Consider the following 72089-nt stretch of genomic DNA (forward strand, 5'->3'; position numbering starts at 1 on the left):
ATGAGCAGCTCCGCGTGAGAAGTCCGACGTGAGAACTGTTAGTGAGCCGTAACAAGAATAAGCACAGTTCTACATTTCTGTGACATTTTTTCGGGGTGAACACGACAGCGGTGGGGACGCCCGAGGACTTTTCCACTGTTTAAAAAGTGTGCCGTGGCAGTTCAAAGGTCGGGACCCACTGGCCTAGTTAATATCATAGGCTGTGACCCAAAATATTAACCAGATATTGTGTTTCTGATAGCGGGCTGTATTTTCATTTGGGCCCGGCTTTGCGGGGAGCGGCGGATGAGGCGGAGGGAGGTTTAGGGGATCCGGGGGCCTCCGTCTCCTTGTCAGATGCCCTTGGAGGGCGGCTCAGTGGCGGCAGCTCCCATCAGACGCGTCTTTGTTCTGGCCAGATGAGCAGCGGCTGAGTGCGATCTCCCCACACCTGAAGCCATCAGACGGCGGGAGATTACACATTTTACCGCCGCTCTACAGCCCTGGTTTCACCCCACGCCCCCCACCCCCCCCCCCACGCCCCCCTGCCCTGCCCTACGCTGCCGCCAGGACAAGAGGCTCTTCCTCCAGGAGCTCACGTATTATAGGGCCGGAGCTGCGCGGAAATGAAAGGGAACGGACGGTCAATCAGTAGAGTCCAGGGGAAAATAAATAAATATAAATAGATAAAAAGCACACAGAATGTCAGATTGTCATCTGGTTTGAATACACAGTTTGACATTTGCATCAAAGGCATGTGGGATGCCTCGCAAAGTTGAGTTGGTGCTGCGGTTGAGTTTTGGCGTTGATGCCCAGGGGATTATATACATATGTATAATATATATAACAATAACAACAACTAGAACAATAATATTATAAGTAATATGATCAATTATGGATTATTTGTCCTCTAATGGATAGTTACTCAGTGGAACATGCGCTGCTGTTTTAGATTTGCACGTAACCTTTGCAAGGAATATGGATTTTTACCGACTAAAGATCATAGTAAACAAAAATAATAGTTAATCATTATTAATACAGAATACTAGTCTCATAGAGGCAGGCCCCCCATCCTGTATTTCCATGTGTTTGCCTCATGCATTAGCATTAGTTTGATATGTTGCAGTGGCCCTTTTCCGTCCTAGAAAGAAAAATCGAAACCGCGCTTATGATTAGGTTGGTTTTTTTCCAGGTTGCTCCACCTCCTACTTTGGATGCCATTTTGGGATTGATGATTGGAAGGTTCTCCGAATGTGTATATCTCCAAATGGTGCCAAGTATGTATAGATCTTTTTTATTCTACAGCTCCAATTCTAATGTTTAATACCAGTTCTCTGATTAAGGGGAGGCTCAAGGTCAGGACGTTCAAGGTTTGGAACCGCCTGGAAACCGCCTCTGAAAATATATATATATTTTTTTTCTTTCGGAACTCCGAATGCCAGACTTCATGGATTTAGAAATCTCCACCCTATGGCGGGACGAAACATTCCCAGCAAATAATTATGTGGAGGTAAACATCATAGCGAGCATAGATCCGGCTTCAAGTCTCATAATTGGACCACGCCAGACTGGCTGGGTCTAATCATTTGACAGCCTAATTGGCGGACATGATCCCAAGGACAAGATAAGGATCATAGAGTAGAGGGATGTTCGTATTTAACATTCGTCATACATCTGCTCTCTACTTTAAGCTGACGAATCTGCATTAACATGTTCATGATCGCGTGGTTACGTTTTTCCCTGTCACTGGGCTGTCAAACGGGGGCTGCATTGATCATTCCAAGGTGAGATAAAAAAAAGTTTTGTTCAGTGGATGGGGGTGGTCTCGTTCTGGGAGTCTGGGGGGCGGGGGGGGGGGGGGGGCCCTGTGAATCATTTTGGAGCCGGCTCCGTCAGTCTCCTACACCTTCCCCCCCGTCCTAATGGGCGATGGCAGCATGGCAGCATGGCCGCCTGTGACGGATGACTAACCTTCACCCGGTAATGTACGAGGAGCCACCGATTGAATGCCAAGAGGAGCGTGGCGAGGGTGGCTGCCTCACTATCAATACACCAATCATTTGATCAAAAGCCATGCAAGGAAGACCCCACCCCCACCACCATCACCACCACCACCCTCCCCCCTCTCCTTGTTTTTGCTGAGTGGGGATGCCAGTTTCATCTGAACATCCTGTATCGTTCCACAGGATTTCATGCATTATTTATAATGTAATGCCTGATGTAAAGAATGCACAATTGATGTTCTCAAAACAACCTCTATGTTTGTATGTATTTAGATGGATGGATTTTTCATTAGATAGACAGACAGACAGACGGACAGATAGACAGATAGATAGATAGATAGATAGATAGATAGATAGATAGATAGATAGATAGATAGATAGATAGATAGATAGATAGATAGATAGATAGATAGATAGATAGATAGATAGATAGATAGATGGCGAGACAGACAGATAGATACAGCATAACACTGAGTTCTTCAGGCGTAAACACACTATTTATACATAAGGTACCAGTTAATCTAAAAGTACATAAAATACAAAGAAATAAAAGATGCTAAAGACAGGTGTTTTTAATCTATTTTTTATCTTTTTTTTAAAATATATATATATTTTTTGAGTTAAGAACAAGAGAGAAAAAAAAAAAGTGATTTTGCTCTTAGAAACAAGCCCAGTGACACGTCTGTGGGGCGGCAGGGGCGTGCGACTACACTGCAGACGAAAACAAAACTGTGTGCCTGCTGATCCCACATGCGCACCTGCATTAAGCGACGCTGTGGGTGACTGTGAAATGCCACGCACGTCCACGGTGCGTGCGATGCGTGCGCGGCCGTCCTAGATAGGGGAGGGAAGTGCACCCACTACCTACACGCACTCGGATCTGTCTTGGACTGTTGGAGAGACTCTTTATCTTCACCTCGCAGTGCGCAGGCGTGATCCAATCTGAGCCTCCCGAAAAAGCCGTGGGAATCTGAATCCGGGACTCGACGTCGCGGCGTGTGCGTGTGCGCTCCTCTGTGTGTTTTTGCGAGTCTTTAAAAAAAAAAAAAAAAAGAACGAGGGAAGAGGAAAGGGGAATGCGCGGAGACGCCAAAGCAGCGGGATCCGGGGGGGAACTAAAGCGGGCGCCTCTTCTTGGGAAGTGATCAGGACGCACGGCGCGTTTCAACCTGTGGATAGAGGAGGCGAGTCTGTGGAGGGTCTCGGTGCGTGGGGTCCACCGGTCGGTCAGCCAGTTGGTCAGTGCGTCTCCACCCTCCACTTCCCGTGGACATCCGGTTGTTTCTATTTTATTTTATTTTTATTTTTTTTTAATTTATTTTTTGGTGTTTCCCCGCGTGCACCCACACGAGCTGTGGCAACGATTCTCGTTTTATGAATGGCACTGACATGGAGGAAATTCCGTTTGAGAGAGTCAGAACCCGGCGCAAGAGGGGCCCCTGCCCGCCGGGGCTCCCCGTGACCACAATAGCGTGCGAGGACGAGTTCGACTGCAAGGAGCTGGAGTCGCTGTTCCAGAGCTACAACCTGAAGCTGGAGCAGACCTCCACCCTCAAAGCCCTGGCGGTGCTCGTCGTCACCGCGTCCGCGCTGGCCGCGGCGGAGCTGCTGTGCGGCCCCGCCGGCCCCAGCCTCCCCAAGGGGTCGCACCCGGTGCACTGCGTGGTGTTCGCGTCGCTCTTCGTCGTCACCAACGTCAAGTACCTGCAGGTGACCCAGCTGCAGCAGATCGTCAACCTCACCCTGCTCTTCGGCTTCACCTTCTCCGTCCTCTGCTGCCCCTTCCCCCTGGGCGCCGCCGGGCTGGAGCCGCCGAGCGCCCCGGAGCAGGGCGTGTGGCAGCTGGTCCTGCTCACCTTCGTCGCCTACGCGCTGCTGCCGGTGCGGACGCTGCTGGCCGTGGTGTTCGGCGTGCTGGTGTCCGTGTCGCACGTCATCGTCACCGCCACGTCGGTCACGGTGAAGACGCAGAAGCTGTGGAGAACGGTGAGTGCAAACCCCTGCCCTTGAAGTGTGCTGTGCTCTGGGTGCGGGGACCTCCTGAGCGACCTCCCGGGAGGGGGGTCCCCGGATCCCAGGTCGACAGCAGCTGGCTTATGCGTAAAGCGACATTGCGGTTCGAGGGGAATCCTTATCCGTGTGGCTAAACAATCTCAAATCCCAAGCAATGCTCATTATAACTCGAAACTTTCCATTTAAGCCGGTGGTTCTCAACCCGGGGTCCGGGCACCACCAGTGGGTCCTTCAAGAGGTTGCAGGGGATCCTCTGCAAATCGATTATTAGTTCAACTTCACCCTTATTCATTTACAGGACGTTGAGACCATTAGACAATGTGCAGTATGACTGCTACTATATCATAGACAGGTATGGATTTTCGGACTCAACCATGTCTGCATGTAGCAATAAAAATCTTCTCAGATCGGGGTCCAAGAGACAAAATCTTATTAAATGGGCTCTGTAGCCCAGTGCGTATCAGATTGAGAGTCCTTGACGCGAGCATGGTTGCGAGCGGTTGAAGTCACTCGATTCAGCACCATGGAGAGCTCACAAAGGCCGCCGCCTTTACCTACAGTAATTGGGTTAGGGTTAGTTACTGTAGCCACTGTTTCCGTTACTTACTGTAAATGGACAAACCGTGAGTTTTCCTATAGAGTTGTGGTCTTGGCAACTAATTTAAAACGGTGGTATGGTCATGTGACAGCGAAGGGAATTGGAAATCCACAGGAGATCTGCACAGCGTGTAGGCTCGGCGATTGTTCTTTCTTTTTTTTTAACTTGAACCTTCATTCGGACAGGTAATCTCATTGAGAGACAGGGTCTCATTCTCAAGAGAGGCCGTGTCAAGACAACAGCAGAGAAACACAAAGCTACAGACAGGCAGGATATAAAATACTGAGACAAAAAATGGAACGCAAATCATAAAAGTGAATATAGGTGCAAAAGTGCCAAAGTTCAAGACAAGGTTTTAGTTCTCTCCAGATTTCTTAAAAGTAGTTTAAATCCAGTGTTCCCCAAAGTGGGGGCGGCGCCCCCCTGGTGGGCCGTGAAGGTACTGCACGTGGGCCGTGAGAAGTCATTTACAATAAATAAATAAAAACGTTTTTAATTTTCAATATTGTAATTAGGTTTGGAATTACCATTCCTTTGGTAATTGTTTCCTCAGAACTAATAAAACAAAGCCATAGCATTTAAATGACGGGTCATTCTTCATTTATCTGAGCCACTTTTCATCCGGATCGTGTCTCATATGCCGTCAGTGGGCCGCAGAAGATTTTCAGATTTAAAATTGGGCTGCGGCATTCCTAAGTTTTGGAATGGCGGCTCTAGGGGAATCATGCTGGACAGCTTCCTTTCCTGATGTAGCATGTTCCAGGTTGAGGGGGCAGAGTAGGAGAAGGCCTTTTTTACCAAATTCTCTATGGGCTGAGGGGATGGCGAGAGTGATGACGCCTTGGGAGCGTAGGCAATAGCAACACTGTTTACGTGACATGTATGTGGATAAATAGGTGGGCAGCAGTTCAAGGATGGGTTCATAAATGAGGTTGTACCAGTGCAAATTTCTGCACATGAATAATGGTGAACAGTTGACTAAATTACACAGAGCACAGTGGTGTTTGAGGGGTTTACAATCGGTTATGGATCCCAGAGCTCTGTGATAGACAGCGTCCAACAGATTGTGTCCCAAAGCCAAGATAGAGCTTTTAGAGGGGCTCCTTGCACAATTTTTTTATTATCTATGATCCATCTTTTATGGCTATCGAATTAGGGTGAAGCGTTATTTTATGAAAATGAAGAAGGAGACATTAGCTCTGGGGAAACTGCCTCTGAGTTTATGTGGCTTTCATTTTAATGTCTCTTCATTTTTCACTGTATGGTATTATATTTTTCCAATATTTAGTTTATGCCTAAAGAAACAAGTACAGCAAAAATCAAACTCACTAAAAAATACGATAAATTCATTGATTAAAACATTTAAAATTGGTTCACCAATGTTTTAAATTTTGGTCCTCAGAAAAGTTTCAAAACAAAAACATTCATATTGACATTTTGATAAGTCTTAGCAGCATAAAGGGTACATCATGAAGATAGATAGATGGATGGATGGATGGATGGATGGGTGCATGGATAGATAGACAGATAGATAGATAGACCGATAGATAGACAGATAGATAGATAGATAGATAGATAGATAGAGATTTGGAGCAGCAGAAATAGGACAAGTTGGAGGTCCAGAACGCCGCCCTCACATTCGACACCGCGCTGAGCTTCAGCTGTGAAAAAGAGGGCAACTTCAGGCATGTCATTTCAGAGCTGAAATAGAAATTGGTGCACCCACCCTCTGCACATTTATATCCTTGTGCCTGTCCAGCACACACGCACACACACACACACACACACACACACACACACACACACACATACACACACACACACACACACACACACACACACACACACACACACACACACACACACACACACGCCCACGTGCACACACACTCACACATTCACATTTTGTCACAACAGGCACACCTCCCAGTGAACATTTCTGCCTCGGTACAACATGTGGAAAAAAAGAAGACTGTGCATTTGTTTGGGGGAAAAATTGAGATTTTTGTATGCCACCCTCACCCCACCCCCGCCCCCCATTCCCTACACTTAGGTGGCATTACTCTGTTGTTTTCCCCAAATTAGATTGTTTTCCAACAGCATAGGGAACAGTGAAAGCTAATCTATATGAGAGATGAGCTCTGCGGCATGACCCTGTGTAACCCAGCCAGCCTCCCAGCCAGTGAGTAACTTTAGATAATAATGTGTTTTAACAAAATCAAAAACAGTTGCTCAAAAAGGCTGAGTAGTGGAGGATATATTTACACAATATGGCTACTTGCTATTAACAGTGTACTCTACTCTACTACGTGCCTAATAATCACTGTTGGGGTCCAGCCTACCCACTTCCTTCGTCAATAACCAATGATCATTTACTTTGCCTGAGGGCTGGGCAACATTGAAAAAATGCAGAATCTCAATGTCTTAGACGGCGGATATTGGTAATTTGACGGCTCTTGGTTATTTATTTCTAGATATTTACACATAAGAGAAACCATCATTAATCATTAAGACCAAGCAGGTAGAGGCGCTGATGAGAACAGCGATAATCTATGAATAATCTATGAAGTTCAGAAAATGATACTGTATTGCCTTAAATGCAACATTTTACCTTATTGCAATATTACCACAAACACATTTATTAACATGTAATAACACTAATCCACATATATTATATATTACTATGTACTAAAACAATACAATACACAAGCATTGATATGTTATAATACTAATACACATTTAATAACTTAGACTAATACTATTACGCATGAAATAATAACTGACAAAGTGTGATATAAACAACAAGCCCCGTAACGTTGTTGTTTTTGTGGTTGTTCTTACCAATGGTGTCTTATAGTTCACTGTTTGTTCCAGCGTTGTCCTTATCTTTCATCGCTGTTTCCAAACAATCAATCAGTGATAAATGAACAGCCGTGGTACTCATCACTGGGGGGAAACAGTTCGCTGGTAAACGCCGTTTCAGATGGACTTGATGACTTGGTGTAGCCGTTTGATTGGGTTGTGTGGACAGACGCGCATGTAGTAACACACACACACATGCACACACACACTCACGCACGCACACACGCACGCACACACACACACACACACACAGAAAACTCCCCTCATCCATCTGGAACCAAACAATGTACTCCTCCCCTTTTCCTGCTATTGAGTGGAAATACACATCACAGAGAACAAGAAACTCGTTTGATCGATGAAAACGGAAACAACGGCTGAAAATACCCCCACAAAAGAAAAAATAAAACAAATTGATTCAATGAAACTGTGTAAATGTGTAAATTTAGCAGCAAACTGCAATGGTACATTGATGGTACATTGTAACAGGAGCTGCCCTGGCTGGTTTTGAAGCGCACTTCCTTTTGGATACATCTGTAGTATGTGCCTCGCCTTATGGATTTGACCCTAAATTCTGATTCTGATTGTATGTGTATGTTTGTGTGTGTGTGTGTGTGTGTGTGTGTGTGTGTGCGTGCGCGCGCGTGTGCGTGTGTGTCGCGTCCTCCCCTCCCTTTCCCCTCGCAGTTGGTGGCAAACACGGTGCTGTTCACCAGCGTCAACCTGTCGGGGCTGTTCGTGCGCATCCTGACGGAGCGCGCCCAGAGGAAGGCCTTCCTCCAGGCCCGAAACTGCATCGAGGAGCGGCTCCGCATGGAGGACGAGAACGAGAAACAGGTCGGTAGACGGCGGCCGAGGGGGGTTTTGGGGTGAGAATTTAGAGGTGTGAAAAAATTGCTTTCTCGTTTACCTGCTTTCAAGTGTGTCTCATTTGCAGCACGTAAAATATTTATCGCCCTCATATGTCTCACCGCTTTCTTCTCTTGCTTGCCAACACTTTCCTTTATGAATGACATCGTACGGTGTATTTATAACTCTTTAACTATCATATGTCCAGAGGTGGGTGGTAGGCTTATTAACGGGATGCTGATTAGTGAGAAATTGTACATTTCTGAGTGGATTTTGCACATTACAGTGTGTACTTTTTGATTGTATTTGTCTATATTGCCTCCATCAGGTTACAAGAAAAATTTGAATCTGTTTATTTACATTTTCACATACAAGGAATTTGTCGTGGTGAGGCTATTTAAGGGTGTATTGGTGTACAGACAGAAAAATAGCATAAAAAGCTCAATAGTCTAAAACAACATATTTTAGGTGAAATTTGGCTAAAATAAACATAATTTGGATATTTCTATTGAGGTTAAATAAATGCGTATACAATAATCCAGACATGGTTAACGGATTAGTTTGTCTAAGTTATTATAATGTTATTACTAAATTATTGCAATGCTATTACACAGTTGTTATTATTCCAATGTTATTACTTTGTCTAAAATGTATAAAGTTTTTTTTAACAGATTTGCACAAAGTAACCGTTAAAACACTGTTTGACCAAAGACTGTCCGAGTCGTAATGAAGTTATTATTTGGAGAACAACTTTGAATTATTCGCTCGACGCAAATGTATTTCGAATGTTACTTTTGAGTACACTTTTGGATTCCTCCGGCTCCCCTCGGCTCATCTCTTTATTTATTCAAACAGGAACGCCTGTTGATGAGTCTGTTGCCCAGGAACGTCGCCATGGAGATGAAGGAGGATTTCCTCAAACCCCCGGAAAGAATATTCCACAAAATCTACATCCAGCGTCATGACAATGTCAGGTAGGGGAACGGCAAACCTCGCCAAGCCCAAACGTCCGTGAGATGTCATGTGGGAATCTTCATGAACAGTTTGTGCGGGGATGCGTCTCCCTCCGAGCAATTTTCCGGCGAAACTGGGGCGGAAGTGTCCAAGCCGCTGTCTCAAAACGTTACTGCACATGTCCAAAATGAAGAGAACAGTTTCACCCGACGTGCCCCGTCGAGTTATCGTATAATCATATAATCCAAATGCTGAACTAAAAATACACCCCAGTCTGGAATCAATACAAAACGTTCAAGTACAAATGCCGAATTTTAAGCTAGAGTCCCACAATCAACCTTTGAGTTAAAGTGGTAATCCATAACATTATTTTGTCGAAATAAATCCCACATTTGAGACTGTATTTAGCTGGCACCTTCCATGAAACAGCCCTTCTATGTATTTGCGTTATGTGTGTCGTCCTCTATGTTCTGCATCCATTGTTGGAGCCTGGGTGCGCCACGGTGAAAATTTTTGTAAAGCTACAAATTAGATTAAGGATTATTCAGCTGTGATTTCCAAATCCTTATGAAGTAGGGTTTAATGGCTCCAAAGCGATATTGTTGGTTAGAAAGCTTGCCAGCTCACCAACCACTGACAATTACAGACAATTAGCTCGGGAAACCTTATTATCTTTATTAGAATTCATCAATTACTGCCTCACAACTCACGGTGCACCGCTTGTGTAGAAATACACCTTCTGCCACAGTGGTATTGTGTATAACAGTAAGATGTGGCACATGTTAAAATGAAAGCTTCCTCCATTTTGGACTCTTCGGGAAACAGACTGACTTCCCCCTCATGCTGCATCCCCTGGAGCTCGGAAAACCGTAACTCTGACTCGTTTGTCCCCCGCTTCCCGAGCTCAATGTGTCCCATCGCCCCCGTTCGAGAAAAACATGGACTCCCGCAGCTAATTTGTCTGGTTTCGATGAAGCTCGTGAATTCCAAAAGCTACAAAACGTTTGCGAACACACTGTAACAGAAGTTAGGCGCAGAGTGGTTTACACTGACGTTTTTGAATAAAGACCCGAGCAGAGGGAACTTTGTTCGCCGCTAACGGCGTGCGCCTCCGTGCGGCCGTGACATCACGTCTGTTATCTCGATGGAGTCTTCAACGGCCGTTCCTTTGCGGTCGCGAGGCGTGGGCCGTTTTTTTTCTTCTCCCGTGTTCAACTGAACGCAGCGTCGGGGGTCAACGCGGCGAAACGCGACGCCGCCAACGGTCGACGTCTCAAACTCAGACGTCTGAGTGGCCGACGAGTGGGACTCTGCGCAAAGAAAGGCGCCGATTTGAGTTGAAAACGCTGATGTGGCCAGCCTATCGAACCGTCCTCTCATGGGAAGGTCAAAGTGGGCAAATTCGCCCCCCCCCTCACCGTGTGAGGGCGGTGGTGGTAGTGTCAGCTCACGGATCGTCACGTAAGAGTGGTCCCCGGGGGGAGGGGAACAAGGCCCCTGGGAGCTCTGGTTCCCACTGTGTATACAGAGAGAGAGAGAGAGGGAGGTAGAGAGAGAGAGAGAGAGAGAGAGAGAGAGAGAGAGAGAGAGAGAGAGAGAGAGAGAGAGGGAGGGAGGGAGGGAGGGGGGGATTAAGCAACGCTTAGCGAGGAGGAGATTCCTCCAGCGCTTATGCAACGTCCTGCGCGCTCGCCAAGCTGCCAACTGTTTGGGTTCATCTGCTTAGTGTGTTCTGTCTTTAGGTTCATTACTTGAGACGGCAGGTTACCGGGCCGCTGGAGCCCGGGCTCAGGTTCCTCACGAGAAGATGACGGAAAGAGAAAAGAGAGACGATGCGTCTGGAAGAGGATGTTATTCAGGACTCTCTCTCTCTCTCTTTCTGGCTCTGTGGTCAGCAGAACAAGTTCAAGGGTCACACTGAGAGTTGGCACTGTTATGAGAAGTTCGACTCTTCTTTTTTGGGATTCGGTTCTTCGCGCTCGGGTCACTCGGTAAAGAGTTTGTTTTTTTCCGACTCGTGGTTCATTTGGTTCGGTTGGCGTAACGGAGGACCTCGCGAACAATGAACGAGAACCAGAAGAGTCGGTGCGTCGGTTGTGAATTTAATTCTCCCCCCAAAAAAATTTCACCCTCAAAAATATTTGCGTTGGTGGAATGTGAAAGTGTAAATCAATCACATTCAATGTGAATTATGACGAAACGTCCTGACCTGTTTTTGACTCGGACTTCAAGCCCTCGGTGATTGTTTCCAGTTTGGGAGTCGAAGATTCACTCGCTCGCCAGCTCTTTTTTTACCGGAGTGAGTCCAGACTCCCGAGTCACTTAAAAGACTTGTTCACGACGGACAAATCGTTTCGCAAATGACCAAAGGGTCGGCAAAACGGTTCCAGACAGTTCAATGAAGGAAACGTAATTATCTTAATTTACTTTCTCGACCAGATGCAAAACCTTCCCATTCCCCTTGGGATGGAGTGCAGGGCATACGGGGCCAGTGGCTCAGGGGGTAGAGCAGGGTCGTCTAGTAAGCAGAAGATCGCTAGTTCGATTCCCTGACTCCTTCGGTAGCGTGCTGATGTGTCCTTGAGCGAGGCGCTTAACCCCCTAACTGCTCCCCAGGCATCTCTATATGGCACCCCACTGCTCCTAGTTACGTCAGTTGCTCGGATGCAGAGAATGCAAATGTTCCCGTTGTGGGACTCATAAAGGTTTAAAAAAAATAAAAATACACACTTACTTATTTTTCAGTTGCCATTGCGTGTACCCACTCCTGAATCCCCTCCGATGCGCATCACTCTGTAATGTCCTGCAACAGCCAAACGACCGGAGCCTGTCCGAGGTCCCTTAAAAACAGCCACTACAGAGATGATCTTCACGTAAACAGTGGCTAATCATGTACTCGTCTTACCCTCCAGTCTGTGGGCCGGTGTTGACTGATCGCTCCTCTGTGTCTCACCTTAATTCCATATTGATCCTAACTCCCCGAGGTCGAGGAGTCAGAAGTTGACCGCCGGTTTTTAAATATGACCGCCTCATTTTTGGGCGAACTAAACATGCAAGAGTAGTCTCACACGTCACGGATTATATCGCAAGGCGTTTATCCTTTGCCGGACCGGCCGCTTAAAAGAACCCCCGAAAAACTCTTTATTGCAAAACTTAAGAGTATAGCCACTTCTCCAGGCAGCACTACTACTGCTGCTCAAAATCCAATTCCATACATCCCCATACGTTCTTGAAGGTCTTATCAACCATTCTCCCCGTTTCGCGTCAGCCCAGGATTTGGCCGCTGCCATAAGGGATTAAATGCAACGGAGACTAAATTGTGATTGCGTAACGTGGCGTGCGCAGCAGTAAAATGAATAAGTGCACGGCTGATTACGTTTACGCCTTCAACTCCTTCCCTTCTTCCTTATTCTTCCTCCTCCGGACGTGATTTATGTGATTTGGGGCGGGCGCTATAATTAGAAAGAAAATGGTATGCGCTCGCTGTTCACTCCGTGTTTCTTTCATTGTGTTTGTGAGACAGTAGGCGGCATTTGACTTGATTCAAATCCCAAACAAGGGGAGTATGGTAATCATAAACTGGGACGTTATGGCATGATGCAGATCTTATATATACAGTATATATCTTACTTATTGTTTTACATTTATGTTTCATGTATGCACACACCTGGTGTACGTGTAAACTTACAATAAAGACGTTGCTGATTCTGATTATAAATCATGTTGTTTTTAATATAGAAAACCATCATATAAATCTAAAAGAAGAAATATGAAAAAATATATATGTATAATAAAAAATTGTAAAATAAAAAATTGAAAAATGTAGTCATGGCATTTATATATATATATATGGGGAATTTGTTGTGCTGAGGATTGGTGCGTTAGTGTACAGACAGCTGGCGTTAAATAAACCTTGAGTCCGGAAAAAAAAAAAAAAAAAATGCCAAACATCCGTAAATAGCCAAAAATTCAGAACAGAAATAGGCAAATATGTAAAAATATACAAGCTATAGAAAGTGAGATTCTATGCGCAGGAGTTATTGAATATTCACGGGGCAGGTGTGGACAGGGAACAGCCAGGGAGGTTGGAATAACGAGCGGCGTAAAAAAAATCGACTGACGAAACAAAAAAAAAAAAAAGCCAAGAGTTGTGGTTCGTTTGTGGAAAAAAAACGCAAACGCGGCCACAGTCACCGGTACAATATTATTTTTTGAACATTTCGCTTTGCGCCACAAACACAATGTTACTAAACAGCGGAACGTGTCGCCCGAGAGGGGGGTCAACAATTCATGGGTCAACATGGGTCAACAATTTCTCTTGTTGACCCGACAGGTATCTCCATGTCACCTTCCTCGTCCGTGCCAGTTGTCGTCACGTGACGCCGCGGTACCAACGGCTGCGCGGAACGGACGACTAGCACGATGCGCACAACGCATCCCCTGTAATCCCCAACCCCCACCCGCCCCCACCCCCACCCCCCACCCCCCAAGGGAGTGGAATGATGGATGAGAGTGTGAGGAGGTCAAATATGGCTGTCTGGTCGGAGAGGGCTGGAGGGGGACACACACACACACACAGACACACACACACACACACACACACACACACACACACACACACACACACACACACAGAAACACACACATAAGACACCACGGAGCTAATCGTCTGCGCGTGAACGTGTCTGATGGAGCAGTTTATTTTCCATGGCACGATGGGAGCCCCGGCCTGGTTTGATAGAGCTTGGGATGTGGACACCAAAGGCGGAGGCACAAGCGTCCAGGCATACATCCGGTGTCCTGCGGCTGTGGCCGGCGAGACTTTTTCGGCTCGCCGGGTTGAGGCCCCGCCTTGGATTAGCATTTGGGACGAGGCGCGAGAAGGAGGCGGGCCGAGGTTCACGGCCTAGGAATAGCGAGCTGGGATGGGGGAACGTGCGGCTAGTCGGGGCAGAACATGTTGCCATGGCGCCGTGGCGTCAGGACCCCCTGCTGCTGGAGCCCTGGAGCTGGATAGCAAGGCAGAAGGTTAGGAGGTGTATGAGGTGTGGGTTTAGGTACTACAGGTTCTTCCGAGGTACGAAGTCGGTGTTTTGTAGGGTTCTCACGGGGGCCCCTCACGGTTGGGGTTTGGCCCAAATTTGTTTTCGGCTCTCGGATTCATGGCTTTTTCCCGCAAACGGCCGAACATAAACATTCTCGACAACACCGCTAAATGGGACCTACCGAACCCCCTATCGCAAAGCTTCAGCGGCCGTACTTCACATCCCACATCCAACGAGCGATCCCAACGGATCCCGACGAAATGGACGACTTCTCGTTTCCGTCGATGGTCCCTCGGGTTGAGAGACTCAACTGCTCTCAGTTCTTCTCAGGCAAATTGGCTAAATGATGTATTATATATATACAGTACTTGTCCCCCGAACAATCTTCCAACGTGGCCCCCGATGGCTATCCCATTCTCTCTGACGCCGCTTGTTTTTCCTCCAAGGTGACTTCCAGAAGACCTATTCTTTTTTTTTTTCACGTTTTTGTCCTCGCTGCAGATGAACTCATAGTGTCTCTCCCTGATACTCCTAACAACCAAAGTGCATCACATCCCCCTTGAGGCGGTATCATTTCGTGCCCGTGTACTGCCCAGTACAGCGGCACTCCTCTGAATTGGCGGCTGAACGGACTTTAGAGTCCCGCGTGGATGTCCACCGATACCAACAGCCACTATAAGTTCATATTTAAAAGAGAAAACCCGCCGCGCGTTACTTCCTGACTGGTCGACTGCGTTACGCCTGTGTCGGCCTGCGCCTTACAGAATGTAGAAGAGGGAGGCGAGAAAAGCGCGTCTTTTAAGTAACAATCAAAAGGCGGATATCGCGGGTTTTTTTGGCTGGACGCCCTTAACAGCCATACAACAAATGTTTATTTGTAGTTTTGATCCTGGGCATGTGTTTAGGAGGCTGGCGGCGGAAAATCACTTTGCTCCTATTTCCAGCCTCCTTCCTCCATTGCCCTCAACAGCACGTTGGTGTGTATGCGCTGTACAGCATCAGAACACATTCGTTATGCTTCTCCGACAAGCGTTCTTCATTTCTTTAACGAGTCCTGCTTAACTCTTAAACTTTACAGGCTCCCCTTTCGTCGCGGCGTTTAAACACCCCGTGTGTTTGCGGCCCCAGATGGCTGCCAGATTAAAACATTCGCAGCAAAAAAAAAGAAAAAAAGAATCGGTTGCCCGTCATAACAGCGACATCTGCGAGATGACAACATGCCATTTAGCAGCCCCCTCCAAAGACACGCTGTGAACACTGCAGCCCACACGCAGACAGCAGGACGCCTGCGCTAACCGGGGGTTTTTTGGACGGTTTTTTCGGTCCCCGGCGCGATGACTCATTCCCTTCACAGAGTCCTATTGTCCCGCGGCGCTCGTATCGGGACGGTTCTTTTCACACGGGGAAAGAAGTCCCTCTTCCTGATCCGATGTATCATCAGATCATCAAATTTTGAAGCCCATCGAATGAACATGTCATAGGAGTGGGTTCACGTGGAAATTTCACAAAGGTTCTCCGCCACTTCAGAGTCTTCATTTGCCAGGTGTATTGTCCGTGGACGCGACATTCTAATGGACAACACAGTAGATTGTGCAGTGAAATGCTCATTAGCAGGCTCCAGAGAACTGTGCTAAGGAAGGCGAGATAATGTATTAAAAAAAGAAGGAATAGGAAATAAAATGAGGAAACTATACGGAGTCTGATCGGGAAAAAAAAGGAAATCCCAAAATATATATATCTTTTGTATTTATTTTTTTAAAAGTATTTATTAATTAATTAATTAATTTATTTATTTATAAATAAATAACATAGTTACAATGTAATGAGAAACAAAATGTATGAACAATAATAAGAAAAAAACAAAAGGTAAAATATATATATATATATATATATATATATATATATATATATATATATATATATATATATATATATTTGTATTATCATTTTAATTAATTTGTTTAGTTATTTTTTCTTTAATTATATGCTATATAGTGTGATGAGAAAAACACGTACGATATAAATAGCCATTTTATATCCCACATTGCCTCCTCCTCGGCTCCAAACAGACAAACAAACACACACACGGCTCCACTTTGATTCGTGTGAAACAGAAAACACACTTCCAAGCTGTTCAGTCGCTGGTGTTTGGGGGGGTTGCGGCGGGGGTCTCGTCCCTGCCGGCGGCCATTCATCTAAATGTTTGATCAGTCGGCGGTACGAACGCGTTAACAGAAGGAGAGCGTTCGCGTCGGGGTTGACTGTGTCATTTTAAACCGAATTCCTGGCGGCTAATCTGATCAGCCGCCCAATAATCTGGCCTCCTCGATACACTCATCGCGCTGAAGGCTGTAAATAACCCTGCATTGATTTAACCCTTTCCTGTCTCCTGCCCTCCCACTCCCACAGCATCCTGTTTGCAGACATCGTGGGCTTCACCAGCCTGGCCTCCCAGTGCACCGCCCAGGAGCTGGTCAAGCTGCTCAATGAGCTTTTCGGCAAGTTCGATGAGCTGGCCACGGTGAGAACCACCCGTCCTCCATTTTAGTCAACGTGCTTGGTGTTTTGTCCCAAAAGGTCGGCAGTGGGTAGTAGTAGTTTGAGTAGAAGTTACTGGATTTAAGTACATTTTCTTCAAGTGCAGTATCTGTACTTACTTCGGCTTTGGCGACTTTTTATTCTGGCGCCATTTCAAAGTAAATATCTATACTATTTTTCTTTACACAGTCGTGTTAATTTGGTTAAAAAGAAGATTTTATATATACAGGTTTACAGTATACTGTATATATGAAAATAAAGCTAAAGCAAGTGGCACAATCTGGATTTATTTATTTATTTGTTTGTTTGTTTGTTTATCTATCTATCTGTCTATCGGTCTGTCTGTTCATAATTTTTTATTTTAATATATATATATTTGGAAATTACTAACTCAGTTGTGATCTCTATATATCTCCGGAACAACACCTATCTCTATATAGACTATATCAGGGCACTGGATATAACAAGTACTTTTTAGATAAATCTGCTTGTTTTTTCCGGAACAAAATATCGACTTTTTTTTTTTTCAGGGATGTTGAAAGTACATTTACTTTACACTGCATAGGGGTTTGAAACATTTGAGTGTGTGCGTGGATTCACGTGCATGTTTGTGTGTGTGTGTGTGTGTGTGTGTGTCTGCGTGGAAGGCTGTTGTTGGACGGGGCGCGGATCGTTTCCAGCATAGCTTGCGGCCGGGCGAAACACAGGAGACCCATACGACGCTTAATATGAATGCCCCGGTGCTTGGTTTGAGGGAAGAGTTGGCAGCGTTTAATCCAGGCCAGATTTAACCCGGGTGGATCTAAACCCCGGTCGCCTCGCCGGCCCCCATCTTGCCGCAAAGTGCAGAGGAAGCAAGGGCCTCCACTTAGTTCTACTCCTCTCTGACTTTTTTGGCCCCCGCGCGAGGAGAAAACAGCACAGCAAACCACTCCCATCTGTCCACCGTCCGTTCTGAACAAATAAATACATCCATCATCTGCCCCCCCCCCCAAAAAAAAGTCGGCTCGTTTTCTCCGTGATATTGAAAGTCAATTGAGCAGCATCCTATTGTTCTTTCCGATCAGTTGAAATAAAAAAATGCACAGCAGATAATTTGGATTTCTGAAGGTGTTTTGGGTGTCTTGGGGGTCTCGCGAACCCGGTGCCTTATCTATGTGTAATCTGGTTTCTATTACTTACACTGGGCACATGTGCCGATCAAATCCCTTTAATCCACGGGATTACAAATACCCCTTTTTTTTTTTTTTTTTGCTTGCTTTCATAGAACATTTTCTTGGACTTAATTTAGAACCCTATTTTTAACTTTGTGTTTACACGCGCCAAATTTAATCTCAAGGCAATTACGGCGCCTTTGAATGCGCATTAAATATCCAAGAAAACATGATCAGTTCCAGTCAGAGTAGCGGCTCCTCGCCCACCGGAGCAAGTTTCCCACTGAAAGTGAGGGCTACGGCGATGAAAGGTTCAACTCTGGGTTCTTGACGCGTAACTCAGTAATGAGTTGATTGAGTTCAGTTTTCTGACTCTCGGTTCGTTTGGTTCAGTCGGCGTACAGTGGAAGAACCTCCTGAGGGTCAGAAGGTTCGGCTCTGAGTTGTGAGTTGGGAATTCTCACTGGAGTCATTGAATTCTGTCAAAACGATGTCTTTTTTTACCACATTTGATACGAATTACGCCGAACGCCTTGACATTATTTGTTTCGCCTTGGACTTTAAATTCGCACCCAGTTATTATTTTCAGTCCGTGTGTCAAAGATTCCCTCGCTCGCCCGCTCTTTTTCCGGGGGGGGGTCCGGACTCCCCGAGTAGTTTCAAAGATTCGTTCGCTGTGAACGAATCTTTCGCGAGTCTTGCATCACTATCTATTATTTGGCCGTAATAATAAGCTCGGTTCTATGGGGACATTTTGTGACGCCGCTAGAAGCCGCCAATTTTTTGGTCAGCCTACAACCCCAGTTAGCCTGCGAGGGCCAGTTTGGCCCCCTCGCTTTGGACGCATGCCGGGAGCCGTTCGCGGAATCGATGACTCAGAAAATAAAAAAACGTCGTCATCAAACCGTCCCGGCCTTGCCATAGAACCCGACGCCCGCCCCTCGTCCGTCCGTCTGTCCGCTCTGCACCCACGGTGGCGGGAAGTGTGTGTGTGTGCAAGCATGTGTTGTGGAGTGTCGTGTGATGATTAAAGACTGTTTCTTCTTCTTTCTTTCTTCTTCTCCGCCGGGCTGCCCGGGTCTTACCTGGACTCACTGTCCGACACCTCGGCGCTCTCTCTTTCCTAATCCCTCTCTCTCCCCTCGTTCCCTCCCCGTCGCCGCTTCCTTGATATTAAGCGAAGTTGATATTTTTCAACTCCAATCCAGCTCCGTTATCTCCGCTTTTCTAACCTCCGTGCCGTGGCTGAGAATCACGTACCACGTCTTGGAGCTTAATTTTCCTCCACTTCGCCACTTGAGCCGGCTCGGGGGTGTTTAAATAAATGTTGAGAATTTATTTTGTGTGTGTGTGTGTGTGTGTGTGGGGCGGGAAAGCAGAAATGTCAATGCCTTTACCGGAGAGTTCGGATTGAATCCTACTTTCGACGCTCCGTCACTTTGGTAAACAGCTCTTTTCTCTTCGCCGAGTTGTGTTTTTAACACGTCTGGAGAAAGGCTTTTATTTATTCACTGTTGGTGTGATGCGATTACATTTAATGACTATGGTTTGGATTCGTTGGTGTGCGTGTGTGTGAATGCCTCCCCCCTGTTTTTCCACACAAAGCGTTTCATCCTCGCCTCTCTCTCCCTGTCTCGCTCTCTCTCTCGCTCTCTCTCTCTCTCTCTCTCTCGCTCTCTCTCTCCCTCCCTCTCTCTCGCTCTCCCTCGACGACTGCCACCATCACAGCTCCCAGACTCCTCCGCTCCTTGTTTCTTGGTTCCCAGCGCTCTGTGATTGACGGGCTCCAGCCTCCTTCCCCTCAAACGCTCTCTCACTCTCTCTCTCTCTCACTCTCTCTCTCTCTCTCTCTCTCTCCCTCTCTCTCTCTCTTCCCGTCCCCATCAATCCATATATATATATATATATTTTTTTTTTTCTTTTTTTTTGGGATGACTCAACGATATGACAATCCTTCCTCCATCTTTTCACCTCGTCGCCAAATTTTGGGGGCCCGCCCTCTCTTCCATGGATCTTTTCAAAGCCGGTTATAACCCTCATATAAATCACTGTACCCATGTGAAATACTGCACTTTTTTTAAATTCATCGTTGTTTATTTTTGTTTGTTTTGCGTATATTTATTATACTATCACCAACACCTGGTTTGACATTTCTCAACGTATCCTTCTGTCCCGTTTTGAATGCGCCAGCCACCAGGGGGCACTACACCGATGCTCCCAAGGAGCTCCGTTGATTTGAATGAGGGGAAGTCTCGTCGTGTACGAGGCACAGCGCTAAAACGCATCCGCTCCCCTTCAATAAAGAAGAAAGAAAAGAAAGACATATTCTGCATTTTCTGCGTTAAAAAATGGAGCTGGGCTGCATTTATATCAAGGCTGCACTTTTCAGGCCACCACAGCCACTCGAAGCGATTCACAACAAATTCCCCTCGTTCGCCCCCACACATACACACACACACACACACACACACACACACACTCACTGTTGACACTGGGAAGGCAGCCATGCGAGGCGACAGCCAGCATGTGGGGGGTAGTCGGGGGTTAGGTGTCTGGATCAAGGACGTCGGAGGGACAGAACCAGGAACCTTCAAACTTCCGACCGACCTTATAGACCGTAGATTTAGACCACATTGATCTATACCACAGACGTGTATGTAAATGTTGGGCTCGTGGATGGTGTTTTAAAATGGATGGCACGACCCCATTCGCTCACATGGAGCTGCATCTTGAAGGCTATAGGCCGTAGGATGAAAGAATGTCGATCAACTCATCCCCCAGGCCTGACCACCAGCTATCCACATCGCAATTGCAATTGCAATCAGTTTTACGCATTTTCACGCCGATTCGTATTTGGTTCGAATTGGTCGAGACATACTACATAAATAGAGAAGCTTGTCGACTGCAAAAGATTTAAAAAAGATCTTTAATTGCTAGTATTGGGAGGGATATTAACATGAAGGGAGCTCGACGAAAGGTTTTCAGCTTTGCCCCGTCCTCCATTCATTTGCACTGGTGTGGGCGGGGTCAAAGGTGTTGTTCTGGAAAATAATCGCTAGAGGCGCTCAACATATCGTGGCTTCAGTTTTTTTTCCAAAATCAGCCATGCACCCTTGGACCCTGTGCACCCACTTTTTTTGTAATTTAATTTTTTTTTTTGCGTACGAGGTGGGTTAGATTAGATATGGCAGTTGTCCCAGCGGCATAAGGTCGCCTCTTAAATCCTAAGTACTTACACAAGCTTTTTTTTATTACAGTTGTAATTGCTGCTGGTGGCTGTGGATCCAGATACTGGTCCCACCAGAGCTGCCAGCGGCCCTGCGCTCTTATCTCACTAATAAGGAAATAAAAAGCACTTGAATACGAGCTAGTCGGATAATGGCGTATTTCCGACTGGAGTGCACTTCAGCCGCGACTTAAGAATCGACCGTTCGCCGTCTCGTGTTGTGCGGTGCCTGTCCTCGTCTCCGCGACGCTGACGGCCGCCCAGATTGCCCGCAGTGCTCCGGTCACATGACGGCGTTAATCCTTCTTGCGTCTGAATCAGCTCCTAAACCCCGGCAGCGCAGATTAGCACACAAGGAGGGGTCTCTTTAAGTAGGGCTTTCCCCTGCTTCCTTTGGCTGCAGCCTCCATCTGCTGCCCCTGTGCTGTACGGCCTGAACTGCAGCCGTCTCTCTCTTTCACAACACTTTAAAAAAAGGGGTCTCCAATAGTTTATGATAACCAGGAGTGACTTGTGAGTACAGTTTCGGTAAAAATGGCGGGCGTGGCCTTTTTCTGTCCATAAAACAGATCAGTCCACAATGAACTGTGAGTGAACAATTCGCCCTCCGAAAAAAAGCAAAAAACGTTGCCCTACATATGACAAAGCTATTTAGCGTTATCAATGCAAAATTGTACATATCCACATTCATTCACATTCATCTCCTTTATAGTTTCTATGCAGCGTCACCGCTAGCTAGCGTTAGCATTACCATGTAGATACCATGAAATGAGTGACGTGAGTAGAGGTGGGGAGAGGCGGTTGCCCCTGACAAAGGTCGTTAGTGACAGGCAGCGGTCATTATTTAGAAATAACCTACCTCTGTGTTCGGGTCCTGGCGGCTCGCCCTTGGTGCCGGGTGGTTTCTGGACTGCTACGACCTGGTGGAGCAGCAGGGAGCGCCACTGGGTGAGCTCCATGGCCCCTTAGAGGCCGCTCACCATCGTGGACGTGGGCTGCGGTGCAGGAGGGGGCAGTCGGCCTTACTCCAGCTGCGCAGTTTCTCTGCGGAGGGTGCCTAAGTGGCGGCAGTGTGGGCCACATATCTGGCCGTCTGCTGGTGGGGCTCAGTTCGCCCCAGGTGGGTTGATGTTGGGCTGCCTCGTGCCATGCGCAATTGGCTACATGGGTGAGCGCTTGGGGCTTGTGGTCGGGTGGGGCATCTCGCCGTTTGCGGTATGGCAAAGGCCTCAACTTTGCGTGGGGTGTTGGTGGCATGGGGGCCCCCGCTGACTCGCCCGCAGGGTGGGTGGTCCTGGCGGGGTGTCGGCCGCGGGGAGCGGCTCTGGGCCTGCGGACCGTGCCTGGGGCCTCTCATGCCTGCACATGGGTGTGGGTTGGCTTCTCTGTGGGTTGGGGGGGTCTTCTGTAGCTATGGGGCACGCGCACACACACACACACACACACACACACACACACACACACACACACACACACACACACACACACACACACACACACACACACACACACACACACACACACACCACCGGTATCTGCCTCAGACACACCCTCGAACACCCTCCTGATTACATCCTTCTCCCTTTCTCTCATTTACTGCCATAGCCGTGACAGGAAGAGGCCACGCGCCATGATTGCTCTTCCAATTTTCATCGACTCAATGAATCATGTCTTGTTAAATACATGTTGTCGTCCGATGTCTCGATCTGTACGTTTTGTCAGGTACATATTGTTGTTCGTCCCTATGTTTATCCGTCTCACCCGTGGTCAGTCTCCTTCCCCCCCTTGGAGTAGTAATGATGTTTTAGTTGTTTACAGATCAAAACATAGTCAGATCGTTCTCCAAAGAGGGGGGTTGGCAGCGGTCTTGTACAACAAAAAAAGCTGTCCTTGTGCTTCTGTACTCCAAACACCATTTTTTTTTTTTTTTTACCAAGAAAGGACAAGGTACAAATGGTTCCGGTTCTGCCAGGGAGCGTCCAGAGTGTCCATTTTGTCCTGTGCCCACCCATGTGCATCACTGTGAGTCGTTGTTGCTCTTCCCGTGCCTCGCCTCAGTTCCCCATTACCTCCATGGAAACAATGAGTGGGTTTACGCTTTAGAAACGCCGTCCCCGGCCCCTATCCCTCTAATGACGGGTTTATATTTGTATCCCCCGCCTTCCTTTTTCATTCCCCTGCTCATTGTCCTGAGAGGGAGAGCGAGCGCGAGAGAGAGAGAGAGAGAGAGTGACTCACCTTATTCACCAGAGTGAGACTTGATATGAGCGTTTTGCAACCGAGCCCTGTGAAAACGTTCCACTTGCAATGATTCGTGTGAAATGTGCTGACGCTTTGCTCGGGTTCTCCTTCTCTTTCTTTCTCTCTCTCTCTCTCTCTCTCTCTCTCTCTCTCTCTCTCTTTTCCCGTCTGACAGGAGAACCACTGCCGGAGGATTAAGATTCTGGGCGACTGCTATTATTGCGTGTCCGGACTCACACAGCCCAAGACGGACCACGCCCACTGCTGCGTGGAGATGGGGCTGGACATGATTGACACCATAACGTGAGCTCTCCTTAAACCCCAAATGCCATCGAATTCAAACCGACTCCAGAGTTTCCACTTCCACTTTGGAGCGTCCGGTCAGATTCATCGTCAAATCATTGAGATTGCATTGCATCATGGTTAACATTTTGGATCAATCCAATTTGTTTCTGTCGAAGTCGTAGGTTTTTTCGTCGTGCTATTCTTTTGTTTGCGGAAGTGTCAGTTCTGCTGTGAGTGTATCTCAAAGCTGCAGATTAAAACAGAGAATTACAACCCACTACGCTCAGAGGAAAAAAAAGGCATCGGGCAGAAATAAAGATCATTTCAGATCAAACAGCAAGTGATTGAGATCATGTTAAAAGCTCAACATCGCCATTTTTCCGAGAAGATTGAAAACGCGTTAATTGAAAATAGTTTGGGCTTTGCAAGTCCTTTCACTCTGAACATAAATAAAGTAAAAAGGTGTATCTTGGCACCTTCCTGAGCTGTTTGACACATTTTTAATTAAGTGATACAATGCTTTTTCTCTTAAGCACTCTGCCCTGCATGTTTCTGACGGTGAATCCTCTGTGAAAGAAGGAAATCTGAAGCTATTAACAACATTAAGGAGAAGAGAACCATTCGATCCGTTTTTAAAGATGTTGTCTAACCATCTGTTAGCGAGTCATTATATAGAAAAATAGATAGACTGACTGACTGTCTGACTGTCTGACTGACTGACTGACGAAACGGATGGACGAACGGACAGACGGATGGACGGATGGGCGGACAGGTAGATGGATGGATGGATGGATAGATAGAAGGATGGATGGATGGATGGATGGATGGATGGATGATAGATAGAAGGATGGATGGATAATAGATAGATAGATAGATAGATAGATGGAGATTAGAGCCCGACCGATATATCGGTTTGACTGATATATCGGTCGTTATTTGACGACATCGGGATTGGCAGTTATGCAGCCGATGTGTCCCGATTTTTTAAGTATAACAAACAAAAAACCCATTGATTATTCATCCTGTTTTTGCTATTTTTTTTTGCTATTGCTATTCACTAGAGTTATCCACAGCAGCTGACACGCTACTTCTGTAATGAGATGTTTGTCAGTGTCACTCGTGCCTCATCCAATATTCTCCACAGCAAGACTTGTCCGCTCAGATTCTGTGTAAGGTAATAAGTTACTTATTACACTACTTTTAAGTTACTCAAAATAAACGCAGAAGTCCGACTATGCATTATAAATCCATGTCTGTTTACACTCGTTCCACGAGCAGATAACGTGAAATAGTGCCGTAAATATTGCCATAAAGCAATTCTGCCGCTGATTTGCGGCATAGTTTAGGAGAGGGACCGGACCGTATGTGCAGCTGTCCTATCATGTTCAGTTCAGTTCATGTGTGTATTTTCTATTTAATTATACTACTACTTTCATTGTGTAATTAATGTTACATGTTATTTTCATATATTGAAGTTTAATATATATATATATTTAATTACATTAATTTCATCACCTTTTAAAATTGTTTTCACCCATCAAAAAGTTCTTTGTGTGTTCAGTTTTATCTATTTGTTTGATAATAAGTTAAATGTTCTCAAATATAGAAACTTTAAGTTTTTCAAATTGATTTGAGAATCCTGCACTTTTTGACAAAATATCGGCCAAAATATCGGTTGGGCTACGACTCTCCAAAATCGGGATCGGCATCGGACCCAAAATCTGGCATCGGTCAGGCTCTAAGATAGATGGATAGTATATGATGATAGATGGATAGTATATGATGATAGATGGATAGTATATGATGATAGATGGATAGTATATGATGATAGATGGATAGATGATAGATAAATAATAAATTAATACGCATTTAAAAGGGGAGAAATTGCCAATATGCAATAAACCCAAAAAAATTATAAAAAAATATAAAACATGGAACAAAATGGAAAAGAAAATGAAATAATCGATATAATGATCCATAAAATAATCCTATGTAAAGGATATAAAAGATTTCCCCCAGATCCCGATCCCGTAGATAAATAAAATAACTTGCAATGGACCAGTAAGAAAAGCTAAACCAGTGGCAAAAACAGACAGAAGAGTTTTAATACAGAAAAAAATAAATCATAATAGTCCAGACAAACAGTGCATTTATCCAAAGCGGCTTTCAGCAGAACCTGCTCGGTTTGTCCTCCACATTGGAAGTGGGCCAGGAGTAAGGAGACGTCCCCGGTCTCAGACACCCACCCGAGGAAAAATGGTTCGGTCAAAAAAAAAAAAAAAAAGGAAAAATGGTGAAAGGAGGCCATTATGATGCAGAGCCCCCAAAATCCCAAAATCCAGCAGCTACAGGAGGAAACGAGAGGAACAAGACAAATAGACATACAGAGAGGTGGAACGCAAAGCTGCTCCATGATAAATTGAAACGATGCTTATAAATAGTCATAACTTAAAATGTAAAAATATTTGCCAATATTCCCCCAAATTACGACAGGGAGAAATCACTGCAGAAAACAAGCCTAATACAGGACCAATATGCTATAAAGGCCTAATAATTAATTATTCATTCCATAGTAATTTCTTATTTTACATAGTAGTTTCAGGGTTAATCTATCTGTATCTGTCTCTGTCTTTCTATATTTTAAGTAAATATATAATGGTTCAGAATTAAAAAAGAAAACATTTTTTTAAACATTTTCATTTTAGTAATTGTATTTATTTAATATGATATGAATAGTATTTATTTATTATATTATATTATATTATTTGTATTTATTATATTATTAATAATAAATTATAAATTATTTTAAATGATATTCATATTAATATATAAACCAGTATTATTATTATTATTATTATTCTTATTATTATTTATTTTTATTTTTATTTTTTATTCCTCCATTATTTCCTCCCATATAATTATTTAAATAATGCTAATCAACATCATCTCTCCCCCTGCAGTTCAGTGGCCGAGGCCACGGAGGTGAACCTGAACATGCGTGTGGGCCTGCACACCGGCCGGGTGCTGTGCGGCGTGCTGGGCCTCAGGAAGTGGCAGTACGACGTCTGGTCCAACGATGTGACGCTGGCCAACGTCATGGAGGCCGGAGGACTCCCCGGGTCGGTGCCGCGCTTTCTGACCTTTTTGGAAAATTAGAGTTCAGAATGCAAAAATTCCACCAGCATTGACCTAGAGGTCCAATGAATCGACTGGATCAGTGCATGGGTGGAGGGAAACATGGCAGGATTTTAACTTTCTGGAGTTCTCCAGATGCTAGACAGATGGAGGACGAACAGCTGCTTCCATTATCTTCCATTCACTGCCATTTAACATGGAAATAATTGTTGCTGTAGTCAAAGAGTAGAGGGTGAAGGGAAACAATGTCTCTTAATATATATATATATTTCTCACTACAAGATGCATGTATTAAGTATGCGGCCCCTGAGGGAGCCCCCTTCAGATCTATTATTCATCCTGACAAGATACTCACACCTAGCACATCTCCAGTGGACTGGCTCGGCAGTGGAAGTGCTGGACTCCTGGCTGTAACCCAGATCCCGATCCAATCCAGTATTGATCCTTCCCTCCCCCGTTTGTGTTCCGCAGCAAAGTGCACATCACCAGATCCACGCTGGAGTGCCTGAACGGAGACTACGAGGTGGAGCCGGGCAACGGGCACGAGAGGAACGCCTTCCTCCAAAAGCACGAGATCGAAACCTTCTTCATAGTGCCGTCCCACCGACGGAAGGTATATCCCTCGGCTTTCAGACCTTCAGTGTTATCCGTCCATAATGGACCTACCTTCTGGCTTCGGAGGTGCGATTAAAAAAAGAGCTTTATCATACGCTCTTAATCTCTACGCCAAGATATATTCTCCGCCGTTGCCGTAACGCTCGCCCTCAGAATTGGAAAGAGAATCAGTTTTGAAATGAGGGCTCAAAGCCCGGGACGCCGCGGTTTGCACTCCGCTGCACACGCTGCGAGATGAGATGAGATGAGATGAACTTCAAGCCTCGCAGCCTGCGATGTACTGGACCACGTTGTGTAAAAACACTGCCCCGTGGCAACTATCATCCCAAATCGGCTGCTTTCACGAGTGCGCGGATACTCGCCCGGACGTGTGTGCGCTGCAGAGGCAATGTTCGGAGTCCTTCCTTCGCCGTGTATAATGGGCGTGCGCAGACGAGACGGGAAAATGGAAAGCGGCAATGTACGGCACGGCAATATGTAAATATCCAAGACCCAATATCGAGTAAGGCCGCCCTTTGCCTTCAGGACAGCTTCGATCCGTCATGGAAAGCCGTCCTGAACGTTGGGTCGTTGGAATATTCTTCAAGAAGAAAAGCCTCCAGTTCTTTTAGGGATGAGGAAGGTGGAGAGCGACTTTGCTCCAGAACTTCCCATGGAGGTTCAGTGGATCTCAGATGGGGGTGATTCGCGGAGGTCGCGGTAGGCGGGTGACTGTTTCCTGGTGGTTCATCGTGAAACCACTCTCGAATGCTCCTCCTGGAATATGGGAAACATCATGAGGGAAACTGTTTGAACCCGAGGCTGAACCTGAAAATGACCTCATGGTCCTTGGCCGTTATATGGCCGCAATTATTGGACCCAACGACTCCTTGGAGATGGCCGCTCCTACCTCTATGGATCCCACGCCTTGTTTAGAAGATGGTTACGGGGACACATATGAGTAATCTGACCATATCACTTTCTTCCTCGTTCAAGGTTCATGGTTTTGTGCTCCTCACATGAAGTGAGTCGTCTTTGGATACCGTTGGTTTGTGGATACAAGTATTTGCCGATACTGTATCTGGTCCTGATTGTTGAGACCGATACCGTTGATATATTTTATAATTTCCGTTTTTATGATGGTTACACCTGCAATTTCCAGCAGTGGCTATGTCACCTCTTTGGAGCTCCGTTCTTGGGCTCATGTTTCTTTGCGAACTCACATATCAAAACGCAAATTGTCAGACATGTTTTACAGCTGACACACACTGTTAATTGTCATCCGTGTATTATGACTCACCGCCTCAAACTGCTTTGGTAACTGTGATTTGGCTACTTCAGAGTTAGGCTCGCTTTGCCTCTCCCGCAGGGGAAAGGTCTAAGACACGTTATGATTCAGGGATGAATGAAAATCAAAAACGCTGCGGGTGGTTTTATTGATTAAACCAATCAAAATCCTGGAGGAGAGGGACAGGACTAACCCTTTTGATAGAACTTGTGGAGCATTTTGCAAAGGCGCTAAAGTCTGATTATACTCTAACTCTCTCTATACATCCCCTTTATATATCAAATTCTCTAAAACAAATTTGCAGGTGCCTTAATAGTATATATACAATATATATACAGTATGTATCCACTATACAGTATATATTCAGAATATATACAGTATGCATCCAGTATACAGTATATATTCAGTATATATACAGTTTGTATCCAGTATACAGTATATATTCAGTATATATACACTATGTATCAACTATATAGTATATATACAGTATAGATACAGTATATATTTTCAGTATATATACAGTATACATCCAGTATATATTCAGTGTATATATATAAATACAGTATATATACAGTATGAATACAGTATATATACAGTATACATTCAGTATATTTACAGTTTATATACAGTATGTATCTAGTATACAGTATATATTTAGTATATATTCAGTCTATATATATAGTATATTTACACAGTATGTGTCCTGTATAGAGTATATATTCAGAATATATACAGTATATGTTAACTGTGTGCTCAATGCTGCAGGGAGGACGTTTTAATCTTCTCTTCTTGTGTCAGTACTTTCGGCCTGTTCTTTATTTCCTTCCCTCCTCTGTTAGTTATTACCTTGTGGCGGGTTTTCGCGTTACGCAAGATAAGACTTTACATCCTGACGCGAACCTGCAGCATCCCGCTCTTCTACATTTTTCTCTCATATGTGGGAAGAAGAAGACTTTGCTAATCCTCTTAATAGAGCTGGTGGTAATACTTCATCAAAGACGCCTGGCGTAGAGCACGGGGGGCAGAGAGAGAGAGGGAGGTTTCATGTCCACTCATTCACTCCCGCAGTGTCTTTCATTTACGGGTGAAAAGGTCACACTTTCCAACTGTGCATGCTAAACACACCATGTATTTATTATTATTATTATTATTATTATTATTATTATTATTATTATTATTATTATTATTATTATTATTATTATTGTTACAATGCTTGTTATTATTACTATTATTATTATGGTTACTACTATTATAATTATTATTATTATTATTATTATTATTATTATTATTATTATTACTACTACTACTACTACTCTTATTATTATTATTGCTACAATTATTGTTATTATTATTATAACTTGTATTATTATTATTATTGTTATTACTATCATTATTATCATTATTGTTACAATGCTTGTTATTATTATTATTATTGTTACAATTATTGTAATTATTATTATTACTTTTATTATTAGTAGTAGTATTATTATTGTTATTGTTATTATTGTTATCACAATCATTATTATTATTATTATTTCCAAACCCTATCCTGGATTTCTTTCTTTAAAGGTCCCATATTATGAAATAATATGAAACTGTGAAATAAGACAACCAATTCAGCTTGTGAGCTCGCCATTTCAGAAAACACGTGATTCCACAACCAGTTCAGATTTGCCTCCCCGTTCTACGTCAAGTGGAGGCTCATTTGAATAACACCGCCGTCCATCTGAGTACCTCCACCCGCGGCTTGAGAAATAGCAAGTGCCCGACTCGCTAGCATTATGTGGAAGCTAAGAGCTAAGCATGGGAAGTGCTTTGCTGTTGGCTGCACACACCAGCACAAAACTTTTAAAAGAAAGAGGAAATAATACCAACGGATCCGTGACAAAACTGCCGGCGAGGGAAATAATAATTGTGCGCTGTGTTCCTTTTGCCGTCGGGCACGAGCCAACACTAATAGTGGAGGCACACCTGTCACCCCTCTGGTTTTCCCCGGGGTTCTCCCGTATTTGACCCTTCTCTCCCGCCGTGCTCCCGTTGAAATATTTTCCTGTGAATACAAGTACGTTTTTAACCTTTCTCGGAACGGAAATAGGTTGTCCGTGACATCGATGGAGGCTGTGCCGCGTGATCGAAGCGTTTTGGTTTTTTTCGCTCCGGGGTCCGCTGAGTGTTTCTCCAGACAAACAAAAAAAAGCCCTGTGCGTAAGGGGGTGATATAGAGATTATGCAAACCACTAGCTTGCTAATTGCGAGTTTTCCATCGGTGTGTGTGTGCGTGTGCGAGCGCGCGCACGTGCGTGGGTGTGTTACAATCGACACCGTACCGCATGCGCCTATCACGTCCTAATCCCTCGCTCCGTTTTGCTTTTCTTTCCGGGCAGATCTTCCCCGGCCTGATCCTGTCGGACATCAAGCCGGCCAAGAAGATGAAGTTCAAGACGGTGTGCTACCTGCTGGTGCAGCTGATGCACTGCAGGAAGATGTTCAAGGCCGAGATCCCCTTCTCCAACGTCATGAACTGCGAGGACGGCGACAAGGTGCGTGCAAAACAAGCGACAGAACAACAAATCACAACAACAACAACAACAACAACAACTGTTAACCACGCTGTAGGTGTGCGTTTCAAATGAATTTAGTATTTGTAGGCTGTTTGTTTTCACAGGAAATCATCATTTGCATAAATCCAGATCTAAGAGTGAAGGTGATCTGAGTCGATGACCCTGTGGAATAATGATGTTTAACGCACACGTGCCGGCACACACACACACACACACACGCACACGCACACACACACACACACACACACACACACACACACACACACACACACACACACACACACACACACTCATCACACTCACTGAACGCCGTGAGAGATTGTGGGAATTACCCTGGGTGTCAAAGAGCCTGTTTGATCTTGTGCACCGAGAAATAAAAATCCCAAGGCCTGACGGGTGGACTTAGCAGTACGAGTCTATTTTAGCCCACAGGCCCGTGCGTGTGTGTGCGTGTGTGTGTGTGTGTGTGTGTGTGTGTGTGTTTTTGTGTGATACTTGTGTAACGTGCTACCTAACCGAACCCCAGATTCCATTGATCCACAATAATTCCTATAAAAGCAATATTTCATGCTGCGGTGGAAAAAAATGGACGTCCAATTGAGACGACAGGGAAAAAAAAATAAAAGCGGAGGGGGGGCGGGAGGGTTGGGGTGATGAGGTATCTGCTGAGCGTCTGGTCATTTCCCATTCAGACCACACACACTCTCCAGGCATGGTGGTGGTGGTGTTGGTGGTGGTGGTGGGGGGGGGGTTATGGAGGAGACGTGCAGTGAATGAACAGGATATGAGTTCCAGAGGAGACCATATCTGCAAGATGGAGAGACCTGTGCACCCACGGGAATAATAATAATAATAATAATAATAATAATAATAATAATAATGATGACGACAAACTAACAAGACCTCAACCATGTCTGTGCGTGCTGCCGTTGGCATGTTTCCGATACTTATAGCTGAAAAACGCCTATATTAAAAAAAAAAAACAACACAGCAATAACAATAGGAAGCTATATTTAACTATAGCTATATTTTGCGTTAAATCCAATGCATGGGATCCAGGTCAGTCGGTGTGACATGCGTGACGTGTTTGAGAAAACGATGTACATCCCCCAGGGGCGTCGTTAGGGGTGGGCATCCGGGACTTTAGCCCCGAATGTTTCATGAATAGCCCCCGATCTAAAAAAATCCCCGCAGGGCCGGCTCTTCCTATAGGCGACACGGGCTGCTGCCAATTGCGCACCGTCTGCTCCCTCTCTGACAGTGCCAACTGTGCCCGCGGCATGCCAGCGCAATCGGTGCGCCAAAACGGCCTAACCCTGCTTGGGCTCAGCCCCTAATTTATTAAGGTAAATGTTGGAACTAACTACAATTCAAGATGACAAATAACTAGGGGGCACAAAGAATTTGTGCGGACCTCCCACATTGGGACCGGCACCTATTTGATTGGATCAGGCACCTCCTTTGAGATGTCAATCACATACCTGTCATCCCTCCAGTTTTTCCTCGGGATTCTCCCGTATTTTTCACTTCTCGCCCGCTGTCCTCCCCTTTAAATGTTTTTCCGTTTACCTCCCGTATTTCCAAGAAAAACAAAAGAAAATCTCAGCTCTCCGATCTCTGCTCAGCGAGCTCTCCGTGTGATGAGAGTGATCCTCGAGAGTACCCGTTCCCCGTTTCTCCAAACAAAACCAAAAATAATGTGTACGTGTGGTAGTTTCTCCAACCACGCGCCACCCAAATGGCGCGTTCAGGGACCCCCGGCACAGGGACACAGAAGACGGGGGTTGTAGATACCAGTTTATTGTAAGGAGTGGGCCAGCTGGAATTAGCCTCGGATAGAACATGTCATGAGACGGGCTCCTCTCCTGAGTGTGTGTGGGGATGGGGGTTTTACCTGCTGCTCCTCAGACCAGCCAATGAGCAACAGGTATGCAGCCACTTTGATCCCAATCACCTAGATCCAGGGCTGATGTCGTTGCTCAAACCAGACCATCCCCACACCACAGTATGTAATGTTTCTTTTTTATCGTAGATGTATTTCCCTGATTGGATAAAACGAAAAAGCTTGTGTGTAAACAGGAAAGTTCCTCAGTCACTCTCTTACCCGTGTCGTGCAATGATGATGCAGCGACGCAGTGCTGCAGTGCTACAGTGACCGTTCTTTGTGACCAATCAGTAGTCTGCGGTGTTTTCACGTGACCTTTTGTTATCGCCTCAGCTCGATACTAACTCCTAGTACAGATATACTGTCATCCGAGGTGGATCAAACTTGGGCCACTGCGTGTGTGGACTGCCCCGAATACAACTCTCATTCATTCTTGTCCGTGGGTTTGACGGTTTCTGAGCGCCAGACACTTTGACTGGTGATAATGGCTCGGCGAATAATAACAAAAAGCCGAGCAAAAACAAAAACTATATCATTTTAATTTACAGTATATGCAGGTTAAAGAAGTAGTTAAATAAGGAGCTTCTTGCTCATTTTAGGACCGGATGCCCAGAGAGAGAAAGAAAAAAGAAAGAAAACAACATCCAGTATTGCCCTATAGTTGATCTTCCCCTGCAATCCTATTGTGACACTGATGATCTTTGAGCTTCACAGTTCATTGCCTTTATCCTGTACACACACACACACACACACACACACACACAGACCAATCTTGCCGTGCTAACTGGCTGGCTGTGCTTCAGCACTCGGCGTATTATAATGACGGCTGCTTTTCGGCGTCGGATGCAGCGGGGTGCATCCAGTTATGAAGTTAAGTGTGAGGGCCATGTCATCATCCAACTGTATAATCAGCTGTGCATTATTTAGGTTGAATCCTCCCCTCAACCGACTCATTGGTCTGATGTCATTCTGCGGAGCGGTGAACTCTAATTTACTATTTACTGCATGGTTTACCGCCCTGAAGTTCGGGGATATACACCATATTAAAGTAGAACTCTGCAATTTTTCAAGCTAAGCCTCTTAAGAATCGTCTTAAGGTGGACTGTGACAATGTGCCCTTGGGCCACGCCCACCTCGAAAAAGCCCCATGGACATACATGGACAATCTCAATTCCATTCCATTGCTTGTTTGAACTTTTTCCAGATACAGAGAAGTATAGAATTTGGTTCAATCGTCCACATAGCAACTCGGGGGTTGGGGGGCTGGTCATATATTTGGCCATTCTTACGATAAAAATGGGTGGTGTTCCCCTTTAAATCGATCCAGTATAATAGCTTATGGATAATAATATAGCTTCAGTCGACTCTAGATCCCGATGCCGATCACTCAGGTTTGACTTCCAATGATCGAAAAATAATAATAATAATAATAATACCAATAAAAATACCAGAGTGAGGCAGTCACTCGCCACCCATGTGGCTTTTCCCGGTCTCACCGACGCAGAGACACAGGCAAGGATGTGAAGGACAAACACGTTTATTGGCAAGGATGTCGCCAGGAGCAGATGGAATCGGGTCATGACAAACATTCCCCTCCCATGTGTGAGTGGGCATTGGGGGATTTAACTCGTGCTCATCGATTTCTCTGATGAGCAACAGGCGCACAGCCGCACCTGATCCCGGGCACCCGCACCACACAGAGTTTTCCTTCAACTCTTCCACATTCCAAACATTCTCCGTCCCTTCTGTTAGCGGAGGGCCATGCGGACGGCGCCAGAGAAGCTGAGGAACCGCAACAAGGCCAGCCAGGCCAACCCCGTCCAGAGCAGCCCCCGGACCCGGGTCAACCGCTACATCGGGCGGCTGATCGAGGCCCGGCAGACCGAGTCCGACACAGCCGACCTCAACTTCCTCACCCTCATGTACAAGTGCTCCGAGCACGAGCAGAGGGTGAGTGCCTTTAAATTGGGCATTGTAACGGATACAGTACAGCCAGCCAAATAAGTGGCCAATTAACCACCGACAAGGGGGTTCGTTATTGCTCTGAAGGGGGTTATTTTGTGATAATGGCTGGCTGCTCGTTTTCCAGCTTAATACACGGCTACTTACTATGTAATCATGTTGTTGACACAGAATATTGATTAAAAAATATTTTATAACTAGTTAAGAGCCTAGTTTAAGAGCTTCCGCAAAGACAGCGACTGAGTTCCATTCCGGGGACCAGGTCAGTCATAGTGTATATAGGTCATAGTGTATATAGTGTATATAGTATATATAGTGTATATAGTGTATATGGTATATATAGTGTATATAGTTTATTCAGTGTATTTAGTGTATATAGTGTATATAGTTTATATAGTGTCTATACTGTATATGGTATATATTGTGTATATAGTATATATAGTGTATATAGTATATATGGTATGTATAGTTTATATAGTTTATTCAGAGTATATTGTGTATATAGTGTATATAGTACATACAGTATATTGTGTATATAGTGTACATAGTATATAAAGGGCACCCAGCGCGCATTCCGCGGTATTGTATACCGGTATTGTGTACAATACAGACTGGTCAGAGAGCTATTCGTAAGTCCGCACGTCGTTAAACAGGCAGGTCATTAAGTGAGGCGTACCTGTTTTACTTAACTACTTTTCTTTCACCCTATACATGACAAACCTATTTACTGTAATTAATGATCAATTGGACATGTCTGCGCTCATCTCTTCAAGTCCTCCGTTGTAGTTCCTACGTAGCATCGCTAGATGGTGCTGCGCGACATGGCGGACGTGACAGCGGGCAGAGAAGCGGTTGCCCCCGGCGATGGTCATTATGAGCAGACAGCGCTCGTTATTCATAAATCGACCAATGAGAATCATGTAATGCATAACACGTGGCATAATATTAATCTTTTCAACCTCAATCTTTCCTGGTGCTGTTGTGGTGTCTCTGGTCCTCATAGTATCACCAGGTCCCCGACGAGCACTTCACCAGCGCCGTGGTTCTGTCCCTTATCCTCGCTGCCTTGTTTGGCCTTGTCTATCTCCTCATCATACCCCAGTACGTATCTATCTATCTATCTATCTATCTATCTATCTATCTATCTATCTATCTATCTATCTATCTTTCTATCTAACAGTACACACACTCTTGTTGCTATTTTATTACTATTTCTCTTTGTGACCTACTGTTCATTTCTCTTATTTTTGTTCTTGTTCTTCATTACTAACGTATCCCCTCCATCCTTCTTTCTTCTCTCTTCTCTCCTTTCCTTCTCTTCTCATCCTCCCAGGGGCACAATAGTGTTGGTCCTACTTGTCTTCTGCGTCTGTTTCCTAGTAGCTTGTATCATGTACCTGCATGTCACTAGAGTTCAGGTAAATAAAGCTGCTTTTCTCGCCCTCTCTGGGCGCGTACTTTCCTTCACCCGCGGAATGAGAATAGTGATTGTTTTTTTTTCCCATTTAACTGTTCATGTCGAAATCTGCTGACGGAGCTTAATAATTCAAACGTCCATACTGCGGTGTTTAAATATTAAGGATTATTTCTTTTCACCGGCTTTGGAAATATATCTCCGAGCCCGAATTTTTTGCATTTCAACTCAGAACGGAGCGGCGGGCCAGTTAATTTAAGCTTTTGTTCAGGTCGACTTCCTTAAGGCTCTCCACAGCCCAAGTAATTACATTTTCCTTTTACATCCGTTTTTTACTTACCATTTTGCCTGGTAAGGTTTTCCCCCCCTGCCTCGTAACCCGCTCACCTCAGTCGACCTCAAACTCATCGCTGAGAAGATCACGCTCACGTCACGATCACGCGATCTGCTCAAAGCATCTCAACGGGGTCGCTCACTTGAATACGTGGTCGTACAAAGGGCACGACTCTGAGCCTCTCAACTAAAACTCAATCCAAACGCTTCGGATGTTGTGCTGTGAAAAATCCGAGGTTGCAGCCTCTCATCGTTATGAATTTAAAATACTACATTTGATCAAATTTGATAAACATCTTTGATAAACATCAGACAGATGGACGGTTGGATGGATGGATGGATGGACAGACGGACGAACAGGTGGATGGATGGATGGACGAACAGACAGACGGACGGGTGGATGGATGGATGGATATTGTGATGATACCGTTGAAAAATGATAAAAATAACATTAATCTATCGGCCCAGCCCTATTCATATTCATACTCTCTCTCTCTCTCTCTCTCTCTCTCTCTCCCAGTGCTTTCCAGGGTGCCTGACCATTCAGATTCGTACTTCTCTGTGTATCCTCATCGTGCTCTTAATCAACGCCGTGGCCCAGGCCTGTGTGGTGAGTAGGCGGGCGGCCGACTGGGATCCAGATTGTCTGGTGGTTTTCCTGTGTCCGACAGTTCCTTCCATCGGAACAGCTGTCTGTTTTAGATCTTTTTTTTTTCCCCGAGGGAGGTTCAATCACACCAGCAATATCTGATATTCCGTACGAAATGCCTTATTCGTGCTGTTGAAATTTTCCCCGGTGGAGAATTAACCGACTATTAATGGAGTGTCTGCAGCTGTGGTGTGAAGGGTGTGTCAACCACAGAAATAGAGTTTCAAAGAGGCCTTTCAAAGCCCAAATGTCTGTACTGCTGTCTGTGCTGCCCCCCACCCCCTTTTTTTTTTTTTTGCTCAATAATTAACGTTTATATGCTTTGAAGTCTCTGGGACGGTTTTGTGAGAACGTTCTTATTTCAATTATGTGGCATTTAACCCCGTTAGATGCGCCCCAACTTGGTAACTAACAACATCATGTCTAAGGCGGGGGGCCTAATGCTATTATAATGAAAAACAAATGACAAATCTGTCATTCATCTTCGACATCCCAGTTTGTTGTGGAGAACTTTTTTCACTCTCCGATGCACAAAATGAAAAAAATAAATAAATAAAATAATAATTATATATATAAATACACAATAAACAAGACAGGCCTATTCAACTTGCGGCCCACCGGCGAATGTGGCCCACATGTTTCAATAGACTTGAAGGTTATGCAGGTCATGCATTTCAGACATATTTTCAAGTTGCCTTAAAGAGCCAACAACCAGCAACAAAACCACCATATGACCGACCATGCTAGAACTATTACACGGCTCTGTGGAATACACTCTTGGCATACTAATCATTTGAAATTCCAATCTGTTTAAATGTATTATTCAGTAAGTAGCCGTGTTATAAGCTGGATAATGTGCAGCCAGCCGGTCATTATTGCAAAATAACCCCATTCGGAGTGACCTGATCACGCTGTCGGGCGTTTTCTTGCTTAATTCCTTAAATGCATTGGTTCAATTTGAGCTTTTTTTTGGGAGGGGGTAAATGGATCGCTTCATCCCCCTGCTAGGTGGGGTGCATGCCCTGGCTGTGGAACAGCGCCAGCTCCAACAGCTCCATCGTCATCATCGACGTGGACGGCGGCGCCAACCACACCATGGCGGAGCTGCCGTGTGATGGCGCCCGTTACGCCTTCCTGTGCTGCATGGTGGGCACGCTCACGCTCGCCCTCTTCCTGCGCGTCTCCTGGCTGCCAAAGATGGCGCTGATGCTGCTACTGGCCGTGCTCTACGTCACCGTGCTGGAGCTGAGTGGCTTCCGCAAGACCGCCGGGTACGACGAGGCCACACGTCAAAAGATATCCACATTAATGTCGACCATATTGGCCTATTTCGCCTGGAGATTGTACGGTGGTGTCAAGTTACAATAGGAATGCAATTGCCATTAAATTAATCCAAAATGAAGACATTGAAACGATATGTATATATATATATAATTATGTACATCCCTGAATTTAATACAATTTTATGTAGCATTAGTCTAAAATAAAATAAGATAAATAATATTTTTTCTTTAAGTAATAAAAAGCAATATAATCAGAATAAGAATATGCAAACAAAAAGCAACATGCTGTATTAACTATTTCCAACAGACAGACAGATAGAATGGCTGACTGATGAATCAATCGTCTGATTAATTAATCGATCAGACCTGACGTGTGTTTCTCCACAGCAAGGGGTCCCTCCAGGTCCGGGGATATGAACCCATCCTGTCCCTGCTGCTATTCACCAGTGCCCTGGCCCTGCACTCCAGACAGCTGGACCTCAAACTGCGCCTGGACTTCCTGTGGGCCGTGCAGGTCAAGAGCACATGGCCACTATGTGATATGATAGACATAGTTTATTGTAATATACATAGTTTATAATCCAACGTAGTTCACTCTATCGAAGATAGCGATCGAATGCGGACACACAAATACTTTATCATTTCTTCTTTATATGAACAGAAGTATTATATATTTATATATATTGGGGTTTTCATGTGTATTCGCCAAATGTATGTATTATAGTTATTTTCTAAAATAGTTTAAACCATATAATACATATATTGTCAAAATAATATCAATGTCATATAGTCAGTATAATGTCAATATAAGAGTTGACAATATATTATTCGCGGTCTTTTACTTCCCCCTAGTGGTAGAAAGGTATAACTACTTGTAGTTTTCATGGGGGTGTGTGTGTGTGTGTGTGTGTGTGTGTGTGTGTGTGTGTGTGTGTGTGTGTGTGTGTGTGTGTGTGCGTGTGTGCGTGCGCGCCAGGCCGAGGAGGAGAGGGACGGCATGGAGAAGGTCAAGCTGGACAACAGACGGATCCTCTTCAATCTGCTGCCAGCACATGTGGCTCAGCACTTCCTGCTGTCCAACCCCAGGAACATGGTGCGACACACACACACACACACACACACACAAGAATAACTACAACAGCTATCAGCATCACAACAATATTAGAATTCATCAATACATCAGAGCAGCATTTCCCAACCTTGGGAACCTACAGCGGGACGCCAGAGATCGCCGTGGGGTTGGGTGGCCTGGGACGATGAGGCGTAGGTGTCTAATAAGTCAACCATTGGAGTGTCAATTCAAACATGAACAAGATGTTGTTGTTTGGATCCATTATCACATGTCAAAGAGTCTTGGGGCCCAGAAACCGTAGAACCCGTGGACATGCATGAATAATATTTGTATTCGGGCAGTCCACACACGCTGGCGTCCAAGTTTGATCCACATCGGGCTGGATTTGTAGAAGGAGTTGGTAAAAATCAGTCTTTTTTCACCCCTGTTGGCGATACCAGGAGGTAACGTGAAAAAAACCCCAGACTACTAATTGGTCACAGAGATTCGCCATTGCGTCATCATTGCGCGACACAGCACATTCTGCTTAGTATCCACATCCCTCCGCGAGCCAACTCGCCAACACGGGTAAGGGAGTGACTGAGGAAGTCTCCTTTTTTTGCTCCGTTCAACTAAACAGGTTCATTAAATTAGGGAAATAAATACACCTGCGATTAACAATTGAAAAACAAACACGCCGGGCACTGTGGTTTTCATGCCGTGGCAACGCCTGTAAATGCGTAACGGAGAGGGAGCGATCCTCGTTTCTGTGCACGTCCCAGGTCCCCACTTTTCTCCAAACAAAACAAATAAAAACAGCGTTTTGGTTTTTTTTCTTTTTAATGTGTCCTTCTTGCTCTTTATTTTATTTGATTTGATTGTTTGCCCTAATCGTAGTTCTTATGCCTTTCTTGACTTGCACCGTTTTGTGCTGCTGTGACACTCGAATTCCCCCACATCGATTAATAAAGTGTGATCTTATCTTATGAATTGTGACCAAATCCATGACTATATGTTTTGATGTGTTATGTCCTAAAAATCTTGCTTTCTCTGCTGTTAAAATGAAACCAATTCAGGCAAAAATGGCCACCAACCACAACAAAAAAAATGTAATTTACATTTAAATGCATTAAAATATTGATAATTTTTATTTAAAAAAAATTTAAATACAGTGGGGCAAAAAAGTATTTAGTCAGCCACCAATTGTGCAAGTTCTCCCACTTAAAAAGATGAGAGAGGCCTGTAATTCATCATAGGTTCACTTCGACTATGAGAGACAGAATGGGGGGAAATAATCCAGGAAATCACATTGTAGGATTTTTAATGAATTAATTGGTAAATTCCTCGGTAAAATAAGTATTTGGTCACCGACAAACAAGCAAGATTTCTGACTTTCACAGACCTGTAACTTTTTCTTTAAGAGGCTCCTCTGTCCTCCACTCGTTACCTTTATTAATGGCATCTGTTTGAACTCGTTATCAGTATAAAAGACACCTGTCCACAACCTCAAACCGTCACACTCCAAACTCCACTATGGCCAAGACCAAAGGGCTGTCAAAGGACACCAGAAACAAAATTGTAGACCTGCACCAGGCTGGGAAGACTGAACGTGCAATAGGTAAGCAGCTTGTTGTGAAGAAATCAACTGTGGGAGCAATTATTAGAAAATGGAAGACATACAAGACCACTGATAATCTCCCTCGATCTGGGGCTCCACGCAAGATCTCATCCTGTGGGGTCAAAATGATCACAAGAACAGTGAGCAAACATCCCAGAACCACACGGGGGGACCTCGTGAATGACCTGCAGAGAGCTGGGACAAAAGTAACAAAGGCTACCATCAGTAACACACTACGCCACCAGGGACTCAAATCCTGCAGTGCCAGACGTGTCCCCCTGTTAAGCCAGTACATGTCCAGGCCCGTCTGAAGTTTGCTAGAGAGCATTTGGATGATCCAGAAGAGGATTGGGAGAAAGTCATATGGTCAGATGAAACCAAAATAGAACTTTTTGGTAAAAACTTAACTTGTCGTGTTTGGAGGAGAAAGAAAGCTGAGTTGCATCCAAAGAGCACCATACCGACTGTGAAGCATGGGGGTGGAAACATCATGCTTTGGGGCTGTTTTTCTGCAGAGGGACCAGGACGACTCATCCATGTAAAGAAAAGAATGAATGGGGCCATGTATCGTGAGATTTTGAGTGAAAACCTCCTTCCATCAGAAAGGGCATTGAAGATGAAATGTGGCTGGGTCTTTCAGCATGATAATGATCCCAAACACACCGCCCGGGCAACGAAGGAGTGGCTTCGTATGAAGCATTTCAAGGTCCTGGAGTGGCCTAGCCAGTCTCCAGATCTCAACCCCATAGAAAATCTTTGGAGGAAGTTGAAAGTCCGTGTTGCCCAGCGACAGCCCCAAAACATCACTGCTCTAGAGGAGATCTGCATGGAGGAATGGGCCAAAATACCAGCAACAGTGTGTGAAAACCTTGTGAAGACTTACAGAAAACGTTTGACCTCTGTCATTTCAAACAAAGGGTATATAACAAAGTATTGAGATGAACCTTTGTTATTGACCAAATACTTATTTTCCACCATAATTTGCAAATAAATTCTTTAAAAATCAGACAATGTGATTTTCTGGATTTTTTTTTCTCATTTTGTCTCTCATAGTTGAGGTATACCTATGATAAAAATAACAGGCTTCTCTCATGTTTTTAAGTGGGAGAACTTGCACAATTGGTGGCTGACTAAATACTTTTTTGCCCCACTGTATATATATATATTTATATATATATATATATATATATATATATATAGGACTAAACGTGGCTCCTCCACATTGCAGGATCTCTACTACCAGTCCTATGCCCAGGTGGGCGTCCTGTTCGCCTCCATCCCAAACTTCAATGACTTCTACATCGAGCTGGACGGCAACAACATGGGGGTGGAGTGTCTGCGGCTGCTCAACGAGATCATCGCCGACTTTGACGAGGTGAAACCGAGAAGACCTCATTTTTGAAGCTCATTTAAAGTAATAGTTATCGGGGAATTGGTAGTTATTGTTTTTTTGTTGTTGTTGCAGCTCATGGATAAAGAGTGCTACAAAGACATTGAGAAAATCAAGACCATCGGGAGCACGTACATGGCAGCTGTGGGCCTGGTGCCCACCATTGGCACTAAGGTTTGTGTGAATGGTTTTCATCGATTACAGCCAAGACATTCAATGATGCTTATTTTTATCCTTTACTCTTTAGGCCAAAAAGTCCGTTTACGACCACCTGAGCACCATCGCCGACTATGCCATCGAGATGTTTGATGTTTTGGACGAAATCAATTATCAGTCCTACAACGACTTTGTTTTGCGAGTGGGTATGTATCGGCCCATTGCAAATACACTCCATTAATCAATCGGTTAATAAAAAAAAAATATATATATATATATATATATATATATATATAGAAGTTCAAGAGAATATTTGTCACATAGATACATACAGTCATACATATATGCAGTGAAATGTCATGACACCCGGTGATTTTAGATAACTTTCAATTTGGAGGATTTAAATGTATATTTAATTCTACACTTAATTCAAATATATAATTACAGAACCCAGAATCGTGATTGTGGCGCCGCCCCTTGCGGCCGCCTGCGCGAGCACCTCGTGTCGATTATGCCCATTTTAGTATTTTGAGAGCTTATAGAGCTTATTGTGCGCACACTCTATATTCCATTTATTATATTCTATATTCTTTCCATATGTCTCCTTGTGGCCAAAAATGGCACTGATGACACCTTGCATCAAAGATGACTATTTAAGCTGAAATAGCCATTTATTTTAACAATTATTTTAACTATTAATAAAAACATATGCTGCAGAGCATATTCTTGGGCTGTTTACCACATTATTTATTTAATTATTTTATTTATTTTATTATTACTAATTATTTATTATATATGACATTAATTATTTATTCTAATCCATTATTTTGGTGAGCTGTTTCTTATACATAATTGTGTTTATAAAATATAAAATACTAATAATGTGGGGATGGTAGCTCAGGAGGTAGAGCTGGTGGTCTAGTGATCCAAAGGTCGCTGGTTCGATCCCAGGCTCCTCCTGATAGCATGCTGTAGTGTCCTTGAGCAAGACACTTAACCCCTCATTGCTCCTGATGGCTGCGTCCGTCGGTGTTTGAACAATTGTAAGTCGCTTTGGATAAAAGCGTCTGCTAAATGACTAAAAATGGAAATATAAAATAATATATATATATATATATATACACAGGTACTCCTCACTTAACCTAGGACCAGGTCGTTCAGCGAATTGGTCGATAAGCGAGGACCCGTGTTATTTCACGGTAAGAGGGCGTGGCCATTGTGAACGCCAGTGTAGTGATTGCGGGAACGAGATTGAAAACGGTGACGAGATGTATATAGTGTATATATAGTATGTATAGTATATATACTATATTAAGTGTATATAGAATATATAGTGTATATAGTATATATTGTGTATATATTAATATATATATATATATAGTGTATACTGTGTGTATGTATATAGTGTATGTAGTATATAAAAGGTGATACGCGATGAGATGCTTGACGCTGAGACGCAGCGCGCACACTGCGATATTGTACGCAGCATGCAATGCAGACTGGTCAGAGAGCTGGTCGTTAAACAGGTAGGTCGTTAAGTGAGGAGTGCCTATATATACAGTGTATGTATATATATATATATATATATATAATTATTATTATTTTTTTAATGTTTTATTTTTTTTCACTAATGTGCTATCTTATCTTATCTGAAATGTGTCATCTGTTCAGGCATCAATGTGGGACCCGTGGTGGCGGGGGTCATTGGTGCTAGGCGACCTCAGTACGACATCTGGGGGAACACGGTGAATGTCGCCAGTCGTATGGACAGCACCGGAGTCCCTGGGAAGATACAGGTATTACAAGGCCACACGTTTGCATATCTGCCTTTCCTGGCTCATGAAGTCATTGAGAATTACTATGATCATAGGTGGCAGTTTTGCCTCCCACATGCCACCCAAGTGACGTTTTCAGGAACCTCCGGCACAGAGACACAGACAATGGAGTAGAAGGTTTTATTGTAGCGAGTGGGCTCGGTGGAACAAGCCCTGGAGCAGATGGACGTGTGTCATGACAAGGGCTCCTATCCTTAGTGTGTGTGGGGATGGGGGTTTTACCTGTTGCTCTTAAGACCACCCAACGAGCAACAGGTATCCAGCCACACTGATCCTGGGCCCCAGTTACCTAGACCCAGGACAGGTGTGGCTGCTCAAACCACAGCACACCGTAATTTTAGAGATGACGTCAAAGTTGCGATTGACAACGACCCAATAATTTGTTTATTTAATGTCTTCCTTTCTCTTGTCTCTCCAGGTGACCGAGGAGGTGTACCGGCTGCTGAACGCCAACTACGACCTGGTGTCCCGCGGCAAGGTCAGCGTCAAGGGCAAGGGCGAGATGCTCACCTACTTCCTGGAGGGGAAGGTGCAGGGTGTCGGCACGGCGACCACCTCATCGGTGATGCGCTCCGTCAGCCTGGCACGCCGCATCCACTCGTGCGGCAAGGCCAGTGGTGTGCACGCCCAGCTGGGCAGCGTGTCGTCCTCCGTCAGCCTCAACGTACACGTCCCGGTCGCCTTGGGCAACAGCAGCTGCAGCAACAGCACCAGCCAGGCCGTCTGCCTGCCGTCCGCCGTGGGCGAGGAGGGGGAGGAGGAGGAGGATGGTCTCAAGCTGACGGAGATCCAGATCGAGGGTGGGGCAGCCGTGGGGGATGTGGCAGTGTGATGGTGAGATGTGGGGAAAGGGGGCGATGGGGACGGGTGTGGAGTCAATACGGTCAAAGAAAGCACCCTGGTTGAAGTGCCAATGGAGGCGCGGCCATTGAGGCCAGCACCAATTGGAGGCGGGGCCCTGAGCCGCTGACTCCTTCCCTTGTAACTCATTCAGGGTGGGGAAGTGGTGAAGTGGGTGGGGATGGGTGTTTAATCAGTACAGTCAGACTTGGCGGAAAGCAAATACAAAGAGCCCCGGTTGGAGCGCCAACGGGAACGGAGCCAATGAGGGCGTAGTCAGTGGGGGCGGGGCCCTGAGTCGCTCACTCCTCATCCCGTAACTCATTCAGGGTCGGGATGTGGCGGTGTAAAGGATGGGATGTGAGGAAATGGGTGGGGATGGTTGTCGGGTCAACACGGTTGAACTTGGCAGAAAGCGAAAACAAAGGACCCTGGTTGGAGTGCCAATGAAGGCGGAGCCTATGGGGACGGGTCCTGAGCCGCTGATTCCTCCTTCCACCATCCGGTAACTCATTCAGGGTCGGGATGTGGCAGTGTAAAGGGTGGAATGTTAAACTTAGCGGAAAGTAAAAACAAAGCACCCAGGTTGGAGAACCACTGTGGGTGGAGCCTATGGGGCGGGGCCTATGGGGGAGGGGTCCTGAGCTGCTGACTCCTCCCCTCCTCCTGTAACTCATTCAGGGTCTAGGACGCTGGTGCTGGATGCGAACACAGTGACTAATTTTGTGACGGATTTTTTTTTTTTTTTAAGTCGTACCACCTCTCAGATCATCTTTTGTCTTTTTCATTTTTGGGTTTGTGCAAGTTTGTGCAATTCAGGTGTAAGCGTGTGTGTGTGTGTGTGTCGGAGGTTGGATACATACACACCTCAGTCATATCCACAATCAAGACTCATCATGCCATTGCTTTTGTACTGTCTGTTTTCTCTGATTATGCCAAGGATACATTCCATTCAGCAATCAAGCAATGTAAAAAAAACAAAAAACAAAAAAAAATCACATCTTTTTTATATTTATTTTTGGTCTCAGCATGCCTGTGTGTGTATGCATGTGCATGGTCGATCTTGAATTGTAACGAAAATAGCACAAGATACATATTTTATACTTTATAAAGGAATCTACGGACGACATACTTGCTTTTTTAATGCTTAGGGTTAGGGTTAGGGTTAGGGTTGGTTTTCAGCTTGCCTCTCAAGGGAAAGAGGGAAACTCAAATTTTGGTTCTAATCAAAGCGGTTTGGATTATTTAAAAATTCCGCTCAGATAGAAGGGGGAAAAAAAACAAAAAAACAAGATAGATATGTATTTTCCTTTGAGATTTATCTGAAGGAAAAATGTGGGCGACAGACCTCTGAAAATTTAAACGGGGCCGTTTCGAGCTGAAATTACCATCTCAGAAATCTCTTCGCCAATTGGTCGATTGGTTTTGCCCTGTTTGCGTAGGCGGCGGCGAGGTCATGGGGTGTTGTGCTGTCCCAGAGAGTGATGCCTAAACTCTAGTTAATGCCAAACTGGGGACACAAAGTCACAAAGTACTGTAGTACACACACACACACACACACACACACACACACACACACACACACACACACACACACACACACACACACACGCACACACACTGCTTCAATTTTAAAGCACCGTGTGAGAGAGACACTTTTTATTATTATTATTATTATTATTATTATTATTATTACCCCCCGTCCCGAGGTTTAGAAATGGTCTGAAAACACGTGTGTGGATATTAGAACTTTTTTCGTAATCTGCAAAAGTGTAAATATTTTCATCCTCATCTGAGATTTTTTGCCTTATTAAATGATATAAGCTTACAAGTGATTGACACCTGCCTTTTTAGATATATTCTCTTTGATATGCGGACGAGACATTTTTTTGTAAATAGCAAAAAAAAAAAAAAAAAGGTTTGTTGTATCTTGTACAGTGTAAAGTTGGGTTATTGAATATTTTGTAATAAATTCAATATTGATGTAAAATGAGCTGTTGATGACTTTATAACTGTATTTTGGAACTAACTGTGTGACTTTGTAATAGCTGGAATTGCCAACGTATAGTATATGTTTACACCGTCATTGGGCAGGCACCAGACAAATCAAATCGCTAAGGCTTGTTTAAATAAAAGTGCATCACTGAAAACTTGATCAGGGGAAATCATATCATGTTAATATTCCAAATACAGAAGCCCCAAAAAACATCATGGGAAAACAATTTATGCCTTGAATGAATTTCTCACACATATTGTTCTTGTTATGATACCGAATGTCCCATATCATATATCATACAGTATTTTATATAAAGTGCCATCTATTATAACAAATTGTTTTCTCCCATCTTTGGTAAACACGAGGAAGTCACCCTGAACCCGGTGTTTTTCTCTACTGATGTGCGGTTTGCGAGCTTCCCTCAGTGTGAAAGTTCAGTCCACAAAAGGTTTGCCCAATCCCCCTCCCATGCGAGACGACGTGCAGGGCATCACTCCTATTGCTATAATAGATGACCAAATAAAAATATGCATATCACACATTTATATATTGATTTAGCCTGACATTTATTTATGGCATTTATTTTTATGGAATATTATATTATATGGTGGTAAAAAAAATGTTTCAGACACGGAAAATTTGTGACAAATTTTGTGAGGGATAAAACTTGCATCATCTGCATATTAAACAAATGATACATAGTTATCAGCCTAGTTATTGTTTATTTGACATTTCTGAACCCTATGGCGATTTCACACTGCATCTACACAGCTCAGCTCCATTTTGTTGCCGTACATGTAACTATTGCTCCAACCTCTGCGCAGAGTGAACATTTGAAGGTTGAAAAAAAAATAAAATAAATAAAGTTTCACTATACTAAGTTGACAAGGCCAAAGGTCGGAGAAGCGCTGCTATGATTCGGGGGCACACATACAGTATGAATGTGGCCCAGATCGGATGACAAGAGAGCAAACTCCATGTATTTAAAAAAAAAAAAAAAAATAGAATTTGGGTCAAAGAAAACTATCTGGGCCACTTTTACCTGAAATACGCTTGCAAAAGATATGGTAGAAATAAAAAAAAAAGGGTGAATGTAAATAATTGTATTATTATTAATAATAAACAATTATAAAAACATTAATGTTTTATCTATAATTATTTGACTAATATTATTTTAATAATTATTTTGATGACATATTAAATATAAAACAAACGTTTGCAAGAAATATTATTATTATTATTATTATAAATAATAATAATAATAATAACAATAATAATACATTTTATAACAAAATAAATAATGTTTTAACAATCATTATTTTATTAATATCATTCTAATAATTGTTATTTTGATTTAATATTAAATATAAACACATTAAAATGTATCCAAAAAATGACATTATTATTATTATTATTATTATTATGAATAATACATTTAATTAAATTAGCAGCAGTCATAATTTGACCATTACCTAACCCTAACCCTAATTAACTGATTGGAATCTGGCGCAGGAGTTCACTACTGGCCGTTCCACTCAAAAGCAGGAGCCACTGAGCCATAACAGTGGAGCGGACGAGAGCGAAAAACAAGCAGCTGTTGACACAGAGCGTGGAGGGGAATGCGAGTTAAACGGCGGTTTGATGAACTCCACAAACAACACTCCCACCGCATCGAGGAAAGTTAAACGGGGTCAGCGTTGCGGTGAGTAAAGGAGGTTGAGCAATTCACGGGTTTGTCCTCATAACAGCCCAAATATTTACCCCGGCATCAATAAGAAATTCAGAATAAAAATAAAATTGCTAATTACTTTTGACTTTGTTCCACTGTCTGTTTTGCATGTGTTTGGCCTGCGTGGCTCGCCTCAGCACCTACACTGTACACACCTGAGCTGAGTCACTGATCAAGAAAAACGGAAAAAACAAAATGGCGACCATGTAACTCACCAGCCCCGAATTGCGTTGTCATGGTCGACTAACGAGTAAATGGATTACAAGCGGCAATATGTGAGTTATTATTTTTTAATTGTTCACTGCAGTCCAAATAAATACACGTTACATTTTTAATAAAGGCACTCCTCACTCAACGACCGGCCTGTTTGACGACCGACTTAGGACCAGCTCTCTGACCAGTCTGTTTTGTACGCTGGGCAATAATACCGCTGCGTGCGCGCCGCGTCTCAGCGTCAAGCATCTCGTCGCGCATCACCTTTTTATATACTATATAGTATATACATCTTATCATCGTTCTCTGTGTCGTTCCCGCAGTCTGTCAGTATTCACTACGCTGGCGTTCGCAATCGCCACGCCCCCTCGCCGTGAAATAACACGGGCCCTCGCTTAACGACTTGGTCCTAGGAACGAAACTCGGTCGTTAAGTGAGTAGTACCTGTATATTTAATTCAGGCCATGAATATAAAATCCATTGTTTTTTGTTTTTTTTTTGGTTAGTTTAGGACCCAGAAACTAAACATCGTTTTAGCTTGGACTAGTTCAAATAATTCAATATCTGCTTATCTTTATGAAATGTGTTTTTGCTTTTTTTTTTTTTTTTTTTAACTAGTAGTGTTTTGAATAGAGTTGTGTATGGAAGTTGTTATACGAATAAAGGGTATTATTCTTTGAAGAATTTAATCAAATTTAGAAATGCACTATAAAAACTGATTAGGTGGTACTAGAGACCCACCCTGAGGCTGTGGAGAAGAATGATGAATCACAATGGAGGAAAAAGTGAAGAGGAAAGAGAGGAGGGGGAAGAAGAAGCGGAGGAAGGAGGGGAGGATGAGGAAGAAGTGGAAGTAGAGGAAGAAGAAGCGGAAGTACAGGAGGAGGAAGTAGATGACGTGGAGGATGAAGCTGAAGTAGACGAGGAGGAGGAAGAAGTGGAAGTAGAGATGGAAGAAGCGGAAGTACAGGAGGAGGAAGTAGATGACGAGGAGGATGAAGCTGAAGTAGACGAGGAGGAGGAAGAAGTGGAAGTAGAGATGGAAGAAGCGGAAGTACAGGAGGAGGAAGTAGATGACGAGGAGGATGAAGCTGAAGTAGACGAGGAGGAGGAAGAAGTGGAAGTAGAGATGGAAGAAGCGGAAGTACAGGAGGAGGAAGTAGATGACGAGGAGGATGAAGCTGAAGTAGACGAGGAGGAGGAAGAAGTGGAAGTAGAGGAAGAAGAAGCGGAAGTACAGGAGGAGGAAGTAGATGACGAGGAGGATGAAGCTGAAGTAGACGAAGAGGAAGAAGTGGAAGTAGAGGAAGAAGAAGCGGAAGTACAGGAGGAGGAAGTAGATGACGAGGAGGATGAAGCTGAAGTAGACGAAGTGGAAGTAGAGGAAGAAGAAGCGGAAGTACAGGAGGAGGAAGTAGATGACGAGGAGGATGAAGCTGAAGTAGACGAAGAGGAAGAAGTGGAAGTAGAGGAAGAAGAAGCGGAAGTACAGGAGGAGGAAGTAGATGACGAGGAGGATGAAGCTGAGGAGGAGGAGGAGGAAGAAGAAGCTGAAGTGGAAGAAGAAAGAGAGGAGGAGGAGGACATGGAAGAAGAACAGAGTGACGATGGAGAACTTCTGGTGCTCCGGCCTGGGAGAAGGTCTTCCTTCAACGTTGTGGCTCCTTCTCAGGGGAACGCCTCCTTCTCAGAGAACATCCCCTCGGTGCTGAAGAATGGCTTCTTCCACTCGGTGGAAGACCAAAGCAGGGCCGAGGACGGTCCACCAGGGTCCACCACCACCCCTCCTGGTCAACGGGTTCCAGCTGGACTCAGGTGGAGCGAGGGACATGTGACCAGGAAGGTAAGAGCTTTCTGTGATTCGTTGGCTTGTTGTGAAGGTGTTATTTCTTGAAGATACACACGAGAAAGAAAAAAGTTCACCGTGGGGTTGTTGTCTAGTTCTTCCAGGCAAAGGGCGGGAAACATCCATCGCCATTGGTCAGCAGAAGCAGGATGGAGCAGAGAAGGAGAAGGAGGAGGATGAGGACATCTCAAGATGTGAGGGCCAAGAAATGACATCAAATGCACAGCTATGTTGTAAAAACCTTGTTGTAACCTGTGTCACCATCTCTTCAAGAAGGAATCTCTGCCCCAGTGGCTGGTGCATCTGATGTTCAACATTGAGGAGGCAACAACACATGAGCTGGTCATCGAAGATTCAAGTTCCCTTCGAGAAATGTTTTAAAGGTTCAGTCAGTGATGTCAAAATATGATATCTATTGTCAGAGGTGTGCTGTGTTTGTCACTGTGACCGTACCCTCATAGTGAGGTACTGCCAGAATTATAAGAGGTGGTCAAAATTTGGGCCACAAAACTGTGGCGCATTAACCTTATCCAATTCTTGTCCGCTATCCCCTTATGTTTGTCTGTGGATCTGTTGGCTATAGTTCTTATCTTTGACAAAAATGTAATTATCTCAACATTTTATGAATATTACTTCAAGGAAAGGGGAAAAATAGTTTTGACACCGGGTGTTGCTAGGCAGTTTTTTCTGAGGGTATTGTGGTCTAACCGCTGTCAAGCAGATACAGTATTACACTTATTTTTGTCTATCTGCATGAACCTGATTATAACAGTGATGACTCCATGAATCTTTACAAAGAACATGGGTAAATACTACACCAAACAAGCGGGCCAATTACTACAGGATTTGTTTAGACAAACATGTTATGATTCTGGAAAGGGAATTCATAATTCCAGGGTTATGCAACCCCAAAGGGTGCGGGATCTTGTTTGCTTGTCTGGTTGATAAGCTGGACCTTGGCGACATATGTTATTTGGTTTCTTCAAAACCCTACCGTCACATTCAGGGCCCATCATGGTTGACTAAGCAAACAGATGAAACAGCACACGTCAATCATCTCATCACCTGATGTCCTTTGCCTTGGATTACCGGTCACTCCCTCCAGGTAATAAACAACACCGTGGTTCTTCATTACAGATGGATTTATTCTTCTTAACCGTACTCCCATCACAGTAATTAATCCACCATCAAGCTGTTCAATATATGACAATATACACAATAAGCACACATTCTTATCACATACAAACTGTAGAAACCTAACACTAAATATGCATGATGAAACGTAAAACATGTAAATAAACATGGCTGCACACCAGCATGAGGGAATGAGTCTACTCGAACAAACATTAATCCAACAAAAAACTGAGCAATGCAATATCACTTTTAAACGCTTTCAATCTTTCAGCGGAGTATAGAAAGTCTCCTGCTTCACGTGTCGTCCTGGAGGATATTTAATGCAATTGAACTCGCACCAAATCACAATTATTGTGATTTCACTTCACAATTTCACTTTCATTTTTGCTTCACCCAATGAACTTACTATTTCTGAAAAGCCATGACCCTTATTCTGCTTCAAAAAATAGAATGGTCTTTTGTACATGTCTATCAAGCTGGACTGGTTTGGTGGTGTGTTTTCCCTGGTTGTCTAAGGCTGAGTCACTAATTAACGGTTTTACCTTTCTGATTATTCCATCAGTGCTTGGATACACCTCTGCTACTCTTGCCAATCTCCGGTGATTTTGTGGAGAACCATTCTCGGGAAGAGTGACAATGTCGATACCCTTGGTTTTTTCTCCTATCCCTTTGCCATATTTGTCTCTGTGGAAGATAAAGGAAGTACTCCTTCCATGTCGTCCAGAATTAATTTGCCAAGAACTGCACCTGGCACCATTTCTTGCGTAGTTATAGATCCTGACTAACAAATTGACCAGGAGGGGGCAATATTATGTTGGACTTCATTGTGAGGATGTGGTTGGGGTGAGAGGTTCAAGACTTGTTGGATCATTTAAATGCTGTTGTAATCAATCATTTCATACAGGAAGGCTCTAAGGGAGGCACTGCCAAGTATTTTAGCAGATTAATCAAGTATTGCTGTTAGAGCGCTTCTGATCATCCTTATTTGTCCATCCCACACACCGCCCATGTGGCTTGATGATGGGTGTTCATTATGAACTTGCATTCATGTACTTTCAACGGTTCATGAACCAGGTCCTCCATTGCATTTATGAACTCTTTTTGCACCTACAAAGTTGGTGCCTTGATCACATCTCCGCTTTCTTACATTTCCACGTATTGCAATGAATACACAATGCACTGATGAAAGCATCTGGAGTAAGATCAAGCATTTCAATATGTACTGCTCTAGAACATATACAGCTGAAAAGGAGACAGTACTTCTTCAGTTCCTTTCTCGCTTCTTTCACGTAGAACGGTCCGAAGCTATCTATGCCACAATATGTGAATGGAGGTGTCGTTTCCATTCTTTCCTCTGGCAGATCTGCCATCTTTTTTATCTTGTGTACTATACTTTCTGCATGTTGCGCACTTGTAAATGTGCAAGGCAACTGCGCTGCTGCATCCTATGATCCACATTCCACTGGATTGCAATTCATTTACAGTTATTCCTCTTCCTTGATGATGAACCTTCTCATGATAGTGCTTTATCAGTAAAAAAAATACATGACTTTCCTTTGCTACAATTGCAGGATGCGTGATATGTGGAATCAGACGAGATCTTGTCAAACGTCCTCCAACCCTCCACTGTACTCATCTAGAAATGGACTTTGTTTGTGTAGTTTGTTTGCCTTGTGTTTGGATTTTACTTCCTTGCAATGCTTTATGCTTTTGATTTCCCTGTTGAATGATTCCGTTTGGATCAATTTGATTATGAAAAGCTCAGCTTCCTGTTTTCCCTCAACCCTCGTGGCTTCAGTTATTTTAGGTTTGTGACCCTCGATTTGCTTAGCATGGTGCTTGCGACGAGTAATGGCTTTGACAGCTCTTTTCCAGTCCGTAACCTTTGACAGGCGGTCTAGCGACTTCCTGTCTTTCTTTGCTTTGGTGTTGAGCACCTCAGCCTTGAGAAGTTCTGGATCGTCGTCAATGAGCTCTCCCACCTTTACGTCTCCTATATATCCTATCCCATCCTTACCTGTTGGTTTTCCTCCCCACATACAACTTCTCTAGTTATTAGAGCTTGGGGGCAATTATACCCGACCAGCACACCAATTTCACATTCCATTTGCGGAGACATTTGTTCTGTGAGATGCTTTAGATGAGGCAATGCCTTGGCGGTCTCTGGAGTCGGGATGTGTGTCCGATTCGCAGGGATGAATTTACGAGCGTAAGCTGTCGGCAATGGGATCTTCTTAGAGGAGGATAGCCCTCTTATTTGTAGGCCTTTGAGTCTTTTGCAGGATTTAATTGTCCCCCTTGACAACATTGTAGATAGTTTAAACTTTGCTTGCTCTGTGTTTGTGTCTAGAACATCTCCCACCTCCTGAAGAATGAAAGAAAAGTCACTTTGTTAATCCAGCAGAGCGTAGACGAGAACTTCTTACTTGGATCACTTGGCGTTGACACATAGACAGGTATTACTTCTAAGTCCGGGTACTATTACCATCTTGCACAACTCCGTTGTATGTAGATTCCTTGGTGACATATTGTAGTTGTGTTGACGGTGTTGTCATTGTTCTGTGTTTGGTTCTTGTTTTGAGCGATCTTCATGTAGGCATGTGGGGTGACGTTTTGAGCATGTGTCACAGACCAAGCACTTACTGCAGCTCTTGGATTGATGGCCAAGACTCAAACAGCCAAAGCAGAGTCTCTCGCTCTGAATTAATTTGACTCGGTCAGGGACTGGCTTTTCAATTAATTTGCGACCCTTGGGTATGACTTGTCCTTTTTATTATAGAAACGTGATTATGTTCCTTTCACTGATGTTGGTTGTGAAGATCTTGGCACCTACAATTTGGTTCTTGGAGGCCACTACATTTTGGTTTTTGACCTTTGCGTCATCAGGTTCACTTTGCCGTAATGCATGGTAAGATGTTATAGGGTCGAAGGCAGCTAGCCTCCATTGCTAGGAATGTCACAAAATAATTCAAACTTGGGAACCTTCTGTCTTCCAGTTGGTATTGTGTGGCCCTTCGGTTCCATCTGGTGCTTAACCAGTCAAGGAAGTTTGGCAGTAAGTTTTTTTTTGATTTTCGATTCCGTCATTAAGAATATTTAGACTCTCATTGTGAGCCATGGCAGATTCACAACTGCGGGAAAAAAAAGACCACACATTTTCTTAAATCGGCACTCTCCTTTGAGGCTACTTTTGGCCAGACATGTAATTTGTGTCGGAAGGCTTTGGCAATTACAAAAGGCTCGCCATATCGTTCATTTAGCAGTTCCCATTCTGCGTAATATGAATCTTCTGAAATAGTCAGAAAATGACCTTCTAAGGCATCTTTAGCTGGTCCTCCAACATATTTCTGCAGGAAGAACATTTTCGCCTTAGTTGGAATATAGTTTCCTTCAATCAGTGTTTGAAAGGATTACTTCCAAAAATTTTACCTTGAGTGGATCCCCAAGTAAAGATTGTAGGCTCTGGAATGGGTAGCCTATTTGCTTCACAAGCCCTGTGTCATCTTGAAGCTTGTTTCTTGGAGCTAAATCTCTTAGTGGTTGTGTGTGCTGAGACACAGGGTTCACCTGCTTAACTGCTTGCACAACTGTAGGAAGTCCACAGTTCTGTGGCTTAAGTCTTTGGTCTGAATAGAACTCATTTTCATCAGAGACTTGAAGCCTTGCTCTGGCTGCATTTAGCCTTTTCATCTCTTCCAAATGCTCAAGCTCTCTTTTCAAGTCTTCTTCAAACTCTTCCTTTCAGCATTCTCTTCTTGCTGTTTCTTTCAGAGAGCAGACTCTTGCCTCTCCTTTTCTTTCCTGCGTTCAGTTTCTTTCTTTAAAATCTTTGCCCTTTCTCTTGGTGGCCCTCTTGCTCAGCCATAACCTTTAATACAGCTAGCGTAGCTGCATACTCCGCAGCAGTTTTCCTGTAGCGGAAGCAGCACCTTCCTGTCTTTTGACTGAGAATACCTTTGGAAATGCAAATGTAATTAGCCTTAGGACTATTAGAGGCTGTGAAACACCGGAAATTGAAGATTTGAACACAGAGCTGGCATCAGTGGGTGTGGTGGCACAGTACATTGCACTGCTGCCTCACTGCAAGATCCTGGGTTCAATTCCCACCTGGGGCGCTGTTGGCACCATGCTGTGTGGAGTTTGCATGTTCTCCCCGTGCTCACATGGGGTTTGCTCCTTGTAACATCAGTAAGGAACCCGACCAAAAACATGCAAAACAGCATCGTACGACCAGCAATGGACACTTGTAATTGGTCCCCCACTGCTCCTGGCTGACACCTGGAGGAAGGACAACCCAGGATGGGTCAAAAACAGAGATCTCATTTCACCGGCCACCATTTGAAGTTTGTGTTGGTCGCCGTGGCCGCATGTGTTGTGGAGTGTGTGCCCTGTGATTAATAAAGAATCTTCTTCTTAAAAAGGCCAAATCAGCTCCTCCTTTATTCCTTGAATTTCAGACTGAGCATTCCCCACAACAATCCTGGTAATTGATATAAAGTTTTCCAGCTTGTAGGATGTTACAGATTTTTTTTTTTTAGCCACCTTAGTTGAAGCTTTCCAACGTTCGTAAATACTGTCAAAGCGAAGTAGTAGCCCTTTTGTTTTTTCTTTTTGAAATTCCTTTCCCTTTTCTGTCAATGTGCGAGCCCTCTCGCTTCTACGAGGCTCTTCAGCCTGTACTTCTGGTTGTACAACACTAAACTCATCTGTCAGCTCTGGTTCTGCAGCTTGTTCCGTGGCAGCTACTACACTCTGAGTCTCTTCACTTGTTTGTGACATTTTAAATTATTTGGAAATTGCCTGTACGCAATTAACCTGTCTGACATAAGCAGTGTAGTTTTTTGCAAAAAATTCTCAATTGTATAGGCTAAACTAAATAAGGTTACAGTTAAAAGAAAGTACGCATTATAAAAAGCATGAAAATATTACAGTCAATAACTGTAAACAATGGTCCTTATGGCAACACTGCAATGAACTTCCATAGAAAAATATTTATCCATGGATATAAAGCTTCCCTTTAAATGTCAGCTTGCTTAAATGTACACGAAGGATTTCTTCTTTTCCAACATAAATCGATCCCCTTTCTTTAATTCAATAATGAATGATCAATATAAAACAAGTACCAATAAATAAATCACATAAATGGCCCTTCATATCTTGCTAAACACTAATTGTTATAAGGCTAAGCACAGTCCCTTGTATTTTTCCGATCCTTGTCACCTTTCAGACACAAACTTTAGTGTCTGGCTCATGGATGTTTTCATGAAAAAACTGAACTTGTGTGTCCTTGAAGCTAAACAGCGCCTTATCTGTGTTTTCCGTCTACATGAGCTTTCCGACATGAGCAGGTCAGGGAAAGTTCATGCAGGTCCTGGTTTGACTGTCACTCCCTCCAGGTAATAAACAACACCGTGGTCCTTCTTTACAGATGGATTTATTCTTCTTAACCGTACTCCCATCACCGTCATCAATCCACCGTCAAACTGTTCAGAATATGACAATATACACAATAAGCACACATTCTTATCACATACAAACTGTAGAAACGTAAATATAATATATGTAAACAAAACATATCAAATAGACAAACAATATTTATGGCCGTTAAACTATCTTTGCTTTTGTTCCAAAGATACTGCAACAAATCATTGATCTAGAAGGTTTTCGAAAACCGCTTGTCATGGCTTGTTGTGATGATCACGATCGCATGATCGACTTTCAGAGTAAATATTGACAGCAGCAGTTGTGAAACTGGATCTACGCACTTCAAGCAAGGATTGTCACAGCAAGTCAGTGAAAAATATTTAATATCCTGCCGTGACTGTGTCAAACATTAACCCTTCAGGAGGCCAGAAGCCTGTATAAATAGGCCTGTTCAGTTCAGGGAAATCAGTTTAACAAGAAATCGACAGCTTTCACTTTAAGATCTCAATTCAAGAGCCAAGAGAAGAAAATAATATCCAAAACCTTATCCAAGCGAAGACCAAAGATGTCTGGATTATATGTGAAGTTCATGGCCGTCACGGTGGTGTCCTGCGCCGCGCTATCCCTGGTGGGGTCTTCCCCGGTGTTGGAACCGGAGCCCATCCGCTGTGCACCCTGCACCCAGGAGAAGCTGGACCAGTGCCCAGCCGTACCCATGGGCTGCAAGCAGGTGCTGAGGGAGCCGGGCTGCGGCTGCTGCATGGCCTGCGCTCTGGAGAAGGGGGCGCTGTGTGGGGTCTACACGGCCCACTGCGCTGAGGGTCTCCGCTGTATCCCCCGACCTGGGGAGCCCAGACCGCTCCACGCTCTCACCAGGGGCCAGGGGGTCTGCACCCTTGACCAAGGCCAAGGTATTCCTATTACTTATGACGAGGGGGTTTTCTTTGTATTTCGACCGATGTTCTTCTTGTATTCATCGGCTTCAACCTTTCACTCTACAATACTAACAGCCATACCATAACCATATTCCTCCATGTTCTCCGACTCTACAGAGCAGGCGGACATTGTCCCGGACCACGGCTCTCTACACTCCCTGTTGGGGCTCAACGGCCCCACGATTGACGCCACCAGAGATAACCCCGAGGCTCAGGAGAGCATCAAGGCCAAGGTCAACGCCATCCGCAACAAACTGATGCAGCAGGTGAGGGGAAAAAAAAAAAATACAAAATGAAAACTCAATCCGGCTCAGTGCTGAGCCAAAGTAATATGTATTTTGCTTCCTGGCCACTAGAGGGAGCACTAACTTATTTGAAGAGCTGTGTAATTGACGGATCACAATCTGAGTTTAAAACACTAATCAATTGGCGTATGTATGCATCTATTTAAGTGTGTGTCCTCTGTCCCTTCAGGGCCCCTGCCACATTGACCTCCATGCGGCATTGGACACAATAACCAGCTCCCAGCAGCAACTTGGAGAAAAGTTCACAACCTTCTACCTCCCCAACTGCGACAAGTACGGCTATTACAAGGCCAAACAGGTGGGACAGACCTTCCAAAAAGTCCTACATCCAGGGTTAAGGGGTTTGTAGGGTCATTGTCTCGTGTACTCATCCCATTGCCTTCTCTCTCTCTCTCTCTCTCTCCCTCTCTCCTTCGATTGTCCATCTTCCCTTGTTCATTTCCCCCTCCCTTCTTCCAGTGTGAGTCGTCCCTGGTCAGCCCCCACACTCACTGCTGGTGTGTCTCTTACTGGAACGGAAAGAGGATTCCTGGGTCCCGGGACCTCGCCGGAGAGTCTGAATGCCCCCAGGAGCTGACCTACTGAAGAACCCCCCCCCCACCCCACACACACACACACAGTAGAAACTGCAGTGCACACTTTGACCTAAAACATACGCTCTTGGTGAGTGACAATCTACATGCGTCCTATAAATGAGCTTCCTCTCAGAAATACACGCTCATTCACAGGTGGTTTCCTTTTTTTTGTTTTCATTTGTTCGTTTTTGTTTCTTTCAATTTATTGACATGATGTATGTATGCCGACTTATTTATTTCTACATTTTTTTTATTTAATTGCACGCAGGGACCCGGCAGGTTAACTTTTATTTTGAGAGATTTTATATGTTTGTCTATTTTGTGTCTGTCTGCCTGTATGTGTGGGTATATGATTGTAAATAGGGCTCACACACTGTATACGTTTGTGTTAACCAAACAACTCCATTGCTCCCAAGACCGCAAAGGTCTGCAACTCGTCCAGAACCCAACCTCGCCCCCACCCCACCCCAACCCACCTCCCACCCAATTGAGTCTTCAGAGTCTTCGTCTGCCGTCCTGTTTGCTTCTGCTTTCGTTCATTCAGAAACGGGCGCCGTGCACTCGAACGCAACGTGACAAAGCGGCTCATTCATTGCGACGTGTTGACAGTCGGTGGAATGCAACTTCATTGACATTTCCTCCTCAATGGGCATCGCGGGGTGGAGGGTGGTGGCGGCGAGGTGAGGGTGGGCTGGGTGGGATACCTAATGTGCCACAAGTATGTGCCCGGTACGTGGCCCGAGCACACACATATCACGGGCTCATCCGGGGGGTTTGGGGTGGGTTGTATGCATTTTGTCTACCTCTACTGGCCTCTCCTGCAGATCCACTGGTTTCAGTTCTTCAACGCTCGTTCATTTTGGTTCTAGCTCTTCACACAGATGATTTATATCTCTATATATTTATTATGGCCCGGTCCTATTATGTTGGTTTTTTTTTTTCCCTATTTTGTTGTCAAGGTCATGTTCATCTTGTCTGATATTTGCCCCGAATGCTGCTGTTATGCACAAATGTTTTGTGGTGTTTTGTTGTTTTAATAATGTACAGTACATATTGCTCTTATCTCTTATTATTCTTGTAATTCTGCAGATGTGCTTTTAATAAACTCTATAACCCGCTCACCCCCTGTCTCTCTCATATACTCATATGCACAGACACCACACACATTTACACAAATCAGTTAACACTGCCTTTATTACCTAAAAATAGACCTCTGAGGGTTGCATTGTACATGCATGAAGCATATTTACCTGAAAGGCACTTAGACATGGAGGAATGTTATCAGTTAAAAAACAAAATTTAACAGTTAAAAATAAAGTTACAGAGTTTAGAGATACGACTTTGTGGGCTTAATCCCGGCGATCCAGCTTATAAAACCTGACACAAAAAAAATACAACAGTAGGGCTCCACCTGTGTATAAAAGAAACGCAGAGTGGCCCCAACAGGAAGTGTAATGGACCTGGAATGGAGTAGGAATCACAAGCATAACAAATACATACAACATACAACTTACATCACAAAACACGCGCACGTGTTTAGTGACACATTATTATTTTTATTATTATTATTATTGTTGTGCGTAAAAAATAAAGATCCCTATCGTCAAAGGAGCATAATAAAAGTCTCTGCACTCAAGGTATTATGATCCTCGAGGTCAGCTCTTCCAGCCTCTCCTCGAAGGCAGTGCCACTTTGGTCCGAACACATCAGGCCTTCGAAGAACACCTCCATCTCCCCGTGAGACCCAGGAGACATTTTGTTCTTCTTTGGAATCTCCATCCTCTCTGCCCATCCTCAGAAAAAAAGGTCCATCGGGGCGCGCCGATCCGAGCCGTCCGTAGAAATGGCCGTTTTTCAAGAGAGAGCGGTATCCTCAATGTCTCAATGTTTGTTTACGATTCCCCTGGTTCTTTCTCTCTCTTCTCCCGTCCTCCCCACATCCTTCCATCTATCCCTCCATCTCTCTGGTCCTATTGGCTCTCCGAGTTGTAGTCCTGGGCGTCTCCTCTCTCCCTCACCAAACCTGGCAGAGGCTGCCCGTACTTGTCCACGCACCAGCAGAAGCCTCGCTTTCTGCCTTTGGACGGACGGCACTGTAGAGAAGAAGGGGGGGGGGGGGGGGGCGGACAAATTGAACCCGGTTAAATATTTTGTAGAATGGGGCGACGGCCTAGTTTAGGTCAATGGAGAACAGAAATAGTGAAGAGGTATTAATGGGCCGGGTTGTGCTGAGCAGACGGGGCTTGGCTGTCCGACGCGCTGTGGTATTTTGAATCGCTTTTATGGTCTACCTTCTGTCGCACACACACGCACACGCACGCGCGCGCACACACACACGACACACACGACACACACACACACACGACACACACAGACACACACATACAGTACGGAGGAGACCTTAAAGGTAAACAGAAACCTGGTAAAATATTTGCTTTAGTCCCGTTTGTGAACAACTGAGAAGCCAGATCTATTTTCAGCCGCTGGTGGCCGGTACAAATCTTCTGTTGCTGATTATACCCCACGGCTCTCCCAAAATTATGGGTACTACAAATGACTTACAGAGTCTGTGGAGCGAACCCGAGGGCTGTCATTTTACTGCCAGTTTTACTAAAGGTCAACCTCCGCTCGAGTAAAACATCCAGCCATTAATTTCGGAGGGAGCGCAGCAGCAGCAGCACCGGCAGCGGCAGCGGCAGCGGCAGCGGCAGCAGCAGCAGCAGCAGCGGCAACTGCTGCACTAGTGACAAATCAGGGCTTGATCGGTGGTGGAAGTCAACGTTATTCAGCCCAATATTGTTATTGGAGCACAACATCCTTAAAACCCAATAAAACGTCTTGACTCAAATGTCTTGCAGATGTACTGTAGGAATATCCCACCAAATTAACCCTTTGAGAGGTGTGGAATCTCTATCTGTAATGTTGACAGTGCGACTCGTGAGACGGGAGAGCCATGGCTCAAAAAGTAACGCGTCTATAATTTGATACTGTGCATGTCGTACAGCAGAAGGAAATCTGCGCTTTTGAGGAAATGCTCATTTTCCTCGCGAAGGAAATTGACGGCTGTGAGTTGGCCCGCCACAAAATGCCCATTCGACGTAAACAAAGACGACGAGCGTAGCGCTGGTTATGAGATGACTGCATGTCGAGCGGAGGACAGCGCTTCCATCTGGGGTGGAGGGAGGGATGGAGGGATGGAGGGAGGGAGTGCTGTGTAATAAGCGCAAAAAAAAAAGTGATGCCGTGTCGCGGAGAGAGCACTTTAAGTGCCTCCATATGAACGGCACGTCGGAACCGCTCATTTATTACACGGTGGGGTGGACCACGCCACTGTAGGGTGGTGGCGGGGGCGGGGGTGGGGGGGCTGTAGCTCTATTTCTGGGCCCCCCCCCCCCCCCTTTTTCAAAAGTCCAGTCGGCAATTATGGGGGCGAGCGGTGTCGGCGGCCACCTTGACGTCTGTCTCCCTGGGAGGGTTCGGGCCAAGAGGACGTCGGCCATAAACCAACCCCCAGCCCACCCCACCCCGCCGGGGGTTTTGGTTTGGTTTGGCCCTCTGTGGGTTCCAGCGGCTGGGGTCTACCTCAGTGGCGTGGCGGTGCCATGATGAGGCTCTAATAACTACGCTACTGGGGGGTGGGGGGTGGGGGTGACTGTAAATCAGCCACTGGGCAGCTGGAAACCTGAGCCCGCACTATATTTGAGTCACCGTGCAATAACACGGAAGCTGAATTAATGTAGATTTGAAAGAGAAAAAAATCGTCCTTTCTGACATTTTTTTTCTGCTTACGCTACAATGTTCCAGCGATATTTCACTTGTAAACTACCATTTCAAACATGCTTCTGCATCAAAGGTTTTACTATATTACAGCGCTCTCACCTGTTTTTTCTTATAGAAGCCCTTCTTGTCGCAGTTGGGGATGCGGAAGCCCCTGGGGTTGAGGATGTCGGTGATCTTCAGGCTGCTGAGTATGCTCTCCATCTCCCTCCGACAGGGACCCTGGGAAGCAGGCGGAGAAACAACTGAAACAGCTGCACATCTTATGACTCCATCGTTGGAGCAGCAAAACAGAAACAGTAGCGGCTGCCGTATGAAAGCGATGGACGGGTAAACGGTATTAATATGATTTGGGTTTTCACCCAAAACTGCTTTAAGACTCTCACAGCACTGGGGGATAAAGTGCAAAATTCAAAGAGCTCAGGAGCCGAAGTTCCAAAGATGTAGGCACTAATCAGTGGACCGGCCGGAGCCCGTTACTAGCGCTCACTCACTTCTTCTCGGGCCAAAGACTAGGTCAAAAATAGCAGCAGGGCTTCTCACACGAGCCAATCCATCATTGGGTTTCGGTCGCTGTAGCCAGGCATGCGGATGCCTGACGCCAAACAACAAGCAGCCTGACCCGGGTCAGCCGCAGGGCCACCATACACCAAACAGCCCCCCCCCCCGTCCGTCCGATTGGCCACCACTGCCCCAAATATCTCATCACCCATGAGGTCCGGGAGAAACACCAAAACATCAAACTTCTCATTTCTAGTTCCTCCGTGGTACTTACATACTCCGACTCCTGCTTGGTCTCCACCGAGAAGTTCTGCTGCTCCGTGTTGAGGGGTCCCGGGAGCTCCTCCATCTTGAAGCTCTGGACCCTCTTCTGCTGCTCCCGCCTCAGGACCTCGGCTTTGGCCGGGTTGAGGAACGGGTGGAGCGGGTGAAGCCTCCGGGTTCCGGCTCCGGCTCCAGCTCCGGCTCCGGCTCCAGCTTCGGCTCCGGCTCCGGCTCCAGCTCCACGGGTGCTGCTCTGGGAGGCTTCCAGTCCAGCGCCGGTGACATTGCGTTCCTCCTCCACGTTCTCAGTGTTCTCCGCTGGAATTCAAGGACATTGTGCTAAAATTAAACTTCTATGATAGGAGTGGGTTTATTTTTCTGAATTTCTTAAGAAAATAAATAGGTTCTTGTAGAAATCCAGATGTTGATCCATATCAAAGGCCATTCCTGACATAATGCAAAGAATAGGCTGCAAAATATCTTATTATTCTGGTAGAAAATGAACAGAAACTCATGTATTATCTCAGTATATTCCCAGTCTCCAATATCCAGACTTCATGAACTTGTGAATTATAATGAAGGAGAAGGGCCTATGTGGTCACAAAATGAAACACCATTCAAATAAATACCCTCTTGGCATAACGTCGCATCTGAGCCCTGTTCATTCATGACTAAGGTGAATGAGTGAGTGAGAGAACCAAGCAGGGGATAAAACATTCACCTTGACTATGTTTATAAAATCATACAGCATTAAAAAAAAAAAAATCCCTGACATTGACATATTGACATGTTTCAGGTTGGGTGCGGATGAGTGAATCAACCGACCTTGACCTTGGCAAATCAGTACATTTCCCTGACTATTTATAAAATCGTGCATGATAACATGACGGTAGGCTGCAGGGTTGGGGCGACGGTGGGTGAGGGTGGGGGACGACGAGCGTGCAACGCAGCGCGTACCTGGAAGCTCATTGACCGGAGACCCGGGTCCGGGCGCGGTGAGTCGGGTCCCGGCGGTGGCGTTCGCGCAGATGCCGCGTCCCTCCAGCAGCGCCTGCAGGGGCTTGGTCTCTCCGGGCAGGTGCCGGCAGCTCAGCCCGGTCCCGCAGCGGCCCGTGTACACCCCGCACGGCTGCCCCGCACTGAGCGCGCACGTCACGCAGCAGCCGCAGCCCGGCTCCCGCACCCGCTCCGCGCAGTCCCGCGGCAGCGGCTTGCACAGGAGCCGCGCCGCCGCGTCGCACGGGTCGCACCGGACCACGGGGCCCGCCGCACCTGACGACGCCAGCACGAAAGTCACGCAGAGGGTGCGGAGGTATGCGTCCATTGCGGTGATGACGGTTGGAGGTTTGAGTTGACTGCGCCGCTGCTGCTACTACTACTCGGGGTAAAGGTTGTAGTACACCGTCCTACTGCGTCTCATTGACGGAAACATCACAATATATAGACTGCGCTGAGTGTAGTCACTCCCCCAAAGTGGACTGTGGTCTGCTGGGGAACTACTGGTTTCTCTTAAAACCCTGTTAAAATATATAGAAAGTGAATACCACAGTATTGTTATAATACACACACACTCACGCACACGCACACACACACACACACACACACACACACACACACACACACACACACACACACACACACACACACACACACACACACATATATATATAATTACCGATTTTTATATTTACACACAATATGTATTTCAGAAGCAATTAGTACGTATGTGAATATTATGGGCAAGAAAACTGCTGCAAAACTATATTGCAATATCGGATAATCAAAATTACAGACGATGTCGAGTTCCATATCGCGATATGGATATTATAACGATATATCGCATAGAGATGAGTGTCTGAAATGTCACTTTGAATCAGTGCTTCTGATTGGTTGATTGACCATGCCCACTGGTTGATTTTGACTGGGAAATGAAAAGCTTCGCTCTGATGTATTTCTTTCCCTTTTTTCTTTTAATGTATTGTATTATCTCCTTCCTTTTTTTAATCGTTTTTTATTTTATGTTTATTGTTTATTGTAGTGTTAGAATATGGTTATCACAATCCCCCGGTCATTGTCGAAAACCAGCACTAAATTGAACAGCGAAAAGATAGTGTGCCTCTACCACAAAAAACATGGGGTTGTGGTTTTACAGATACCTCTTTATTTACAGTACCACATTTCTGTCTACATTGTTATTGTCAATGATGTAGTCCCAAGCAGTTTGCAGACTAGATCTATATGTCATTTTATTCATGATTTATGACGTGTGTGTGTGTGTGTGTGTGTCTGTGTGTGTGTGTGTGTGTGTGTGTGTGTGTGTGTGTGTGTGTGTGTGTGTGTGTGTGTGTGTGTACATGAGAATGTGCACGGCAACCATGGACCCAGTAAGTGGTGCAGACCTTCCAACAGTCGGACCTTTTCACCCAGTAAGTGGATGATTGTTTCAAGCCCTCGGAGCAATTTGATTAAAGTAAGAATGCTCCTGCAGCTGGTAGTCCATGAAGCAGACCCTCTGTGTCCTGAAATGGAATAAAATTTATGATAAACAGTATGATAATTTGAATTAATCATTGCTTTTGAGAATGCAGTCTAGTCTATAGGTCCTGATACACAGCATTTCGGATCTCTGCATTTCCCCCTGCACCATGTGACCCCTGCATGTGACCATAATAAGGACAGTTATTGTCTTTAGTCATTGGCTCAAAAGGAAAAGTGGAAAAGTGGATATGATTAATTTTTATGACTGATATTCTACTTAGATTTTACTTGATCTAAGAGTTATGAGTCCATGGTTGCAATCCTCTGTGGTTGCTATGGTAACCTCAGACCATCCTGGGTTTTTTTTTTTACATTTTGGAAGGAATTGATCGATTCTGATACATAAGAACCATCAATCTCTGCATCCACCCACTGACCCACAAACACCACCCACAGTGACCCACATGGTCACTGGTGCGTCCGGAGTCCTGCAGAGATGCCCCCCCCCCCACCCTCTCTCTCGCTCTCTCTCTCTCTCTTAATTAAATTCAAAAGGCTTTATTGCCAAGGAAAATGAAGAACCAAAAAAGAACACTATGATGTAAAATTGTTGCAGTCAATATAAATAAATGAACAAACAAATAAATAAATAAACAAACAAACAAATGAATAAATAAATAATTACAAATGAGTTACCTAAAACCTTAAGGTTACCTCAGGCAAAAACAGAAAATTACACATTGCTGTTAAAAAAACAAATATTACAGATATCTGAAGCCTAAAGTGAAATTTGAAACACGTTCAAATAAGTGAAGATAACCTAAATAACAAAAATGAAACTTTCCTATTAAAAAGGTATTTTAAAGAAATTGAAAAAATATGTATATATATATATATATACACAGTATATATCTTGCACTTAGAAATAAAAATATACTGTCATATCATCTCTCTCTCTCTCTCGGACATTGTTGCACATGGAGCTGAGGGGCTGCCTCCTAAAATAAGGACACATTCCATACATGTAAGTGGGAAATTCCACTGTAATTGCCTTTATAGTGTTTCAAGGCCACGATCAATTAGTTACAGATGAAAGAACAGAAACACTGTAGACTGGAGTAATAATTTAGTAAATGCATCCCTTATATAGACTTTACTTACACATTGCATACTTACATTTTGTGTTTTTCACTTTTTATTTGTTTAACTTATTCAAACTGTGGAGCTCTTTTTTGTGTTGTGTGCAGAGAAATGCACCAATTCTCACAAAACAAATCGAAAGAAAGTCAGTAAAGCTTGCTTCACGTTGAATGCGTAATCGTTTCCGACAGTCGGATCCTCACCCTAGTGGTTGTCGGACGAACCGCGTGTTTCGCATCATAAAATGTCAGAGAAAACGGGAGAGCTCGTTTTTCCAGACTCAGCTGGACATCTAGCATGCTCCATGAATACGAGTTTAAAACTCACTTAATATAGTGTTTGCAAAGTGCCAAGTCCAAAAAAAAATCACACAATTCACTGATATGAAAACAGATTTATTGATAGTAAATACGGTGACACCCAGTGTTAACATTAATACCTCCATAATTAGAAATACGTGACATTTACTTAGTTTTAAGCCCTGTTCCAATAAAAAAACTTGGATCAACGTCACTTCCGATCGTAGTGTCAGACCAAAACTTGTCGCATGAGGTGAACATTTGGAACGTTTAGAGCCTCGATGGAAATCGTGGAAATCCAATGTGTCATAGCTTTTCGTGTGCAGAATCCAACTCTCCATGGGAATGAATGGACTTCCTGTTTGTTCTTGTCATTTGTCGTATTGGGTGTGAAGCAGGGTGAAGAGATGAAGAGAGATGGGGGTGTTTAGTGCCCTCCTGTGTTTTTGTGGATTTATTATTATTATTATTATTATTAATATTATTATTATTATTATTGGCACTTTTCGGGCTCAAACTGTCTGGAACAGAGCAACAGCTGCAGCTAACGGACATGTTATTAGAACCGGGACATCACAGACATCTCGTGGTTCAAGTTTCAATCTGCATACGGAGCAGAAACGAGTGAAAAACGAACAAAATTTGACCGGAAGTAGCCGAACGTCTGTGCATCACCGACACTGCACTCGACTCGAAAAATTCCTTATAAATGTGCAGGTTGTGGTTCCGAACGTCCATTCGCGACGTGCACGGTGCGGGGTGTAGAGTCGTGGTGTAGCGCGATTCGAGGTAGTAATAAGATACAAAATCTGCGAGTCCATGATGGGTTCTATATTCTCGGAACGAATTTGAAAAATTGTATCCTGAAAATTATAAATAGTTACGGAAAGTCATGAACCGCTTTCCGGTTCCATGGAATCGTAGTCAGAAAAGTCAGCCCCACAGGAAACTAAACTTCACCTGTCCGTCACTGTGGCTGCAGCTCTATTTCCACAGACAACACAGTGAGTTGTAACAATGACAAGGTTTGGCTTAAAGGCAAATATAGATGGTTGTTTTAAAGAAATGTCATGTAAATGCAGCTTCCTACATTTAAATGTAGCAGGCTTAAAAAGAAAAGGCATTAAATAAATAAATAATAAGTAATAATAAGTATAGTAATAGTGCCCTTCCATAATAAGACAAATTAAAATGAATGTTAATGTCCAAATCATATTGTCTGTATTTCATTACAGGCAATTACTCTCCTCAACGGAGCTCTTCAATTGTAGATTGTTAGCGCAAGAAGTGCAAAAAAGTCAAATTGAAAGTAACAGGTATTTATTATGTTTGTGAAATAACATATATAATAACAATAATAATTACAAAGTTTATGTGGTTACAAAATAAGGACAAAAAATAAAGACGGCTAATATGGCCGGACAATTAAAATGTTGTACGACAAGACGCATGCAGGTCAGAAACAGACTGAATTCTTGTAGTTTGAGGCTAGATGACAATCTGCAAAATGTAATATGAACCTAACATGACTAAAATAGCCCCAGTGTATTGCTTCCTGTGTATTGCTTTACATTGGGAGAAGGATGCTGAGGATGGAGCTGCCAGGCAAGTGGAAAAGAGGAAGGTCAAAGTGAAGGTTTATGGATGTGGTGAGGGAGGACATGCAGGCGGGTGGTGTAAGGGAGGAAGATGCGCAGAACAGAAGGTATTGGAGGCAGACGATCTGCTGTAGTGACCCCTAATGGGAGCAGCCCAAAGAAAAAGAAGAAGTATTGCTTCCTGTAGCTATATTTATTAATTTTTTCCCCTTGGCATTTTTCCGGCTGAAAGTGTCTGGCAACTGCCGAACCCAGGGATATGAATGAAGTGTCGTTGGATTCGGGGAAGTTCGGACATTTTGTGGTCCAAGTTTGATCTACGCCGATCTTTATTTAGAGCAGGCATGAGTGAAAAAATATATATTATATAATATTATAATGGAAAGGTCCCGTTGCCAATCTACTGGAAGTAACCGAACATCGGACAATTTGTTATATATGTGCAGGTTGTGGCTCTGGGGGGGCTTTCGTATAGGGCGAGGTACACGGTGCGCTGCGGTCTAGACTCCACTGGTGTGGCTTTGCGCAGGATCTGCGGCGGGTCACGACGAGAGGGAGCCGATGCTGCGTTCCACGGAAACTCTGAAAATTGTAACTCGTGTTGGTGGGAAGCAATGCTGCGTTCCATGGGAACTCAGAAAATTGTAATTCGGCTAAATAGGAAGTGATGCAGCAGTTCATAAGAACCCAGAAAACTGTAATCCTACAACTAGCGCAACTAAGCTGGATTGCTTCCTGAGCTATATTTGTTATTATTATAATTATTATTATTATGTTTGTTATTATTTATCAATGTCCAATGGCCCTGGTGTCCTGCCGTCCGTTAACTGCGAGCAGCACACGGTGGAATGCCAAACATTTAGTTTCATATGTTGGGGGGGGGGGGGGGGGGGAGGAGGGCCCTATGATTTTCCTCCCTCTCCCGCTCTCTCTCTTGGCCACCTGTGCATTTTGGGCATAGCAGAGTGAGGAGCTCTCTGGTGGAATGTGGTCCCGCAGTGCAGCCACTCCATAAAGAGGGAGTGTGAAGAATGTGGCTTTTTAACACACACAGGATATTACTGTACACATGTTGAACACGACCCGTTGTCAGGGGGAGAGGGGGAAAGTCTGTTTTGCGGATGATTTAGAGGAATAATGTACATTTTGCCGCTATTTTGAGTCTTACCTAAAGCGCGATTCACGCCAAATCCGAGAAACAACAAAAAGTTTAGTTTTTTTAAATTAAAACTGGGCTTATAACTAAGTAAACACGGAATATAATTTGGTCCAAACCCTCAATATGGATCATTGAGGCTATTTTGGGGATGTCTTAGTCACTTGACATGATGTTGTTGATCAGACGCTTTTGTCCAGAGGAACTTACAATAAGTACTTTAATACATTTTAGCGACAGTATCAAACCAACTGCACATCACAGCAACAACTAAACCTTCTCTCGGAACAAGCAGCACGAGATGAGAAGTGTTTTATTTTTTATTTTTTATCTCTTTTAACAGCAAAGTAAGTTATAAAGTAGAGGGGAAGAGATCCTCACGATGTCGTCGGCTCAGTGCAGTAGGGTCCAGGTGTCGTTTGAAGAGACGGGTCTTCACACACATACACACGATCATTAGTGATGTGGAAATTATAGATATTTTGAATGCAGACTTAAAGACAACCGAGGAGAGGAGAGGAGAGGAGAGGTGAGGGGAGGGGAGCAGAGGAGAGGAAAGGGAGATGGGGAATGAGAGGGAGAGGAGAGGAGGGGAGAAGAGAGAGAAGGAGACGAGAGGAGAGGAAGAGGAGAGATGAGGAGAGGAGAGGAGAGGAGAGGAGAGGAAGAGGAGAGGAAAGGAAGAGGAGAGGAGAGGAGAGGAGGGGAGGGGTGAAGAGAGGGAAGGAGATGAGAGGAGAGGAGAGGAAGAGGAGAGATGAGGAGAGGGGAGGAAGAGGAGAGATGAGGAGAGGGGAGGAGAGAAGAGGAAGAGAAGGGGGGGGGGACGGCAGAGCGCATGGAAGTAGAATACGGAATGGATTAATAATATGAACTCATAGAATTCCCCTCACACATCAAACTTTCACCAAATCTGAATGAATTATTGTTTCAACTCCTAAACATTTGTGATAAAACCTGATAAAAAAAATAATAATATGA

The 72089-nt window shown here is 44.5% G+C and overlaps 3 protein-coding genes across 3 annotated transcripts; 2 read left to right on the forward strand and 1 right to left on the reverse strand.

Annotated features, from left to right (window-relative positions):
• Positions 1–3356: 3356 nt before the first annotated feature.
• LOC307237631 (adenylate cyclase type 1-like) lies at positions 3357–45730 on the forward strand (the record flags this gene model as incomplete). The annotated part of the gene is made up of 20 exons (XM_080010389.1): positions 3357–3968; positions 8140–8289; positions 9157–9275; positions 16710–16821; positions 23635–23762; positions 26705–26863; positions 27351–27492; positions 31146–31301; positions 34960–35157; positions 36173–36270; positions 36503–36587; positions 37437–37526; positions 38574–38836; positions 39236–39362; positions 39825–39941; positions 42746–42892; positions 42983–43081; positions 43155–43269; positions 44735–44859; positions 45317–45730. 20 exons carry the CDS (start codon positions 3357–3359, stop codon positions 45728–45730), a joined length of 3456 nt encoding a protein of 1151 aa, XP_079866515.1.
• A 12915-nt stretch (positions 45731–58645) lies between these two features.
• LOC307237632 (insulin-like growth factor-binding protein 1) lies at positions 58646–59905 on the forward strand (the record flags this gene model as incomplete). The annotated part of the gene is made up of 4 exons (XM_080010390.1): positions 58646–58991; positions 59133–59281; positions 59490–59618; positions 59780–59905. The coding sequence occupies 4 exons, from the start codon at positions 58646–58648 to the stop codon at positions 59903–59905; spliced, it is 750 nt and encodes a 249-aa protein (XP_079866516.1).
• Positions 59906–61865: 1960 nt separating this feature from the next.
• LOC307237633 (insulin-like growth factor-binding protein 3) lies at positions 61866–65761 on the reverse strand (the record flags this gene model as incomplete). Its single annotated transcript, XM_080010391.1, has 4 exons — positions 61866–61988; positions 63775–63894; positions 64448–64632; positions 65395–65761. The coding sequence occupies 4 exons, from the start codon at positions 65759–65761 to the stop codon at positions 61866–61868; spliced, it is 795 nt and encodes a 264-aa protein (XP_079866517.1).
• Between the last annotated feature and the right edge of the window lie 6328 nt (positions 65762–72089).

This window comes from Zeus faber (assembly GCF_960531495.2).
Source record: "Zeus faber genome assembly, chromosome: 12".
Classification (NCBI taxonomy): Eukaryota; Metazoa; Chordata; class Actinopteri; order Zeiformes; family Zeidae; genus Zeus; species Zeus faber.